This window comes from Diospyros lotus, chromosome 4 (genome assembly GCF_014633365.1).
Source record: "Diospyros lotus cultivar Yz01 chromosome 4, ASM1463336v1, whole genome shotgun sequence".
NCBI lineage: Eukaryota > Viridiplantae > Streptophyta > Magnoliopsida > Ericales > Ebenaceae > Diospyros > Diospyros lotus.
In genome coordinates, this window is record NC_068341.1 from 9,955,691 (window position 1) to 10,027,779 (window position 72,089).

General features: G+C 34.5%; 4 protein-coding genes and 1 pseudogene across 4 annotated transcripts; 4 read left to right on the forward strand and 1 right to left on the reverse strand.

Moving 5' to 3' along the window:
- The first annotated feature begins 18,742 nt into the window (after positions 1-18,742).
- On the forward strand, positions 18,743-19,654 carry LOC127799657 (uncharacterized). The gene is made up of 2 exons (XM_052333878.1): positions 18,743-19,158; positions 19,240-19,654. The coding sequence occupies exons 1-2, from the start codon at positions 18,743-18,745 to the stop codon at positions 19,652-19,654; spliced, it is 831 nt and encodes a 276-aa protein (XP_052189838.1).
- A 5,478-nt stretch (positions 19,655-25,132) lies between these two features.
- LOC127799504 (isoflavone reductase-like protein) lies at positions 25,133-27,781 on the forward strand (annotated as a pseudogene).
- A 1,671-nt stretch (positions 27,782-29,452) lies between these two features.
- Positions 29,453-36,020, reverse strand: LOC127799502 (ornithine carbamoyltransferase, chloroplastic). The gene is made up of 5 exons (XM_052333582.1): positions 35,741-36,020; positions 34,137-34,471; positions 33,476-33,607; positions 30,811-31,086; positions 29,453-29,874 (listed from the first exon to the last, which is right to left on the reverse strand). Exons 1-5 carry the CDS (start codon positions 35,961-35,963, stop codon positions 29,692-29,694), a joined length of 1,149 nt encoding a protein of 382 aa, XP_052189542.1. The 5' UTR covers positions 35,964-36,020; the 3' UTR covers positions 29,453-29,691.
- A 20,855-nt stretch (positions 36,021-56,875) lies between these two features.
- LOC127800679 (mannan endo-1,4-beta-mannosidase 7-like) lies at positions 56,876-59,169 on the forward strand. Its single transcript, XM_052335430.1, has 5 exons — positions 56,876-57,393; positions 57,469-57,663; positions 57,822-57,944; positions 58,047-58,249; positions 58,553-59,169. Exons 1-5 carry the CDS (start codon positions 57,094-57,096, stop codon positions 58,986-58,988), a joined length of 1,257 nt encoding a protein of 418 aa, XP_052191390.1. The 5' UTR covers positions 56,876-57,093; the 3' UTR covers positions 58,989-59,169.
- Positions 59,170-59,946: 777 nt separating this feature from the next.
- LOC127799658 (50S ribosomal protein L31, chloroplastic-like) lies at positions 59,947-60,372 on the forward strand. The gene has a single exon (XM_052333879.1). It carries the CDS (start codon positions 59,947-59,949, stop codon positions 60,370-60,372), a length of 426 nt encoding a protein of 141 aa, XP_052189839.1.
- Positions 60,373-72,089: the final 11,717 nt, after the last annotated feature.

Below are 72,089 nucleotides of genomic sequence, written 5' to 3' on the forward strand. Positions count from 1 at the left end.
AAAATAATTTTATATATATATATATACATATAAGTTGTTCTTTTTTTTTCATTACTTAACTAGTGTTTCTCTATGTGCAGTCTAAATAAAATTTCTCCATACGAGTTTATGTATTGAAGACCGCCAGGTATGCCTATCTTCTATCCTTTTATTGCCAATTGAGGACAATACGCAATTTAAGTTGGGGGGTAAGGTGTCTACAAAATTTTACCTAAAAAAAAAAAAAATTAAAACAAAATTAATTAAAAAAAAATTGAATTGAGAGAGACAGAATTGACGCTGGTGGTAGCCATCTTTTCTTGGGCAGTGCAATCACACTGCCCTATAAAGAAAGAAGGCACACTGCCAAATGTTGAAAACAGAGGCGCCGAGCGTTGAAAAAAAAAAAAGGCACACTGCCAAATGTTGAAAAATGAGACGCTAAACGACGTCAAGTCTGACGGTGCAATTATGGCATGCCTCGAGTCGAGTGTAGAATAGTGATGCCCATTGCTCTATAAGAGACTCCATATCTGTATGAGGCAAGTCACCCCTCTTGAGCTCAATCTTCTCTCCTTTGTGTTATTCTCCGATCAGGTACTCTCATCCCTTTTGTAAAGTTTATAGTTCTTTACTTTCTTCTTAGTATAATTTTTTTTTTTAAAAAAAAAAAAATGGATCTTTATCTCTCAAAAATTCACAAGTACTATCCATCTCTCCCGCAGAATGATTTGAAAAAAATTTATGTTGCTAGGTGTGAAAGACTTAGGTTGTTGATGCTTAATAACATCCCTGAAGATATTCGTTGGCTGATCGAAGCAAAAGTTCGATTAGCTGGTGAAACTTCACCTAGTTTTAAGCATTTTCCAGGCTTAGGGAAGAGTAGTTTTGCGAAGAAAAGAAGAGCGAAAAGAGTGAATGGTTGTTACAAATGTGCTCGATGGACCTGTAACACACGATGCAAATCTGTGGGGTTTACGTCCATAAATCGAGAAGATAAAATTAGTTTCATAAAGGATGGACTGAGTAAGGAGTCTCTGGATGATATCCGATTGACTCTTGAGACGCATCCATGTGGAATAGTGCAAAGAGAACTTCTTGCTTTATGGACCCAGTTCAGAAGTGACCACCAACGCTATAGTCTTGGGAATCTGACTAAAAACGACCCTGTTTGCCAATCTATAAGAAAATTGGATGGGAAGCTTATCCCCGCTTCATAGAAAGTGTTTAAGCCGTTTCTGGACGTAAAACCAGAGGAAGATGTGAGCCACAATCACAACTACTTATACATACGCATGATTTTTGTTTGTATTTATTTCTTGTTGAATTGTTGTATAGCTACTTTTGATAGCCAAACTTCTTTTCAGGACATACAAAAGGAACAAACATGGAAGGCCAGTTAGTTCGTCGAATCAATACCATATGTGTACTTTGTGGCTCTCAACTTGGGAGCGATATTTGTTACGCACTTGCAGCGAGCGAACTTGGTAAAAAATTAGGAGAGAAAAAAATTAATTTGGTATATGGGGGGGGGAGTCGTGGATTGAATGGTTATGTTTCACAAGCTGTACATCTTGGAAATTCATCTGTGGTAGGTGTAATGCCAATCCCTTTAGCTGAACCACATATTTCCGGGATTACACGCGGTCAACTTATAGAAACGACTTCTATGTCTGAGCGCATGGCTTGTAAGATTTATCAGTCAGATGCCTTCATTGCTTTACCAGGAGGTTTTGGAACACTTGAAGAAATCTTTTGTATAATCTCCTGGGCCAAGAGTAATCTCCATACCAAACCCATTGGACTTTTAAATGTTAACCATTTTTTCGATGGGTTACTCTCTTTTCTTGATCAGGCTGTGGACCAACAGTTCATTTCTCGTTCAGCAAGAAAGATTCTCATTTCTGCATCCACCATTGATAAGCTGCTAGAGAAATTACATGCTTATGTTCCACAGTACGATCCTCATGAGCCTCGGATAGACTGGTCTAAGGCAATTAGTAACAAGCGCCAAAGGGGTCCGATTAATTTAGATTTATCACTGTGAGAAATGCTCTTTATTAAGATGGCTGAGTAAGGAGTACTTTTTGTACTCTTGAGACGCATCTAGTTATTGTACACCTTGCAGGATTTTTCTTGGTTGTGTTCTTTAAAAAAAAAAAAACAAAAAAAAAAAAATAAAAAAACAAAACTGTGGAATGTTGTTAGCAAAGTCTATGATAAGGTGGCTGAGTAAGGAGTACATTTTGTACTCTTGAGACGCATTTTGCTTATCTTATGACTTGCATGAAATTTTTATTTTGGTGTGAAAATATAAATATATATATATATGGTGTGTTCATTTGTTGTTTAAGTTTTAGCAGTTCACAGCAAATCTATGGACTTGTGGAGTTACAGGTATTCCTAACAACCCTGATTTATTACTGCAATTCAAGTTGGGGGGTGTAAGGTCTAGTCATGAATTATTTGGTTCATATTTAACTGTGAGTTTGCTATTGCTAGTTTGTTGTCTTGTGGGAATTGATTATCTTTATCTGCTCTTATAAAAAAAAAAAAAAAATTGTGTTTTAAATAATGCTATTCCTAAAGCTTTAAAGTTATGCACTGATAGCCGGTTAAGTTTGCAATACGAAACATGGATGCATTGATTTCTTATTTGAAAACGTTTATGCATGAGAATAAGTAATTTGCATTCATCGGGGATTCAAAATTTAAAAATTGGTTATCGGTCATAAAGTCAAAGGTAACAGTAATTAGCTGATTAGTACATTGTATGATCCCTCAACAGAAGTGGAGACTATTACCCAAGTAAGTGTTTGAGCCTAATAACCATTAATTCTGAGTGAAATAACACTTACTCTAAATATGCTCTCTTGTTTATCTTATCTTTTCAATGGCTTCAAAATATCAATTCGCTTTGAATGTCTAGTATGATAGCGGATGAATTTGACTGGTTTCAAACTTTGACTTAGATGACTGAGAACCATGATAGGGGGATCAATTTCTTTCAGTTTGAGCCTATTAAACCTTTTTCTTTCTTTAAATTAACCTCCCTTGCTATCCCATTTGAGCCATTTGTAGTACAATTTCTTTCGTTACTCTCGGTTAACCCATAACCATATGAATTTTATCCAACCTGGTGTGATTTTGGGAATTAATCTGTCTTTCTATTTTCATATTTAAAGAGAAAAAGAAAAAAAAAAGAGAAAAAAAAAAGAAGAAAAAAAAAAAAAAAAAAGGGCAAATTCTCTTAGCTATTCAGCATAACTGTTTCAAAATAAATGCTAAAAAAAAAAAAAAAAAAAAAAAATCCCGACACACCCTTTGCACACTCTACATTTTCTTTGACAACTCGTATTAACCTTATAGCCCCATTACAACCAGTCTGGTCCCTGTTGATGCTATAAATCATGTGATCTCAGAATTCGAGTTTGGAGTAGGGAATCATGTTTAAATTCAGAAGTTACTCGTCTAGAGCATTATTCCAATCATGAAGCTATGTCAATTTCCCTGTTCTTTCATGAAAATACGTTCCTTGTATTTGGGATGGCACCGAGTTTTGAACTTGTTCTGCATTTACTCTTATAACGGTGCACCCCCTTGTGTGTACACCTGAGGAATCCTTTTTATTGGAGAGAAAATCCATAGTAAGATTTGAAGTCAAAACTTCGAGGGAGTAAGTCTGTGTGTTGGTTATCCTAATTTCCATTCCTGAGATTATATGACCTTTAACCAAAAATCTGATTTAGAATGCTAAATTATTTATTCAATTTTATGCATTTCGGTTTCGAATTTAAAATTTTTACATTCATACAGTTATTAAAGCTTGGCATGTGTATAATCTGATTGCTAAGGGACTAGCAATGTTTAAGTTGGGGGGTATGATTAGTGGTTAATTTTGTAAAAATTTTGTTATAATTATACCCTTCTTTTGATCTTAAAAATGGTTTAAATTAGATATTAATATATATTTTATGGTTATATGCAAGTTTAAATTGAAAAATGAATGAAATGAAATTTTAAAGTAAAATTTAATAATAATAATAATAATATATAAAATTATATATAATACATATACATCATTATATGCATGCATGTAATATATATATATATATATAATATAATCTAATATATATATGTGCCATGTGTAATACATATATATAATATATAATTTATTAATAACATTAAATTATTATTATTATTATTTTTTTTTTTTTTAGGCATGAAGAATTCAAGCCCATGAAGACTTAAAGTCCATGAAGAATTCAAATCCATGAAGAAATCAAACCCATGAAGAAATCAAGCCCATGAAAAATTAAAGTCCATGAAGAATTCAAATCCATGAAGAAATCAAATCCATGAAGAAATCAAGTCCATGAAGAATTCAAGCCCATGAAGAATTAAGGCCCAATTTGAACAACCCATGGAAAATATTATTTTGAGAAGGCCCAAGGATTATTTTTAATCCTAATGAAGATTAAAAACCAATTTATAGAAATCTATTTTTATTTTTTATGTGAGAGCTTTATTAGGTGTGTTTTTTAGCTAAAATCCATTTAACTATTAGGTGGATGTTATAGCTAAAATCCATTTAACTTTATGAGTGCTTTATTAGGTATGTATTTTAGCTAAAATCCATTTAATATTAGGTGTGTATTATAGCTAAAATCCATTTAACTTTAAGTGTGTGAGTGCCCATTAGATATAATTATGTCTAATTGAATAATTGAAATTGTGTGGTTTGTATTGCATCTTGTGGCCTATAAATAGCTCACTTGATTGCATTTGTAAGTGTGATTATTATTCTTGAATAAAAGTTTAGTTGTTTCCTTATAATTCTCTCTTTGAGAATTGTTCTTGTTCTTTCTCATTTTCTTTAGTACTTTCTCTTATAATCTTACTTTTTTCTTTCTTCTTTTAAATTCTTATGTCATTTATTATTACTTTATTATTCACCGCCTAAATGGCCGGTTAATTTGTGCCTTTAAATTTCTGCAATTTTAATTCTTGTCATTTAATTATTCACCGCCTAAATGGCCGGTTAATTTGTGCTTTTAAATTTCTGCAATTTTAATTCTTGTCATTTAATTATTCACCGCCTAAATGGCCGGTTAGTTTATGCCTTTAAATTTCTTGTCATTTAAATTCTGTTATTTAAATTACGTCATTTAAATTTATGTCAATTAACTTTCAAATAAAAATGAGTAGCTAAATCTAATCTTGGGTTAAGGCAAGGACAGTGTCCAACGCCAATGATTCCCAAAGAAAGCTGCGCTTTAAATAAGTAACATTAATTTCAGTATGAGTGTGTATTAATTATTAAAAAATCACTAGGTTTGGATTGGAGCGTAAGCCTAACTTAGAGCTTTCATGCCATGTATGAGAGTTACTAGAACTGGAAACGCTATCATACCCAAATCCAGATGATTAATTTAGTTGTTTTGTGTATTAATTGCAATTGGATTTATGGTGGTTGCTTAAATTAGAATCCCGCATATCATGTATGGGGATTGTTTAACCTAGAACTATCATCATCTCTAATTGCATTTAATAACAAACCCTCATATCTGAAATTAAATTAATGTTGCTAATCTTTTATGCTAAAATTTGGGAATCAACGGGTTGGTACTGAAATTGTCTTAACTCAAGCACTATCCAAATTCATATTTTTACGTTTAATGTTTATTTTAATTTTTGCCTTACTTTATTTTCTAGTATCTGTTGTCTAAAAACAAAACCATAAAAAATCTTGTTGTCAATTTGTCCAAATGCGTGTGCGTGTGTGTGACATTCTTTTTCTTTTGCCATAAATAAATCTCTCAGTGGACGACCTGGATTCATCCAGAAAATATAAATATAAATTTGGACTACAACTGCACTCGTACACTGGCGAGTATAAACCTCTCACTAAAATAAAAAAATATAAAAGTTTTATTATGATTTGTTTTTATTGTGTTTTAATTGCAGGGTGAGAGTGCAGTCACTAGGGGAAGCACATTGGCAAGCTGTAAAGCATATACTCAAGTACCTTAAGGCTACTAAGGATTATATGCTAGTCTACAGAGCTGATGACTTAGTTCCAGTAGGCTACACAGACTCAGATTTCCAGGCTGATAAGGATGAAAGAAAATCCACTAGTGGATATGTTTTCACCTTGTCTGGAGGAGCTATTTCATGGCGGAGTATCAAGCAATCTTGTATTGCTGATTCCACCATGGAAGCTGAGTATGTAGCAGCATCAGAGGCGTCCAAGGAAGCAGTATGGCTCCGAAAGTTCCTTATAGAACTAGGAGTTGTACCGCATGTGGAAAAGCCTATTATACTTTATTGTGACAACACCGGAGCAGTGTCACAATGCAAAGAACCAAGGAACCACAGAAAGGGCAAGCATATTGAGAGGAAGTACCACCTCATTCGGGAGTTCATCCAGAAGAATGAGATAGTGGTGGACCAGATATCTACATCAAATAATCTAGCGGATCCTTTCACCAAGCCTTTGGCAGAGAAGGTCTTTCGAAGACACTTAGATGTCATAGGGGTGGAAACTTATGGATTTTCATAGTCTTTGAGTACAAGTGGGAGATTGTTGGAAATGTATGCCCTAAAGACACGTTTTGTTTAATTTATGGTAATGATGTTTCTTTTAGTCAGTTTGTGGCACATACATTATTTGCATTTAATTGTTGGAAAAGTGTCAATGCTATTAAGTAAGTGATTCATGTGATGGTTCGTTCTTCACAGTTAGGCATGAATCATGGGTACTTAATAAGCAAGAAAATATTACTCTTGATCTTTTGATAGAACTGGGCATTCTATCATGATAAGATCATTGTACAATAGATCCTAATGGAGGATGGCTTGCCTTAGCCAGTAAACAGTCCGTTTACTCTAATTGTACAAGCGCATTTGGAATGCGTAGAGTGGACCTGTGATAGAAGCTAATGACAAAGTACTAATTATCATGGAGCTAGTCTATCACTGCTACTACATGGACGAGTACCCTAATACTTGAGTATTAGTTGGTGGTCTAGTGAACCTAGAGCTATATTCTTAGATTCACTGTAGGTGAGGTCTATCAAAGATCAATAACCTTTTGAGTTGGGAGTATGGTTTCTAATTAGCTAAGACAGACTAATACAAGATAGTTTCTGTGATTCACCCCCTTGTGATTGTCCAAGAATAATCAAATAATCCAGGGCCCTGAGAACGTGACTTAAGAGTGTGTGCTTCTGGGTAGCTCCCAGTGATAAGCAAGTACATTCGAGTAGTCACGGATTATTGGACTAGTGATCTAAGGATGGTAGAAATCATTTAAAGAGGTGTTAGTACATTATTCCTTTCTAAATTATGGGTGTTACGCAGAGGGGTATTTTCGTCATTACACTAGTAGGTCAAAGACATTGCATATGCAAAATTATTCGTGGGGTTAGTGTTACCATATGGTGATAGTTGGAACACTTAGAATGACAAAATATAGCTACTAGGTAGCAGGGATATTTTGGTCATTTTAGTAGCCGTGAATAATTTGTCTTTTAGTCCCCGGGGTAGCTCGATATAACTCATGTATTATTTAATACATTTAGCTTGTTGGGTGAATTACATTGAGAGAGAATTATTTTATTCAGAATGGTTCATAATTAATTGGGCTAGAATAAAATAATAGTTCATTAGTTTTTAATTAATTAATTGGGCTAACCCAATTAGAAAATTAATTAAATGGACTTGGCCCATTAGGGTTTGGCCTACTAGGGTTTTAACCCTAGGGTTCTCCCTATATATTCTCTCCTTGGTTGTTTTTCATCTAAGTCGATTTTTACTCTTCTTCACCGAAAGAGAGGCCACGAGTTCGAGTCATACTTCAGAAGATCGAAAGAGAGCCTTCAAGTTCTGATGCGAAGGAGCCGAAGGATTGCAGGACAGTCGTCGTCTCCACCACGAGAAGAACCTCCCGCCCATCCTCCGCCTATCGCTTCATTCCGTCCGGTAATCCGAAGGAAAAGTAAGTTTACTAGATTCTAATCAATACGAGAAAAGTTTTTGATTAAAAACGCTTCCGTTGCATGCTATGTATCCTCGTCATGATCCTTCATCCTTAACTTTTCTTTTATCCTAATTTCATTGCATTCACCCACTGATTCACACCCACAGACTGATTACACATATATACATATAGATATATAAATTGGCACACAGCACACTCACTGCAACACAAACCCTCACAATCAAATTAACATACACGCTCACCACTTAAACACAGTGCACTCGTGTAGATATATATATATATATATACTTACGCAACAAATTATTACACATAACATAGCATAATCATTCACAATTACTATAATCAAACTTTTAAATAAATTCTAACCGAACAAAATTATTAATACATAATTATTTACTGACTGAGTAATTAATCCGCAATTAAATTTGACTTATTCCTCAACTTCTCCCGATTTTCCTCAAGATTTTCAGCCTCTACGCGACATCTTCTTCTTCTCTCGAGCTCTCTGCTTCGCTCCCAATTTAATCTAAACTTTTAGCTTCAATTGAAGCAATTTATGGCAGCAAAATCGGTAGAAAAACTTTGCTAATTTGACCTTAAAAAGCGTGCAAACAGTGGGCGTGAGAGAGGCAGCCGCTGGGCGCACCAACGCGCGCCACGTGGCCGCGGCTGGCTGCCCACCGCCTTGCCCAAAACGACGCCGTTTTGGGCAAGGTTTGGCTGAAAAATCAGCCCGAAACCCCCCTCCAGCGCGCGCGCGTCTGCGCGGTTTCAATCCCGCGTCCCCTGCCAGGCCACACGCACGCGAGACCACCCGCTCTACTTGCATCCTTCAACCATCTAATGCCTTCAATTAAATTTAAAGTGACTTTCAATCACTTTCCAACTTTTACACCAACACCCACATCTTTCCATTAATTACACACGCGCCCCTCTTAATAATTTCCCTTACACCCGAATTTCCTTACATTGACACTTACACCCAAAAATTTCATAAATTGCACTAATTTAATTTATTTTCCCACTTTCATAAATACTCCCAATTAAATAAGTATTTTCCCAAAATAACATAAATAAACATTTTCTTAAATTTCTAAATTTCCAAATAAATTAATATTTCCTTTTAACCCACAAATATTCAATAATCACCACAAATAAAAATCAAATCAATATTTCTCTTAAACACAAAAATATTTAACAATTATTAATTGCTCCCGACCAAATTAATAATTATTTATTTATTTTTCAATTTTCGGGATATTACAGTCGCTACCATAGTTCCCTTCCCTCTCAAGTCGTCTGCAATCAACTTCTCTCTTTATTCATCTTACTGTTTGTGTTTGTGTTTGTGTTTGTGTTTTTTGTTCTTTGTGTTTGTGTATCGTTCCTTCTTTGTATTTTTTTTTTAATTTCAATGAAGCAGCAAGTATTTGGTTTCTATATGTCCCGTATTGGTATTTATCAATGATCTTTGGTATTCTTTTGGAATCCATGTTGAGATGACCCAGCAATTTATATTGATCATTGTTTGGTTAGTTTTTCCAGTAGATAAACTGAAACACTTTGGGATTTTTCAATCCCATGATGGCCGATTTGGTTTCCAAGTAAATGGATCATTTAGAGAAGTAGCAAGTTCACTTGTCGTACAATTCAATTAGTAAGTTGCATATTTTTCAATAACTTAGCATTTGGTTATTGTATATACCATACTGGTCTGTTCTATTAATTAATGATCTTTGTTATTCTTTAGTATTCTTAAAGTTAATAGCCAAACTGATTCCTTAATTTCAGATTCTTTAATTTCAAAGGTATCAGTTTGGCTAATCTAATCTAATCTATTTATATCAAAACTAAATTAGTTTTAAACTAATCAAATCTTTTCAGTAATATGGCATATTGCATATCACTTTCAAATTTTATTAAGTTTGAATCAATGGTGCATATTGCATTTACAGTAATAATATGTTGCCTCTTCTATCAAGTTATTTTCAAGGTCATGAATATCTTAAAGTTAATAGCTAATTTGGAATTTTGATGTTGGCTTGAAAAGTATGAATTATGAACACTGGTTTTTGCCAGTTCACTGTTTTTGCATTTACTTACTGATTTATTAATTTAACTCATAGGTGTATGACTCATTCAACTTAAAATTCAGGATCTAATGGTAGTGTTGCATCAAAAAATAAAGATGAGGAAAATAATCAATTATGAAAATATGTGACTAGAATTGAAACATATGCAGAGTTAGGCTCATCTATTAGATATAAGTGAAAAATGGATTGCTTGTTGTAAAAAAGTGAGTTCTGAAATTATAATTAAAATGAAAAAAGTTGAAGGAGAAGTTGCAGAAAGATTGTCAAATTTACAACCTAAGCAAGTGTCATTACCGACTAGCCGTGTTTCTTTGAGACATTTTTTGTCTTTACATAAACCAAGAGTTTTAGAAAGTTAAAAAGAGAAAAGTCATTGATTAATCTATTGTTAGAACTTTTGACATGCAAACTAAAGCACAATTAAATATTGAGATTGCTAGAATGTTCTATAGTAGGGGTTTGCCTTTTAATCTTGTTTGAAATTCATATTATTTTAGTTCTTATTCATTTATTGTTAATCACCCATTGAGTGGTTATATGCCTCTAGGTTGTAATAAATTGAGGATCGCATTACTCTAATAAGAAAAGACAAATGTTGAAAAATTGTTGAAACATATTAAAAGTATTTGGTTGAAAAAATGTACTAACATTGTTACTGATAATTGGAGTGACCCATAAAAAAGACCCTTGATTAATTTTATGGTTATTTTTGAAAATAGTTTGATATTTATCAAATCTATGAATTGTTCAAGTGAAGTAAAAGATAAATAATTTATTGCTAATTTGATAAAAGATGTAATAGATATTGGTGACAAAAAAGTTGTATAGATTATTATTGATGATGTTGTTAATTGCAAGAGAGTTGGAGAAATCATTGAAAGTATGTTTTAACATATTTATTGGACTTCTTGTGTTGTCCATACACTCAATGTTGGTTTGAAGTAATGGTAGAGCCACGTTATGGCCAACTGGGGCTAAGGCCCCAGCTGACTTTCTATTTTTTTGATTTTTTATATATATTATTATAGATAATTATAATTTGACCAAGTCTAAAATTATAATTTGGCCCAAACTAAAAATCTATCTTGACTCCGCCACTTGTTTGAAGAATATATGTACAATTAGAAATTTAGTAAGTAATCAAAAGACATATGATAAGTGTCAACATCTTTGTCTTTGTATCATCGTCGTTCAATCACCATTCTTTTGTCTTTCCATCGTTCTGTCATCTATCTATCTTCTTATCAACGACCAATAATCATAATAACCACAATTTTTAAGCTCTTCAACAAGTGACCACAATTTCATCCATCTTTTCATCTTCTACTGACAATCACAGGAACCACCGTCTATAAATACATATATATATATATATTATAGTTATAAGTCCTCAAACCAATATGTCATCCTTACTTAGAGTGACCATTAAGGCCTTTCTTGAGAAGGCAAAGCAAGACAAGGTGTTGGACTAGACTCGACACAAGCTTGTTTTGCTAATGGACTAGAGCAAAAACAAGTCTATAGTTCTGGTTAGGCTTTTCGTTAGTGGGAGCACCTCTTGTCTACAACCTTGTTTTCTCCTCAATACCTCGCATTTTCAAAATATCCTTCCTATTAAAAAGAATAAAATATATAGAATTATACCTAAGAAAAGTCAAAAGAAAATAAAAAAAAAGGTTGAAGCTATTGACATCTTTGATTTTCTAATGACTCATGATCTGCCCTAGTCGACCCCATCATTATACTGAGGAAAATGACCTTTTCTCAAATGACTTCCATTGCTTTCGTCTTTCCATTCATACTAACCATTAGTAGGGCAAGGGGAGAGTGACCAATGATGAAGCCATCTCTATTCATACTAACCATTAGTAGGGCAAGGGGAGAGTGACCATTGATGAAGCCATCTCTATCAATCTACACTTATTGATGTAAGAATTTTCATAAATTATAAAGTGTTAGATTATTTTTTTTATACATTTATTATTTATTTTTTAATTATTAACTGATGATATATGAATGATAAAATTTGTGTTTATATTTACTTATATGAATAATGAAACTTGCATTTATTGAATAACAAATTTTTTTTTAATTTTTATATTAAAAATTTTATTTACAAAAAAAATTATATTTTTTCTATTTACATATTTTTTACTTTTTAAAAAAAATATTATTTTATATTTATTTTTATTTCATATTCATTTTATGATGATTTGGTGTATGCGTGAAATATAACCTTAATTGTATGTAAATTGGAATTGTGTATGAATATTTTTTTTTTCTTTGATAAATTAAGTGTTCAGGTTTTGATTGTCTAGTTTTAAAGAAAATCGATTTTTTTCTTGATTCAATCTCTGAATAAATTAAATGCAGTCGTAAATTTATACATTCTTAAATAAATACGTGATTAATTTTTATTACATAAAATATTTTTAATTTTATTAAAAATTAAACTCTTCCCATTCTCAACAAAATTTAAAGGTGTGTTTGATAGTCATTTTTTTCCATGAAAAAGATAAATTTTCTATCTAATTTCCAACTTATGCATTGTTTGATAGCCATTTTTTTCCAAGAAAATTATTTTCCTTATAATGGTTACGTGAGGACTTTTTCTTCAAATCAAGGAAATTAAATTCTTTGGGGGAGGAAATAGAATTTTCCAGAGAATTGGAAAATGGAGGTGAGCGGCTGGGAGGGTTTGGGGGGGGGGGGGGGGGATAAATATATAAATAACATAATATATGTATAGAAAGTGAATATGTTAAAAATTTAATAATTAATAAATATAAATATATGAAAAGTGAATATGTCAAAAATTATATATAAATGATTTCTTTAAAAAATAAAAAAAATAATTTTGTAGTTTTATTTTTTGAGAAAATAATTTAATTAATTTAAAATATATTATTATTTTAATTTTTTTTACATAATTTAATATTTTTTAATATATTTTCATCATTAAATTCTTGATATTTTGTGTTTGATAGAGGAATGATTATTTAATAAATATAAATATATAAATAACATAACATATGTATAGAAAGTGAATATGTTAAAAATTTAATAATCAATAAATATAAATATATGGAAAGTGAATATGTCAAAAATTATATATAAATTATTTCTTTGGAAAATAAAAAAAATTAATTTTGTAGTTTCATTTTTTGAGAAAATAATTTAATTAATTTAAAATACATTATTATTTTAATTTTTTTACATGATTTAATATTTTGTAATACATTTTCATCATTGAATTTCATGAAAAATGTGTTATTTTTCATGAAAAATAATGCTTATCAAATACGAAATATCAAAAAAATAATCAAATTCTATAAAAAATATTACCAATCAAATACTAAAAGATAGAAAATAATATCATTTTTCAGGTAAAAAATTATACCAATCAAATAATTTAAATTTTTAATTTTCAAAAATTTATTTTTCTTGTAATTTAATTTTTTAAAATTTATTTATTTTTATTCAAAATCTACCATTATAATCAAACGCAACGTGAGAACTTTTTTAGTTGTGAGAGGGGGTAAGTGCTACGGAGATTCTCTCTGGTCTACACGAATCATTTGTACCAGTTTGTAAGTAGTGGGTCCGACATGGTACTTTCTGCACGAAATTTCGACAGAAATATATGATATATCAATTCATATAGCTGTCGTTTTGTGGTCCCACCACGTGTCTGTGTTTTACTGTTAACAACTTTTATTGTCGCAGCAATTCTTACTGACCACTGGATCAGTTTTGAAAAAGTGAGATCAGACAACTGATTGAGAATGAATGGTGGAGGAGACACCGAGAAGCTGAGAAAGAAGACGAGCTGCTGCTGCTTCTGCTTACCCCAATCAGAAGGGGAGTGAAAAACGGGCGAGATGAGTGGTTGGAGTTGGAGTTGGAGAGGCCCCCCCCCCCACAACAGATAATACATCCATAAACGCAACTTCTTCTGGAAAAAGAAGAAAAAGAGTTTCACAAATATACGTAAACACTCCTCTCGACCATCCATCCATCCATCCACCCCTTCCCCTTTCTGACGATTTCCCCAACAGCCAACACCTCCTCCACATGCATTTTTCCCCCCCTCAGTATACTTTTTTTTTTTTTTTAAAAAGAAAGGACCGGCAAGAGAACGATCAAAAATGATCGCGAGGGGAAACGGTAACCTTTAGCGAGGCTTGATCTTTGGGAGGGAACGACAAAGAAACAACAATCTCTAACGCACGGCAAGAGAATTTCGAGATTCAGAAAAGCAAAAAAAAAATATATATATCCTTATAACATAAAATTTGAAATAAATTTAAAATTTAAAATTAAAAAGTGAAACACAAGAAAATAGTCCCTTATTTTTGAACAAGCAGATGGTTTAATGGTTTCTTGAAACTCAAGATTTAAACCAAACCCGCTTTAGATGATTTTTAAAACTATCAAACCTTAACCTACCATTTCTTTTACAATTGGGTCATTTGATGGTTTACGTTAATTTAGTTTGGTAGATTTTAGCAATCAATTGATTTTTTTTTTCTCACCCCTAATTTAACTCTCTTTGAACTTCATTGAATGTACAATACATTGAAGCCGCCCAAGAAAATATACAAACTCTACAAATAGTATTTTTGAAAATAATAATAATAATAATAATAATAATAATTGTAAGTTTGAATGTACAATATATTAAAGTTTGAGTATACCCTAAATTTAGGGAAATTCTATCTGCAGCCAATAAAATTGCTTTTCATAGTTCACACCCCATCAAATTCTTCACTAATTTTAAAATTCATATTTTACTCCATAGCCCATAATCCACTATCTCCTCCGACCACCCCCAACTGTCGCCTCACCTCTCTTTTTCTCTCTCGCATCATATACACACAAACACATACGTATGTATATATACACAAGCAGCAGCTATGGCTGTTGACCCACCGCCATTAGCCGACCCACACACACACATTTTCGCTCTCTCTCTTTGTGCAATGGCCATGAGGTGGGTCAGCATCACCATTGCCAAGGTGGGTCAGCAATGGCTGACCCACCGAATGGGGTGGAACCGCTGAACCGCAAGGTTAAGGGGTTTCTCGAACCCCACGATTCGGGGGGTCCCCAAACAACAACGTTTGGTGGTTCGAGGGATCCCCGAACCTCGTGATGTAGGGGTTCGACGAACCCCCGCATCGCGGGGTTTCGGGGGTTCCCCTTCAGTAGGTCGGCCACCTCGCGGCTGTCGTAGAGAGAGAGAGAGAAATAGTGGGTCGGCTGCCATGGCTGACCCACACACACACACACACACATATATATATATATATACACACACACACACGAACACACACATATATATACACACACGATTCCATGGCCGCGGCGGCAATGGAAGTCGACCACCTTGCAGCCGTCGCAGAAAGAGAGAGAAAGAGAGAGTGTGTGTGTGGGTTGGCCGCCATGGCGACCCACACACACACATATATATATATACACACACACACATGAAAGGTTCCATGGCGGCGACCTTCGTGTGTGTGTGTGTGTATATATATATATATGTGTGGGGGGTCAGCCATGGCTGATCTAGGCGTGTATATATATTTATATGTGTGTGTGTGTGTGTGTGTGTTTGCTTGTGTGTGTGGATATGGTACGGGAAAAAAAAGGCCATGGTCGACTAGGCGTGTATATATATATATATGTGTGTGTGTGTGTAGATATGGTGCGGGAAAGAAAGAGAGACGTGAGGCGGGTAATCGGAGAAGGAGAAGTAAGTGTGGGTTGTAGGGGCTAAAATAGGTATTTTAAAATTATTAGAGGATTTGGCAGGGTTGCAGGCTGTGAAGAGCAATTTATGGGCTGCGGATAGAATTTTCCCTAAATTTATTGGTACTTTTTTCAAATGACAAAAGTGACCTCGGCGAAAACATTTTGGTATATAATAATCTATACGTCATATATCATATGATTAAGATTTCATCACTTCTCGGGAGGGAGGGCATCCCATGATTTCATCACGTCAATTAATACTTTACAAAATATTAGTTGACATAGAAAAAGTTTGGGGAGTTCCCCAAATTCAATTAATGCGTAACCCATTCAGTTCCCCAAACAAATTGTAAATGAACTTCATTAATCCTGCAAATTGAAAATGAACACAAAAAGAAAAAGAGAGAATCAGTGATGGTTGGCAAAGTTGAAAAAAAAAGGTCATTAGATAAAATTAAAGGGTCTACGACAATCAGCGACTCACAGCAATGGATTTGCAATGATCGGCAGTGAAGCAAACACCAAAGCTAGGTAACTGATCTCTGACGATTGGCAAAAAGGGTTTGCGAAATTGATGAGGAAAGGTTGTTAAAGGAAGCCAGGAAGCCAAAGGGTATATGACGGGTAAAATTAATAAACACTCACTAAACTTTAAAGTTGTAATTATTTACTCACTCAACTTTAAATTGTAACCACTTACTCACTGAACTTTACTCATTGTTAACCATCCATAATTCGTTATAACCCTGTCAAATATTACACTAACAGAATCTGACGTGGCTAACGGAATTCAAAATTACCCAATCAAATATTCATTTTTAGCCAGTCAGCTCCCTGTCAGCTCCAAGTCATTTGCCAACTCATTTAAGTGAGATTAATTAACTGGAAGCTTAGAGACGGAATTGAAATTGAAGCTTCCAGTAAATGACCAAATTGAATTAAAATTAAGGGTTTCTGTTAGTCACCAGATACGCACGCACGACACAAAATCAAGGGCTTCTGGCACTGTTCTTCCTCGCCGCACGGTTGCTCAATGCTCGTGGCCGCTCTTCTCCTTCACTGCAAGATTGCTGGGTGCTCGTGGGTCTTCCCCGTGCAATTGCTCAGTGCTCGTGGGTTCTCCCTCGCCATGCGATTGCTCCGTGCTCGTGGCCGCCGTTCTCCCTTGCTGTGCGGTTGCTGGGTTGGAAGTGCTTCTTGCTTCTTTTGAAAGTGATTTCACAGTTAACTTGTGGGTTGTCTACTATAAACATTTTACTTGTCTATTATTTTAATCAACTTTATATATATATATATATAATATTATGCATCTTTTATTCTGCTCCTCGTCCTACTCCATAGCCGAGCAACTTATTCAAACTGAATTGCATATAAATTGGTGCTAGTGTTGAAATTCTGAACATGTCATTATTTAATTGCAATTATGCCCTCATTTGAGTCAACATGCTAATATTGAAAATACTCTCTCGTAGGGTGACCCACAACCAGTGCTTCTTGCTTTGTGTATTTACAACCAGTGCTTCTGTTTTCCAGGACAAAGGTGACCCACAAGGAGAATGGACCACACAGGCATTATTGAGGACTCTTTATTGGAGACCCGAGATGGTGGACCATATGAAGGTATTTTTTTTTTTTAACTGAAAGATTCTACGTTCCAAATAAATTATTCATCTTTTGGATTTATCTGTTGTAAATTTTTTCTTTTTCCATCCCTCATTGTGCTACATGTGAAAGCTCTCCTAGAACCATAACTGTAGAAATGAAATCTAATTGCAGAGCTTGAGGATGAGTTGGACGATGCTGGAACAGAGCTTTCTGACTCCGAAGATGATGTGAACGATGGTGATTTTCAATATGACAGTAATGCTTCAGAGCGAGTATCGATTGGTCTGAACTGCGACCCTATTATTGAAGAGGAACACACAGACGTAATTGGAGAGGATAACGACTCTGATCGTTCATATGATCCGTTGTCCGAGGAGTTGAACACCGACTACTCATCAGGTGAGGAGGACAACATTAGACTCCCTGTATTTAACGAAGAGAAAGAGATGTGGGATCCTCAATTTGAGGTAGGGAAGACATTTAAGGATGTCACATAGTTTAGGAAAGCTGTAAAACACCATGGGGTAGCCACGAGGTGCAATTTGAGGTTAAAAACGAATGATGATAAGAGAGCTCACGTCATATGCAAAAGTGGGTGTAAGTGGAGGATTTGGGCATCGGAAAAAAAGAAGTTGAATTGCATACAAATAAAGACTTATAATCCCATCCACACCTGTATTAGAAATGGCACAAATAGGCACTGCACAACTAAGTATATAGCTGAGAGATATTTGGAAACTTTAGGTTGGATCCAGAATGAAAGATTAAGTTAATTATGAAAAAAGTTAGGGATGACTTCAAAATAAATATTGTGAGACAGACTGCTTGGAGGGCTAGGAAATGGGCTAGGATTTTGATTGAGGGGACGGATGGCCACTAGTTTGGGTTACTATGGAGCTTTGCAGAGGAGTTGTTGAGAACAAACCCAGGTTCCACCTGTAGGATTGCAATGCATGAATCCAAATTCCAGGGAATTTATGTATGCCTAGATGCTTGCAAGAAAGGATTTGTTGCAGGGTGTAGGCAACTAATAGGATTGGATGGATGTTTTTTGAAGGGTACATTTGGGGGGTCAGATGTTGGTTGCAGTTGCCTTAGATGCCAATGATTGCATCTATCCAATTGCATTTACTATTGTTCAAAGAGAGAATACTTCCACTTGGAGATGGTTTATGAGACATCTAGGTGGGGACTTAAAGATTGTTAACTGTAACGAATGGACCTTTATGAGTGACCGCCAAAAAGGATTGCAAAATGTGATTGAGGAGATGTATCGAATGCAGAACATAGATTTTGTGTGCGCCACATGTACACTAATTTCTTCATAAAGGACTTTAAGGGATTGGCTTTGAAAGAGATCCTTTGGAGGGCTGCAAAATTAACTACAGTTGTAGACTACAACTTTTGGATGCAGAAGGAGTCCAAACCTGCATACGAGTGGTTGTTGGACAGGCCTGCAAACGAATGGAGCAAGTCACATTTTCTAACGAAGGTAAAGAGTGATATATTGTTAAACAACCTATGCGAGTGCTTCAATAAGCTACTTTTGGAAGATAGGGAGAAGTCAATTGAGACAATGCTAATAGACATGCACATTAGCACGATGAAGAGGATTCAAACAAGAAGGGACAAGATGAGGAGAGTCATAGGCCCTTTATACCCTAAAACTCATGACAAATTAGTGAAGAACCTTGAAGTTGCAGATGGTAGCAAGGTAGATTGGTTCGGGGGAGCATAGTGGTATGTAAGAAGTAAAGATGGTGAGTTTGTGGTTGATCTCCCTGCTCGCACTTGCACTTGCAGGAGGTGGGATCTCATCGGCATTCCATGTGGCCATGCTTGTGTGGCAATCATAGAGAAAATGGACCTTCATGTGCACTACGTAAATGATTGCTACAAGGTAAGCACTTACCTAACTTGCTATGAGAACCTCGTTATGCCACTTAATGGCAAGAAGTTGTGGCCTCTTGTGGATAAAGCACCTCTCAGCCCACCCAAATGGCATGTGACCAAAAGAGGTAAAAGGCAGAAGAAGATGAGGCTGCAAGCTAAAGAGGTTGTTGTTAAGCTGAAAAGTGGAACTAGTAAGATCAAGAGAATAGGGTCAATTGTTATGACTTGTAGTTTATGTGGTTTACCCGGTCATAACAAGCGGTACCACAACAAAGCAGATACACCCTGCGAGGTTGGTTTACTACACATGCTGAATATAATATAAAACAATTAATTATATACACTAACTTTTGAACTTTGAATGCATAGGATTGGTTTGGGCAGCCAGGGGATCAACCTATTGATGCATATAGTCAAAGTGTAACCAGCCACCACAATCTAGGGTATTGCCTCTGATTTGTTGCCTAGCATATTTAACTTAATAAATAATAGAGCAATTGTTGTATTTTCTTTAACTCTAATTCATTGTATTTTCATTTACTAGCATCTTTAACTATTGTATTTTTCAATTATGCAGAGTAAACTTCAACCTAGAAGATCTACTACAATGCCTTCAACTAGAGTAACTCTTGACCCTTTGATGGAGGCATCCCAATTTCAATTCATGCCAACTCCAGGTATAGGGCCATCAAATGCATCTCACATGAACAGTGATGGACCCATCCCACATGCACTTTATTCAGCAAACATCGTTGAAGATCAAGGTCAAAGTTTTTCCGTAGACACTATGGTAGATGACCTACAACAAATGAAGCATGAGGAGCAAGCAAAGAGGAAGGCTATGGCAACAAGGAACAGAAGAATTGGAAGGAGCTCATTGCCCTTTGTTGCTCCTAGGGGCAGGAAACCAGCATCCACATCTTAGCTTGATAATTTATTTATTTTTTTATTTTATTTTTTTGCTATTGTTACACCCACAATGATGTATTATATCAAATTGGCATAGATGTAATAAGTGAACTTGGTGACCACCGTTTAGGATTGAGTTTTTGTTTTCTTAAGATGGTCATAGAGTCACATTATTTGGATGGGTAGGTGTTTTGTTTGAGGCGATGATGGATTAAAAATTGTTGATTTTTGGCATAGAAGAAATACGATTTTTGTAATTAGTTTTTGGATCTTGGTCTCATTATTGAATACTTTTTTTGTGGCGCATAGAGTTCGCCCCAACTGTAATCTTGAAAAGAATGGCTCATTACTGTGTGTGTCTGCGATTAGTTGACAACTGTGATCAGGGGAGAATGGACAACTATGGGTTGATAATGTTTACTGTGGTACCACGTTTTTGTGCTAAATATAATACCAATCAAATACTAATAAACGTTCGTACAAGATAAGTTGGTGGCATCATAGAATTAAAACATCAACTGTAGTTCTAACATACATTCAATTCTATTATCACAAATTGACTTCATGGTTCATGGAAAGAGAACATAGAAAGGGCTGGCTACCAATACCGTATAGTGAATCTGTCTACGGCTACCACGGTGCCAAAATTTGCACTTGTTTGCTGGGTCATTTGATCCAATGAAGCTTTGTTTTTAAGCCAATGGAACCTCTCACTTGATGACACAAACAACAGTTTTGGTCGAAGAGGACAAGTTCCAGTGTTTATTGAGTTTGTTGTTTCTCCCGATGGCAGTATACAAATTCCAATTGCTCTTGGAATGGCCTGCCAAATCACAAAGGCGTAACAAGGTGTTCATTGGACAATGTACTTGATTTACAGTCATCTACAACAAATTGCTAATCATCTTCGTCACTTTCATAGTTTTGGCATAGAGACAGCAGTCCAGTGCTTGGAGTAGTTCAGCTCTCTTCCTCTGACTTGTCAGCTAATTTTATCGGCGCACTAGATTTGGAGGATGAAGATGGTGTTAGAGACTTCGGAATAATGCTTGAATTATTTGCTTTTCTATCTTCCTCTTGTTTGATGTCCAGCTTTGCTGGATCATTACTCTTGGAGGCTGAAGATGGTTTTTTGACAACAGAAACCGTGACTGATGAAGACTTGAAAATGAATTAACCATCACTGGTTCTCTGAGAACCCCCTTGCTTTTCTGTCAAATAACCACGGGAAAACACAAATGAGCCAATGCCATTATGGGAAATATGGTAAAGCCAACAAAGCATTTTCAATATCAGCATGTTGACTCAAATGAGGGCATAATTGCAATTAAATAATGACATGTTCAGAATTTCAACACTAGCACCAATTTATATGCAATTCAATTTGAATAAGTTGCTTGGCTATGGAGTAGGACGAGGAGCAGAATAAAAGGTGCATAATATTATATATATATATATAAAGTTGATTAAAATAATAGACAAGTAAAATGTTTATAGTAGACAACCCACAAGTTAACTGTGAAATCACTTCCAAAAGAAGCAAGAAGCACTTCCAACCCAGCAATCGTGCGGCAAGGAAGAACGGCGGCCATGAGCACGGAGCAATCGTGTGGCGAGGGAGAACCCTTGAGCACCGAGCAATAGCACGGCGAGGACCCACGAGCACCCAGCAATCTTGCAGCGAAGGAGAAGAGCGGCCACAAGCAACCGTGCGACGAGGAAGAACAATGGCAGAAGCCCTTGATTTTGTGTTGTGCGTACGTATCTGGTGACTAGCAGAAACCCTTAATTTTAATTCAATTTGGTCACTTACTGGAAGCTTCAATTTCAATTCCGTCTCTAAGCTTCCAGTTAATTAATCTCACTTAAATGAGTTGGCAAATGACTTGGAGCTAACGGGGAGCTGACTCGACTAAAAATGAATATTTGATTAGGTAATTTTGGATTCCGTTAGCCACGTCAGATTCCGTTAGTGTAATATTTGACAGGGTTATAACGAATTATGGATGGTTAACAATGAGTAAAGTTCAGTGAATAAGTGGTTACAATTTAAAGTTGAGCGAGCAAATAATTACAACTTTAAAGTTTAGTGAGTGTTTATTAATTTTACCCGGTATATGACAATCAGCAAGGGTCGACAACTCACGGCAATGAATCTGCGACGATCGACATAAGATCTGTCACAATCAACAGTGAAGGACTTGCGAAGCTAAAGATGAGAGGTCGATGGAGGAAGATGAGAGGACAATGACGATTGGTGACACACGACAACAGTGGACGATGAAGGAAAAAGTAAAGCTCGGCATTGTGATAATCGGCGACTCAGGCTGTGTGACAGTTGTGCAAAGATGAAGGATGAATGATAAAGGAAGACACGGAGAAGCTTTATGCAACGGTCTTGTGGAGACGTGGATGCTACGTATCGTGATTAGAAGTTGGAGTTGTGCAAGGAAAAATCGTCTTTTCCCTTAAACTCCTACTTCAGTTTTTCAAAAGGAAACAACCCCTAATTTTCCCACCTCCATCAGCATACCCTTCTCCAACATGGTAATTTGAGCAGCAGCTGGTAATGAATTTCTACCGCAGAATGATTCGTACATATCAAGGCCAAATATTTTAAACCATCACCAAAACTGTCTACCCCAGCAAAAAGAGCCCACAAACTTCACGAACCCAACTAAGATCGGCCCAAGACCTGACAAGATATATGTCTCCTGCCAACAGCATGGTCATTCTCTAATGAATGACAGATTAGGGGTGTTCACGGTATAATTTGAACGATTTAAAGTATTTTCAACACGCCAAACTGTATTAAATCGCACTGCAATTTGCGTTGACGTCTGATGCGGTTTCCATGGTTTGATGCAATATATCAAAAGCAAACAACAACCACATATCTAAACCAAACCCATAGAATGCTCTTATAAGCCTGAAACTCAAAACCCTATAGAGCAGTAAATGAGAGAACTTACATTGGTAGTGAGCGAGAACGAGCGCAAGAGAGAGGCAAGGGCGCTGGGCAGCCCGCACAATAGCGATTGCCGACCAAAGAGCAAGATGCAACGAGTCAGCGACCATCGGCTACAACGTTGTGAATGGCAACAACGGGGGGCAGTGGAGGACGATGGAGCTCGCGGAGATAGGAGGCAGTTTCAGCGATCGAAGAAAGGCTATGGGAGCAAAGAGCGAGAGAGAGATAATGTGTGTGAGAGAGAGAGAGAGAGAGAGATATGAGAAATGAAGGTGTCACTTGTGCCTGGGAGAGAGAATGCGAGAGAGAGTGGTGGGACGGAGAAGCTGTGGGAGCACAGAGAGAGAGTGAGAGAGAAAGAGAGAGATGGAGGCGTCAGTGCGTCACTTGTGTTGCAGGACAGAGAGAGAGAGAGAATGGTCGGGTTGCGTGTGAGTCTATCAATTCAAAATGGCTTAATGGCATTGGCATTGGCACCTGCGCAGCTTTAGAAGATGTCTAAATGGCATTATCTTTAATTGATACAAAGGACGGCTCTTTATTAATTTAATAATAATTTATATAATTATAATTTTTATTATACACGAATGTCTGAAGAGTCGGGTGATTCGGTTTAAAATCGAACCGCTAAGGGCCCAAACCGTGTAAACCGTGGTTTGGGCATACTGCAAATCATTTTTGACCGCTCTGGCGAAAAAACTAATCGGTTCGGCGCTATCCAGTTCAGTCTAGCTAGTTTCCGTGGTGTGCCGATTTTTTTGCACACCCCTATATGATAGATCATCAGCACTAAGAGCAAAATTCAAAGAAACAGCTGGTTTATAGAAACATGTCATTAATACATTCTCATCTTTCCCATGCCACTAGTTGTAACTATCATATATTCTTCATGAATTTTCAAAATACAAAACATTTAAAATTATTTAAGATTTCAAAGTATTTCTTGTATTTCCTAAAAATAATTAATCAATGTAAGTCATGAGCTTCTCTTCTATATAAAGAAAGACATGAACTATCATCTATGTTGCACGAAAATGAAAATGGAAAACGTTTTCGATAAGAAACAAAAACGTGAAAACGGACATCTTTTAGAAAAATAGGCATAAATAGGATTCGAAATGAGAATAAAAAATATTTTAAAAACGAAAAAATAGCTCCTATGAGGTATTTTCCTACAACATGATATCATTAGGACTATGGAACTTGTAGTTTGAATTTGATAGTCTCTCAACTTCAATTCTTTCTTATCACTTATTTTTTAAGTATGGTGAATTTCTAACTTTTAAGTTAAGTGTGTTCTATGGCATTATCACTTAGTAGCAAGTTGTTGGCTTCTTATTTTTCCTCTTTAGTTAGTCAAATATCTTCTTTCATTAATCAACTAAATATTCGTGTATGCGATTCATGTTCTTGTTATTCAACCCATCTTTGTAACTCGGCTAAAACATTATTGAGTAACTTAAAGTTTTTGCAACTACATTCCACCAGATTTCTATCACAAAACCTTTTGGAATGTGAATCACATAAACATGATATCCCAGGTGATAATATTTGTTTGTCACACCATCAAGCAATCTGAAGTCCGTTCTAAAATTTTGAAAATTAATTTCTTTGGGATACCCTCTCTTGCGGGATGTCTGTTGTTCGGTTTCACAATTTTTAACATAAAAGATAAATTTGAGTATGATTTATAATAATTATGTAAAAAATGAATTCGAACTTGGGAATTCAAAACACTCACCACTCGATGCTAACTACTGGAGCAACCAAGAGGGGGACAAAAATTAATCTCTTTCATAGATATAAGCCGACTCCGAACCTTACGTTCACGAGCAAATTTCTGTTTGACAGAAGGCTAATCTGGTAAACTCACCTTGACCGAATGGGATGAAGGGATTTTATAAATTGCGGCTCCCGCACCACGCAGACTTCCACTTCCGTCGTCATTTTCCTCGAAATTTTCGAAATGGCCGAGAAAAGCAAGATTCTGATCATCGGCGGAACTGGATACATCGGAAAATTCATCGTCGAAGCGAGCGTCAAGTCTAGCCACCGGACCTTCGCTTTGGTCAGAGAAAGCGCACTCTCGCACCCTGTCAAGGGCAAACTCATCGAAGGCTTCCAGAAATCTGGCGTCATTTTGCTGCATGTCCGTATATGCCTCTGATTCCGACTTTTTCAGTTTCTCGATAGAATTCTTGATTTCTGTAAAATTTGAACGGATACAAATACTTGGGAGATTAATTAAGTGAAGATATAATATGCCTGTTTATATATTGAATGTGGTGATCTGTGCCGTTGGATCGATGGAACCAGGAGATCAGTTGAATCTCATTGCCGCCATCAAAGAAGCTGGAAACATCAAGGTCGGTTGCCTTTGTTTCACTAGAAATTAATAGTTGTCTTCTTCGGAAACCTATGCGAGCCAGCACTAGCTAGCCAAGCGGTGCACTCGAAGTTACGGAAAGAACCTCTGCATTTACACAACTTCCATTAAGATTTGAAGTTGTGTAAATGCAGAGGTTCTTTCCGTCGGAATTTGGAAACGGAATTTGGAAACGACGTGGATCGTGCTGGTGGTGTGGCGCCGGCGAGTACAGTGTATGAGTCGAAGGCTAAAATCCGCAGAGCCATTGAGGCGGCGGGAATTCCACACACGTACGTGTCTTCGAACTACTTTGCTGGCTATTCTCTTCACAAGTTGTCTCAGCTAGAGCTCACTGCTCCGCCCAGAGACAAAGTAACCATCTATGGCGATGGAAATCCCAAAGGTATACATCTCATCAGGATTAATATATACTCAGTATATAATTATTAACCAAATCTATGATCTCTTGCTTCATTTCTCTTTTTTTTCTTTTTTTTTTTCTTTTCTCTCTCTCTCTCTCTTTCTTGATTGCATGCAGCGGTGTTCAACGAGGAACATGATATTGGTACGTTCACCATAAAGGCTGTGGATGATCCAAGAACACTGAACAAAATCCTTTACATTAGGCCTCCCGAAAACACTTACTCATTCAATGACTTGGTTTCCCTGTGGGAGAAGAAAATTGGCCACACCCTTGAACGAACTTACGTCCCCGAGGATCAACTTCTCAAGGAAGCCCAAGGTCGGCGCTATATAATTATTAAATTAAAACTGCCTACCAAACTGCTTTTAATTAATTACTACTACTTCTTATAAAGGTCGCCCCTGGAGTTTGAATTTGGACTACGTTCAAATGCTAAACTTGATGCTGTGTTTGGATGCCTGACTGATTAGATATTATTTTATAAATAATGTTATTTATATAAATAACATTACTCTTAATTTATAAGAAGAATAATTCAAGTTTAGAATATGAAAGGATTCTAAATAACTCCACAAAAATTAAAATATTTAATTATGCATTAATTAAAAATTATTTTACACTCATTTATTAATAATAAATAATTATATACATATATTTATTAAAATATTTACACATATATATATACATAACATCCATACATACATGTATACACATACCTATATAATTATGTGTACGTATATAAATATATATAAATTCAGATATAACGAGAATGTTATGTTGTACGCGTTGAACAACATAACATTTGTTCGACATAGACAAAATGAGAAAGGGAGTGTGAGCCTCCCCACCCAAAACACTTCTCCTACGTACCCATATCGAGTAAACCCGACACAAATAGAGAACAAATCTGTAGAAATACATACATCTATATAGGCATATATGTTATATATATATCATGTTGTCTATATTTATATATGTATGCATATACATGTGTATACATATAATATAATATTTAAGTATATGTAGGTATGCATGTTATTATATATACGTACTACTTACACATGCATATGCACATAGATATACGTAAGTGTATATCTATAATTATATATCTATGTATATGTATACATATACAAATGTATAATATGAATGTATTTACCTATATATGGTGGAATGATTGAATTTGAAATTCTCATGTCTAAAAGTTATTCAAATATTTAAATTTCAAATAATGTCATTTCAAATGATATTAATTGATCTAATATCAGATGCTATGTTTGTTGCAGAGTCCCCATATCCGACCAACCTAATATTGGCAATCAAGCACTCTGTTTATGTGAGGGGAGACCAGACCAGATTTGAGATCGAACCCTCATGTGGAGTTGAGGCTTCAAAACTTTATCCTGAGGTCAAATATACCACTGTGGAAGAGTACCTTGATCGCTTGATATGAGAAAACAAACACGAGTGCTTATTGTTACTAAAATAAAAACTTATGGCCGTTAGTTTTTAAATACATATTAATTAGTAATGGATTATCTTGGTAGTTTATTACAAGCTAGGATAAATGTGTTTTTAATTTTGTTACTAGAATAAATGTATTTGACTAGATAGATACAGTCTGGTTCTTCTTGGCTCAGGCGTTGATAATATATAGCAGTGGGGGAATTTGTAAACTTGATGACCAGTGTGTTGGGTTTCTTTTCTTCTTCTTCTTCCTCTTTTGTCTCTTATGTAGTTTGTTTAGCATGAAGTTCTATTTATAATAAATTATCGTTATGAATATTTTGTTTCTCTGATAAGTAAGTGTCTATGATGCACAAAAATTTATTGGGGGTGTCATTTAGATATTTCTAAAACATTTTCATTTCAAAAATGTCAAGAAATGATTATAGATATTTACTTTTGTAATTTTAAAAAATTTTCATGACAATTTTGTAATACTAAAAAAATATTGACAACGCATTTCTAATTTAGAGATGCATTTCCATTTACGAGCAAGAAAATTTTTTCGTATTCAACTCAAAATTTTAAACTTATTTAAAATTTATTTAAATGTATCATAAAATTTATATTTATTTTTAAATTAAACAACTATTTTTTTATTATTTTCTATATTAAAAATAATATTTATAAAAAAATCTTATATTTTTCTATTTATCCATTTTTGTTTTTTATTTTTTTTAAAATAATATTTCTCAATTTTTATTTCATATTTTAGTTTCATGCCTAATAGGTCAATAATAGAAGTTATATATCTACTGAGGCGCTTAATAGAAAGGTATCGGGATCATCAGAAAAACCTGCATATGATATTTATAGATCTAGAAAATGCCTATAATAGGGTCTCTAGAGAAGTATTATGAAGGGTTTTAGAAAAAAAATGAGTCTGAATAACCTATATATAAGCTCTTAAGGACATATATCACAGTGTAAAGACAAGAGTCAGAACATGCAGAAGGGATACTGAACCGTTTAAAATTACAATGGAACTGCATCAAGATTCTACACTAAATTCATACTTATTTGCTTTAGTAATTAATGAACTTACTAAACACATTCAGACAGAGGTGCCATGATGTATGCTATTTGCAGATGACATAATATTGGTGGATGAAACAAAAGAGGGAATGAACGTTAAGCTTGAGTTGTAGAGAAATAATTTATAATTTAAGGAATTTAAATTAAGTAGAAAGAAAACAGAATATATGAAATCTAAATTTAGTAAGAATATAAGAGTGGAGGATGTTATAATAAAATTGAAAGACCAAGTCTTACAAAGAAAATACCATTTTCGATATTTGGGATCAATAATTCAAAAAAATGGAGAAATTCACGAGGATGTCACGCATAGAATTAAGGCATGTTGGTTAAAATGGAGAAATACATTGAGGGTGTTATGTGTTAGTAAAGTCTTATTAAAATTAAAAGAAAAATTTTATAAGACAACTATAAGACCAGTCTTGCTGTATGGCTCAAAAACGAGCAAAAGACGAGTGTAGCGGAGATGAGAATACTAAAATGGATATACGATCATACAAAATAAGATAAAATTAGAAATAAGATTATTCGTAATAAAGTAGGAGTAGTGTCAATCGAGGAGAAAATAAGAGAGATTAGACTAAAATAGTTTGGTCATGTAAGAAAAAAATCAAGAGATGCTCTTGCGAGGAAAATTAATGAAATGAAATAATTAGTCAAAAAAAGAAATAAAAACAGATCCAAAAAAATTTTGAGAGAAACATTAAAGTTTGATATGAAATATATGGAGTTAAATGAAAATATAACAAAAGACAGAAATACATGAAAGTCTAGAATTCATGTAACCGACCTTACATAGTGGGATAAAGGCTGGATATGTTATTATAGTATCTATTTTTTATTTCCGTAAAACCCTAAGTAGGTGCATCAGCCTTCTTGTAAACTGTGACGATCGAAGTGCATTCAGCAAACGTACTGTGAATCTACGGCCTTTTATTTCTCAAAAGCAAAGCTGCAATTTCATGAAAGAACTCACAGTAGTTGCAGTGAGCATCCTTGGAATAGGAATGGTTCATTTCAAAGTCCAATATTGATGATTCATGCCTTTGGCATGAGACAGAACACAAAATACAGACTCAACTGCTCGGATTGAGTTACATTCCAAGGCGGAGCCTCTCAGAATCATCATCAAAGGAAGAGGACGACGCATATTTACAAGCCAAGGACATGAAGCATTACTGCATTCTGAGCATGCATTCGGTTCTCCGCTTGGGGGAACACAATGGAATTCGGAGCTTCAATGACTTCATCTGCAACTTCCACTCCTCTCTCTGCTGGCAAACAATGCATAAAATATGCTTTTGGACCAGCTAGTTGCATTAGAGTTTTATCCACCTGCAATTAAGAGTTTGAGGATGTCAACAAAAAGCTAATGACGTGTATCTGATACGGAGCCCATATATTATCCCTAACTTGGAAGAACAATATCAGGACATTATTCCCATGCTTGCCGAATTCATTTTCTAAGAGATGCTTAGCCATTGAGAAGCTTCAGCCCACAGCTTCACATCTTCAGCACTTGGTTGAGTTCAGATACAGTTAGAATTGCAAAGAAAGGCCTTAAGCAAAGCTATAAGAATCCCCATTTCTCCAGGCATGATAGTAAACTGTCTTGGCTTACTTTTGTGTCAAACTCTGTAGTATATGCAGATATGGATATATATGTATGCTGCAAGAAGAGCCAGGAAGCTATTCCTGATCAATAAATGTGGTTAGCGACTTCAAGTTTTGCATGTTTGAGCTTGCCAGATATCCCTCATGGCTAATAGTTTCCAAGATACAGATGATAAGAGTAATGCCGTCGAATGGCAACTCCTCACTCAAATTTGAAATTTGAGTTTTGACTTTCAAGATGTAACAAATGAGGATTATAAAGAAGTGGTACAATCACTTGATGTCCTAAAACACTATATGTTTAAGGGAAAAAAATTAATATTAAATGGTAATTATTCATCAACCTCACCTTGAGCTAAAGTCAATACCTATGAAAGCTCTAAAACCTGGAGCTGATGCATGCTCCCAATTTATTTTAGTTCATGCAAAGCATACGAACTTAGTAAGTAAATCATAAATAGTCAAGTTCTTTTCCCTTTGAGTTGGAAGTAAGCTACATGAGTCCTCTTCTTTTTCCATTCAGATTTGTCAAAGGCCACAATTTTGGTTAAACCACAAGGTCCACAGCATATGAGTTTCTTTATTATCTCAATTCAAAGTCAAGCATCCATAGATATTGAGCTAAATTATGAGAGAAAAGTGTGTAATGGTGTATACCTGGAATCCTTGGAACACTTGGCGGCGATGAGCGGCTTCCTCCTTTTGCCCCATGCTGGCCCACACATCTGAATATACAACATCAGCTCCTCTAACAGCTTCCTTTGGATCATTTGTTATCTCAATTTTGCTGATTCCAGCCTTCCTTGCCTTCTCAACAGTCTTTGCATCCGGTTCAAATCCTTTGGGGCAGGCACAGACAAAATGGAAAGGAATAACTGATGCCATTAACAGCCAAGAATGAACAATGTTGTTTCCATCCCCAACATACACGACCTGGATTGAATATGGTCATGGAGATCAAATTTCTGAATGACTAACGTGATATTCTCTTTGTGTTTCAATTTTGAGTTTTGTATTTTGAGTATTTGTTTTGAGATTTTTGAAAACACGATTTTTTTGTCATTTTGAAAAACTATTTTTTAAACCAGAAAACTAGAAAACGCGTTTAGTTTGAAATTTTGAGAAAATTTATTTTATATTATTTTATTTAATAAATTTGATTCAAAATTATAAATATTTATTAATAAATTACAAATTTAATTTAAAAAATTTAAAATATAATACAAAAGATAATTGATAATCTAACCATATATAATACATTAAAAATACAAATTACTTTTTAAAATTATTTTAAATTTAACTCAATTATTAATTTTATGATAAATTTATTTTTATCTACAAATTAAAATCTGACATTAATTTTGAGATTTAAATTACCCATAAAATAAATATTAAAAAAATTATAAATCATAAAATAGTAAAATATTGATTTATTTATAATTTTAAAAATATAATTGAAAAAAAAATTAAAGCAAAAATGCATTTGGGCGTGGAGAGAAGGCGATGGCAGATGGAGGAAATGGCAGAAGAAAGAAGAAGAAATGGTAGAAGGGTAGGAGAAAGAAACAACCAGCGATGGCAAATCTAGGCGTGGCAAGCGGTGGCGAGCGCTGCGATGGCGGATCTGGAAGAGAACAACATAGGCGAACGACGAGGTGCAACGGATCTAGAAGAGAGAATGGCGTAGGTGAACAATGTGCAGCGGCGTAAGCAAATGACGTGCGGCGACGGTGTAAGCGAATGACGTAGGTGGCGATGATGGCGATGGCAAGCGCTGCGATGGCCAACAAGGAAGAGAACAAGTCTGGATGGGAGGGGGGCGGTGATGGAGAAGATGGCAAGGGGCAGTCGCGGTGTTTGGCTGAGGCTTGAGAGAGAGAGAGAAAAGATATGAGAGATTGGAAGCAGGGTGGGGGTGGGGGGGTCACTTTCGTTTTCCGTGTTTTGGTATTTTGAGGCCCAAAACAACAATTGTTTTGGGTTTTCTTTACAAATTTTTTTCTTATTTTAGAAATTACGTTTTTGAAAATAACAAAGAGAACGCGTTTTCAGTGTTTTGAAAACTAAAAACTCAACGGGTTGAAAACAACAAAGAGAACAGACCCTAAGGGGCTGTTCTCTTTGGCATTTTAAGCCCGTTTTTCATTTTCAGTTTTTCAAAACACTCAAAACGCGTTTACTTACTCATTTTCAAAAACGCATTTTGCAAAACACACAAAAAATTTACACAGAAAACTCAAAATGCCAAAAACACGTTTTGGTTGTTTTCAGCCAAAACCAGCCTCCATCCAAAACACGGAAAACAGCCACCGTTTTCATCCCTTTTCTTCAACCTCTCTTCTCTCTTCTCTTTCTCTTCTTTTCTATTCAAGCTTGATCGCCTCCATCGTCCATGCCACCGCCATCACTGCAATCGCTCGCCACGACCATCACTGCCACACCCAAATCCGCCCGCCACTGCCATCTCCCTCGCCCGCTATAGCCCTCCGAGCCCAGATCCTCCACCGCCACTGCCTTCCATGCCAAGATCGGCCACGGCCACCGCCATCGCCATCGCCATCGCCATCGCCATCGCCATCGCCTGTCACTGCCCTCCAAGCCCAGATCTGCCACAGCCACCGCCGGCCACTACCTTCCACGCCCAGATCCGCCACCGCCATAGCCATCGCTCTCGCCCGCCACTGCCTTCCACGCCCAAGCCATCGCCATCGCCACCGCCACGGCCTGCCATGCCCAAATCCAGTCGCCCGCCACCGCCTTCTGCCATTTCTCCCTTTCGCGCCTCCACGCCCAATTAATATAGATTTTGTTATTTTATGCTTTATATATTTTTTAAATATTTATGTTGTGAATAATTTAAATCTCAAAATTAATATCAAATTTAATTTATAGGTAAAAATAAATTTATTATGAAATTAATAGTTGAGTGAAATTAAAAATGACTTAGAATGTACTTTGTAATTTTAATATATTATATATGATTAAATTATATAAGTTGTATTATATTTGAAATTCTTTAAATGAAATTTATAATTTATTTTGAATCAAATTTCTTAAATAAATTATCATAAAATAACATTTTACAAAATTTCAAAGTAAACGCATTTTTCAATTTTCTGTTTTGAGAAACAATTTTTCAGAATAACAAAGAGAACGCGTTTTTAAAAATTTCAAAACAGACACTCAAAACACAAAACTCAAAATGAATTCAAAACTCAAAACTCAAAACTGAAACACAAAGAGAACACCACCTAAGTTTTTAAGAGAGGGAAATGGTGACAGAAAGTGATTCTGTTAAATGGCCAAATATGAATGGTCTAACCTTTGTTCCTTCCAGCTGACCAACGTGTTCGATTATTGTGAGTGCATCAGCCATTATTTGACAAGGATGGTTGTAATCTGTCAACCCATTGATTACAGGTACGGTTGCATGTTTAGCCAAATCTAGAATGTCCTGTGTAAAGCAATGAATACCATACATCAAAAACCAAAGAGATAATAATAAGGCTTGGGAAAAAAATATCTCAGCAAACTCTTTTCTTCCAGCGAAGCAACTTGTTTAATTGCATAAACAATAAGAGCCTCTTATTCCTTCAGGGGACACTATATAGACAGAGAAAGAATGGTATAACAGAGAAAATGGAAAAGGGAGCTGATGATCTGGAGCTCCAAAATATATTGGTCAAATCCGTTTAATCAATTGATGCAAGTTTTTTAAGAAGACAGAGAATTCCCATAAAAGAAAGAAAAAAAAGAAAGAAAGAGTGATAAAGATATACAACTGACACCAACAGCTGGTTAACTTGACAGGGTGATGTAATCAGGCCTGCAAGTAATTATTGCTTGGCACAACGAATGTGTGAAACAATAAGTTCCCTAACATTGATGGGCATATGGGGACCTTAGAGGGAGAGAAGGGGGAGTCTAATTGGAATCTGATAAACATTTTGACATGAAAACTATATCAAACATAGACACAATACCTGATGAGAAAATAGGCGTGCCATAATGATATCATTATAACGAGAAAGCACACGGGCAACATCACGAGTTTCCTCCCGCTTACCCATTTGGATATCATCTGGTCCCAAATATAAAGCATGACCTCCAAGCAAGAAAAATCCAGTCTCAAATGATACTCGTGTTCTCATGGATGGCTTGGCAAAGATCATTGCCATGGTTTTCCCTTTGAATGGAAGATATGTTTTCTCCCCTGATTGTATCAGAGCCTTCACCTCTTTGGCACGATCTAAGATCTTCAGTATGGTGGCTTTGTCAAAGTCACTAATATGGAGAAAATCTTTAAGCTCTGATTGTTCTGGATAACCACTCATAAAAAAGAGGCATTAGATAATATACTGTTGTCGCCTTTGAAATTCCATTATCTGCTTAAGAAGTAAGGTTTTGAAAACAATTATATAATCACATTTAGGCACGTTTACACATGGTAGGATTAGCAAAAGGAATTGCATAGATATTTTATATATTAATCAATGTATAGAAGTGACACAATCAAAAACCTTTAATTTCAATTCATACATTATTGGGGGAACAACGAACCAAAACAGTGTCACAAGAGAGAGGCAGATATCAGGAGTGATATACTAAAAATTATCAGGTTTGACTGGGTAACAGATATGCACTACCAATACTTAACACGGCACTTCCTATTTCTTGACCAGTGTGAGAGCTTGACACCCCCAAGGATAGTTGAAGACAAGTCCAGTTCACAAGAATATTAACACCGTACATAATCAAGGGGATAAAAACACTTCACATCTTGATTTTTTTTTTTTTTTTTAGCCCAAAACACTAATTCTACAATTGCTGATTTTAATGCAACAGCGAAGCAAATGAAGAGTGAAATCATTCAAGCAACAGACTAGGGAATATTATATCAGGCATAAATGTCAGATCTTGATGTTGCACAACAAACATACATATCCATGCCAATGCATAAACAACAACAACATACCAAGCCTTTATCCTAGTATGTGTTGTCTACTACACAAATTCTAGATTTCCATTCATTATTTCATTTTTATCCATTGCCTTACTTCTGTAAGGCCCATAAATAATCCATTTGTTTCACTGAAATAAAAAATATTTTTATTGCATATATGGAAATTTCCAGAAAAATAATACTGCATTCATTTTCCTAAGGAAATGGATGATGCGACAGGAATTTTCTATTGCTATCACCAATTATAATCTTGCAAGCCAGAGGTGAAGACACTTCATCAGAGTTTTCTAATGATCACAGCTAGAACTTCTATGCAAATGCATATCCTATGAGTTCGTTCATCATAAACCCCAAATTCCACCACAACCAGTACAGAGTCCTATAAAGCCAGCACATGACAACTTGCATCAAGCGATGTAGTTCAGATAAATCAAAACATTATATGGCGGCGATAATTTTCCTGTTCTTTTCATTTCATTTCCGTCCGATGCATAAACCCTAAATAAGAGTGCCATTCGACTCAAAACCCCAAACACAATTATGACGAACGAAATGAAACTACATATTATTCCGTCCGAATCAGGCGAATCGAGCATCAAGAAGACCTCAAAAAAGAAAGCCGACCTTTTCCATCCACGGAATTCAAAGGCGATGAAATAGCAGAGGAGGCCTGGAGAGAGATTCGGCGACGGAGAGCCGGCAGACTGGACGGAGAAGGCGCGGAGGGGGAGGCGAAATGTAGGGACTGCCGGAAATTGTAGCCGGAGAGAGAAGAAGAAGAAGAGAGAGACGCTGCATCGGAGGATCGAACGGAGGAGAGGTGAGAGTGAGACAAAATGGCGGCCATTGTTTTTGGTGGGAAGCAACGCAACTGTGGGGCGGCTTTTGGGGTCTGTTTGGCGGAGTCGCTTATATGCTCCATATATATATATATATAATATATATATAGATGCTAAAGAGAATGGATGACATGTCTGTCACCTTGAAATCTAGTGCTAGTGGGAAGTAAAAAAATAAAAATATACACTTTGACACGTCATTTTAATTCATTGATGCTAGCCAAAGAAAAAAATATATAGTAATTAAAATATTAATGTATTTGTGTTTTTAATTAAATTTGATTATAATTCGTTATTCGTTATTCGTTATTCGTTATTCGTTATTCGTTATTCGTTATTAATTATTTCCTTTTTGGCCCATCACGACTCCAAAGGACCTTATGCTGATGGCGTCAGATTGCCCCAATTTGAAAATAATCTGATCCTGACAATTGCTAATGCAACACCCAGCAATAGAGCGGAGACAATGCACCTTTGGTGGTGCCGTGGAACCCCCAGTGGTGAAAGGCCACCAAGTGAAGTGACAACATTAGTTGCTATTCTTCAATTAATGCGGTTAGGCCAATTCGCTTGTGCAGTCGACAATGGCCATGGCGCGGGTCTAGTTTGGTTTTCAACTAGACTTTGCACCATATGCATACGAGTGATGGATCGACAAAAATCGGCCCGTTTTAAATGAATAAAATTTTAAGTTAAATAACTTGTTCATGATTTTATGTAACTCACGAATAACTCATAAATATACACGATTAAGATAAGTAAATGGATAAGTAAAGATCATTTTTACAAAAAATAGTAATTAAACCTCTTAATTATTAAAATGAATCATAATTAATTATATTTGGACAATTGAACACTCGAAGAAGTTTAACCCTAAATTGTGAACTAGAAAAAAACAAATTAAAGAATTAACAATCACTTAAGAATTAAAATTCAATTGATTAAAACTTAATTTTTGGTGATCATGAAATTATAAACATTAAGTTTAGAATAAAATAAACATAGTTGATATAATAATCATAACCAAAAATTGAATAGACTAATAAAGTTTTAATGCATAGGATCCTTTAGAAATTCTACATAATTATTTACCCACTTATAATGAATAAAATATTCTTAAAATCAACAAAGAGTTGTTGCATAATTAAAATTTTAAATAATTAAAGAAAAATAGAAAACAAAAGCTCTAAAGAAGAATAAAGGAGGCTCTCTGCCCAGATCTGAAACAGATATGGGTGGCAGCGGATCTGGGACAAATCCGGAATAGATCTGTCGTGCGGCTAATACTATGTGAGAGGGCTGTGTGGCTTCTTTGCAAACGCTGTGCATGACTGCTTGGTTGCTACTAGCTTGCCTTCTGCCTTACTTCAGCAAACAATCCCGCTGCGCGAGTTTTTCCCCTTAATTAATTATTGATGTCTTCAATTCCTCTCTTCTCTCTCTCTCTCTGGCGCCTTCAATTCTATTTATTTATAATATTCTATTTATATGTGCACGACTTTCCCTCCAATTAGCATTCTCCTTCAATTGCAATTCTTTGACGACTTCAACTCCTCTTCCAATTGGACTTCCAATTGGCGCATCCCTTCAACTTAATAATCCAAATTAATCTACGACTTCAATTCCAATCTCTTCTCCAATTGCCATTTGAATTGCACCGTTGCCTTCTATTTATTAATTTTTTAATATTAATTTTTAATTAATTTATAATATCAAAATTAATATTATAAATTAATCAAAAATATATTCTTAAAAGCCTAATTTCTTGATTTTATCTCCTTTGCTTGATTTCTACAAAAATATTCAAATCATGTAAAATTTATATCAACTCACACTTTAAGTAGGACAAATAACATAGACTTAAAGTCAGAATTAAATAAAATTATATATATAATTAAACTCTATCAATTAAGCTCAGGGGTTGACAATTCAGCCAAGCTTGGCAAAATTGTAATAAAATTTTACTGGAAAAATAGCAATAAATACCCCTATTTAAATTAAAGACACAAAAGAACTAATTTATTTTTCATTTTCTTTTCTCTCTCCTCATATAAAAAAATACCCCACTCCAAACCCATTTTCATGCTCACATTAATGATGAGTCTAGTGGATTCTATGTCCGCTTCGGTGAACCCACATCTAAGTTCAAAAAAGAGAAAGAAAAGAAAAGAATCAGATAGAGATACAGAAAAAAAATGAGTAAAACTTCATTTCGAACCTAGTATGTGTTTAAATAAAAGAAAGAAAGCGAAGAAGAAAAATAAGAACTTAGAGAAAAAGCATAACATTTCATCTCAAATCCAAATATAGATTTAAGATAAATAACAAATCTAAATTTAAGTCAAAGAAAAAGAGAGAAAGAGTAAGAAAAATAAGAAGAACAAACCAATGAGAGAAAAAAGGTCAAACTTTTCTTCTCAAACCCAATTTAAGATGACCATCGAATCCAATTATAGGTTCGAAGAAAATAAAAGAAAGAAAAAGAAATCAAAGGAGGATAAAGAAAGAGAAAGAGTAGATGTTTATTGTTGCTATCGCCACTAATGCTATGATTACTATAAACAACATCCGTTGATACTATAGTGACCAAATGTCTCCATTATTGTCATTATCGTTGTTATTGTGATCACTTTCCACTATCACAAATAGAGAGTAAACGAAAAAAATATATGAGAGAAAAAAGATCTGCATAATATTAGCATCATAATTTTGTCCTAAAAACAGTTTTTATATGAGACCAGACTGAGTGGCTAATTACTTATAATTATAATTCACAATTAATTCATGCTGATGTGAATATTTTCCTCGAACGAGAGAGTCTCCATTCAAGGGTGGCTATGAGTAGAAATTCTCATAGATGGGCACATATGATACAGTATGGTTAAACTATGGCTACGTTCCACATAAATGTTGTTTGCTGTGACTCGGCGAGCACAATACCTTATATATGATGACAAAATAAGATTTTAACTATATCTATTATAATTAGAAATAAAATTAAATATGAATTAAGTTAAATTTATTTCAATTCTAAATATTACGTAGACTTCAAATACTTGATTGGGTTAGTTAGACTTCTCTTTATTATTATAAGTAAATTTGTTTATAAATAATTTATATATCAACCATGTTATTCATTTAGGATAATATAAATGTTATTGTTTTAGATCTGTGTTTTTTTCTCACATCTAGTTCAATTAAAAAAAAAAAAAACTTGGAAGTGTTAAAATGAAATCTAATTATTATTTTTTATTTATGTTGTTATGTGAAATTTAAAATTTTAGCTACAAAATTTAGATAAATTATGAATGATGACATTAGACCAATTATCGAGATTTATCTCAAATCAAGTATCTACAAACGTGAGGTTTTTTGTCTGTCGAGAAAACTCTAACACTCAAGTTAATAAGAAGAAGATAAGAGAATATTAAGTGAGCTTCTCTTAGTGTAATTGTACCTTTACAAGTTCATCCCTATTTATAAAAATGGTGTGGAGTGGCACCCAAAATGTAGTTTGGAGATAATTTCAAGAGACATTAGAAAGATTGTCAATTGATTTGGTTTACGAGTGTAGACTAATTCCATTCATATATTCCATGTCAACAATAGATCCCAATCAATCCGATTAACAAGTCTTTGCATATGAGTTTTGAAGGTCTAAGGGGCACGTGACATTCCTTAATACAAACATGTGATGAGTTTTGATTAACCTTCGATTATATATATAGTGTATGGTAATTGATGGTCCCGATGGAGTTATTTTATTCCTCGTCAATAAACATAACAATTTTTGCCTAAAACGAATTAAGAGTGGCAATGGGGTAGGGAATGTTATTTGACCCTAAACTTGAACTCTTAAATTCATACCCTAACCCAAATCTGAACCCATTTGAAAAGGAAAAATGAATCTCAATCCCATCCCCATGGGACTTGAGATTTCCTTGCAGAAAACTCTTTTCTCATTGTCATCAACCCAACTCATACCAATAACTGTAAGTCTACTTTAAATTGTACCAAACCTTACCCTAACATGTGATTAAAATAAAAAATAATATTAAAACTTAAACAACTTGCAAAATTAGTCAAGATTCAAATATTCAAAAATAATATTACTAAATTAAAATTTAAAATAAAAATTATTTGTTAAGCATTTTTTATCCTTTTAAAAACTTAATAATTTATTTATAAGTTAAAATATACCCAAAATCTTAATATATAAATAATGTTTAATATGTATATATTAAACATAATATACACGTCTAAAAATTAAAATTCTAGATTTTAGACTCATCAAAACTATCACCTTTTGTCCAAAAAAATACTCAAGAGCGGGGTAAATTAGATTTTTTAAAAATTAATAATTTTAGCTCTTTTGAAAATTCTTAAATTTATGATCTTAATATATGATGATTACAGTAGAATTAAAATCAGTAAAATCACACAATCACACAAAATAAGAGAGATTTATAGAGGTTTGACTCTAAAAAACCTAATCCTCTCTCTCAAGATTTAGCTTAAGGTTTCACTAGGGAGAATCAACACTATTTTTTAACTGGAAGTAAAACCAACATAGAATCCATTGCCTAAGCAAGAACCACTAGCATTGTAAAGGCCCGCCTCCCAGAGCCCTCATGCACCAAGAGGATCCGTGAGAGGGTCATTACTAAAATGATACCAAACAACACACAACTACAACTCATGAAAAATCCTTATTAAAATCATATTCTTTTATCATTTCACACCTCATAATCATTTTTACAAAATCATTCATTACTTGGGCCCACCTAAGCTTACATAACATATATCTAATTCAAAATTATAAATCTTACACAAAAACACCCAGGACCTAGATTCGGGAGAGCTCTGCACTTGCTATCACGACTAAACGGTCTGGACCCAAACCCCTGCTGAACGCACCTGGGATCTCAGGATATGCTGACCTGGAATGATGTAAAACAAACATGAGTCGCGAGACTCAGCAAGCTCATGAAAGGAAGATTGAGGGTTTAGGGTAGGACTCTTCCCATGACACCCCATGCGATTCATGCCAATGCAATCATGCCATGTCATGATCCATACGTATCTTACTTCTACATGCATAACATAAAGTTAATTGCACATAAGGAACCAGGGGCCCACATAAGTCACACATTGGCACCCGGGTCCCACATACAAACTTGTTGTAGCCTAACATAGGCTACCATTTCATGATCCGTAAAGACCCGTCTTCCTGACATGGTCAACTTTTCCTGATACTTGATACATCCTGACATGAGTCGGTACTCCCGACGCCCGGCACGGTACTCCCGTCCAGAATAACAATAATAATAAAATCATGCAATGCAACACATAGGAAATGCAATGGCCGTTGTAGCATAAACGTGATGACAAGGCCCCCATAAACCAAGCATCAGGCCCTGCTATGCCTCACATAGGAATACACACATGTAACATGCTCTAAATGCATATGCTCGCCTAGGATACCCAAATTGGCTCTTAGACCAACCGGGTCATGCAAATGTTCATACGTCCCATCACACACAAAGCATGTACCACGTGAATGCAACCCGGCCCCTTAAAGCACACATATCATGAAATGCACAAATCAAGGCGGGAATCTGGAGTACCAGCTCTTCTGGCCGTCTAGCACTTATCGTAACAATCGATAACTGGCACCCATACATCCAACCATCAACTGCCACGACCCACGGTCAACAGACAGTGGCTTTGTACCCATACCCTTAGACACACTTACTGACACCATTAACTTATTAGCTTATAAACTTAACATTTCTCCAAAACTCTTCACGTACATAACCACATAACATCATGATACCATTCTCATTCTTCCTCATTCACAGAAAACTATCTCCACATACATAATAGACTCTTTTAACACATTCTCCTAATTTTGACCATAACCAATTTCTCTAAGAACCTAACCCCAACGGGTTCGGCATCATTCCTAAGGAAAACAGAGCGATACGAAGCTCCGTGACGGTCGAAATAAAAGACGCCATGACATCCTTACTTAGCTTATCCCATTAACCATAAACTCATTAATAAAGTAAAAGTCATAAAATGGTTACTACGCGCATTATTATTATTTATGCGTAGAATCGAGTCACGGTGAGGGAGGGTTTAGAGTATAAGAAACCTCAAAAACTTTCACGAGAAATAAATAGCGCGAAGAGAGAGTTAGGAGCTTGCCTTAGTTTTTTGCAGATTTCTAGCCTTAAATACTCGCACCCTGCAAAATAATATTAACACTAAAATAAACCAAAATACAGTCTAAAAGTACGATTTAATCCATAAAAAATGTTTAATACACACTAACTAACTTATCTCGCTCTTCGAATCTTCAATTGCATAGCATAAAATTAATTTTTGAATATTTTCTTCTAATTTTCCCCTTCTTCGCCGCTGCCTCGCGCCATTTTTCCTTCTCCCGAGCTCTCTGTTCTGCTCCAATTTTAGTCTAAATTTTAGCTTCAATTGAAGCAATTAATAGCAGGAAAATCGGCAGAAAAATATGGCCAATTTGGCCTTAAAAAGCGTGCAAAACAGAGGCGTGGGAGACAGCAGCGCGGGCGCACCAGCGCGCGCCACGTGGCCGCGGCTGGCTATCCACCGCCTTGCCCCAAAACGACGTCGTTTTGGGGCTAGGCTTGCTAATTAAAAATCAGCACTTTCTACAGTCGCGCACGCGCTCCACGCGTCGAACCCGCAACCTCTTCCCTCGCACACGCGCACGCCTCCGCCTGATCTAGCTCTCCCTTTAATACATATACGCACACTAATATATATAAAGGGATCCTCAGCCACTTTCACAAATTACATTTCAACACCTAGAACTTTCATTAATTGCACACCCACCCAACTTCCATTTCTTCTTATTTCACTTACACCCTATAATTTTCAAAAATCACTAAATTAATTTATTTTATTATTTTCCTAGATAATCCCCAATAAATAATTATTTTCTTTAAACACTAAACACTCAATAATCACCAAAATACAAATTAAATTATTATTTCATTATTTCCTTAAATACTCCCAAGTAATTTAATTAAATAACTAAATTTCATATTTCCTCAAAACAACCTAAACATTTATTTTTCTTTAATTCCTCAAATATTTCGTAATGACTTCAAACACTAAATTAACAATAATTATTTATTTCTTAATTTTCAGGATATTACAAGCATACTACTAGCAAATACAATTCTCTCACATAATAAGTGAGTAAAAATAACAAACTTACAAGCAGAGATAATTACAAACAAGTCACCAACGATTGAGAATTCCACCAACCAGCACACTTCCAGCACTTCAAACCTTCTCACTCTTATTTAAATACTCTATCAAGTTTGTTCTATCTTGAGTCTCCATACTTACCCTATATATATACATCTTCTAAACACATTAGCCATTAAAGAAAATATTAATATAAAATTTGAAATTCATAAAATGTTTAAACTTTTTCAAATAATAAGAAAACATGTCTCATTTTTAATTCAAAATAAATTTATTTTTTGCATGAAAAATCAAGATTTAAAAATTCAAATATAAACTTTTGAGACATAAATGATTAAAATAAGAAAACACGTCTAAAAGCAATTCTCATTTAATTCAAAATAAATTTATTTTTTATATAAGTAAGAGAAAATATGTTTAAAAATAATTCTCATTTAATTCAAAATTTAAAAATTCAAATATAAATTTTTAAGACATAAATGATTAAAATAAGAAAATATATCTAAAGATAATTCTCTTTTAATTCAAAATAAATTTACTTTTTACATGAGTAAAAGAAAATATATTTAAAACCAATTCTCTTTAATTCAAAAATAAATTTATTTTTTGTATGAGAAAGAGAAAAACATGTTTAAAAATAATTTTCTTTTAATTCAAAATAAATATATTTTTTGCATAAATAAGAAATGCATTTATCAAGAAATAAAAATTTAAATATAAACTTTTGAAACATAAATGATCAAAACAAATAAATATGTCTAAAGACAATCAATTTTTAATTCAAAATAAATTTATTTTTTGTGTCCACTTTTAATTCAAAATAAATTTATTTTTTTGTATGAGAAATAAATACATTTATATAATAAAAATATTTTTATTATCATCAAAATCGTGTTTACTTACCCTTGAGCTTAACATCACTTATTACTAAATAAGACGCTACAAAAGACACTTATTATAATTTATTAATTATTTTTTATGATAAACAAAAGCATAGAATGGTTAATTAAACAAAAATGGTAGAATGACGTGTTCTTTCATTTTAATGTTATTCTGATATGAACAAACAAACAGTAAAAAAATTACGTTAACATGTAAGAGGATGATGATATTTATAACAAAAGTTTTTTTTTTTTTTCAATTTGTCGTCTAAATTATCTAATAATTTGTTAGTTAACCTATCGACACCTGGAAGCAAGCAGTATATTTGTCATAAATTCAAAATATTACATAATAATCATGTCATTACTTCTTACTAATAAGTACTTGTATATTTTTAAAGAGTATTTTCTGAATTATTCACAAAAGAAATAATATTTGTTCAACCCTCTAAGGGAGAAACTACTCTGTTGCTTGTATTGCCCATCAATCACTAGTGTTATGTATATTGTTAGGGGCTAACTACAACTCGTGATTTACTCCCTTAAATGTCCAAAACTTATCTTTAGGGACCCGTTGATCCAACCCGACTCAGATCCATTACTAATATGGAAAATTTGAGTGGACTTAGTCTATTGTTGTGCATCCAGCCAATTGAGAATTTTTTTAATATTTTAAAAATCTTTCCAACCACCTGATATTATTAGGCCAACAATTAAACTATATTTTGAGTGCGACTTCACCTTATTTATAAATAGAAATAAATTTATAATGGTATAATTATGAAATCGCATTTTATATTATTTTATCTATTTCTTACTTTGAGAGTCAGAATTCTGCTAAGTGACAAAAGACTCAATTTTACTGATACTTAATTTGAGACAAATCTCGATGATCAATCTAGCATTATCTTGGGCATATCTATTTTTTGTTCGGAGTTGATTTTTTTCTTTCTAACAAAATGGCATTCTTATATAATAATTGAGTAAAATATGTTATTATAGCTAGCTAGGGATATAATAATAGTACTATTTTTACTTTGATAATTATGTTTTTATAAAATTATTTTATTAAGCAAGTCTCCAAATACATTATCATAATAGTAATAAATATTTACTAATTTTATGGATAAATCTAGCTATTATTCTGGATTTCTTTAATTATTAAAGAAGAAAATTCCGAATAACTAGGAAAATAGTGTTTGTTTTCGAAATTGATGGGTTTTAATAATATAAACATGAGAAATATTACTAATAGAACTACCACCTCAATTATTATTCTTAATTACCTTATTTTTATTTGACTGATTTAAATTTTAAGCTAAATCGATATAATCAACTAATTAATAAATGTGAGATGTAAATGAAAGGATATTGTAATTTTACTCACATTTTGTACAAAGTTAAGAAAATAAAATAAAAATAATCAAAAGTTAAAAAATAAAACTAAAATATGAACCATCACAAAATGATAGTGCACTTTGCTTATTTTGGTTAGACAGGGGTCCTAGTGGGCGTTTGTTTAACATTTAATCACAAAATTAGGTAAGATTGGGGTAACAAACAGGGCACAGTATAATAATATTTATATTATAGCATATGTGACCCCCGTTCATTGTTTGGGAGCACTGATAAATAAAATTTTAATAAAGTATAAGATACTTTATTTTGTTATGTAATCGAGGTGCATGCATATTAACAAATATAGCATGCATCACATTCGACAATTTAATGTGTTTATCTAACTTCTTGTTGATAATAAATACATAAGAATTACAAGTAAAGAGTTTATGAGATAGTGTGATTTGAATTTATCCTACCACTAAATTTTTATATGGTGATTGTTTCGGGATCCCTTGTCATCTTATTTCTATAATGGATATGTTCTTAATTGATTTATGTTTGGATCTTAAGATATTCTACTTAATTACTAAAGTTAAACTTGTATAGAACTAGCTTTACTTATAAAAAAAAAGTAGAACTTAATTTTCGAATGGACCCTTGAACACTCAAGTTAATTACTATACTCGGCATTGAATGTGCGCTAATGATATTGTCAATGTCCAATTAATGAGATAATTTCTCAAAAATCATGTTTTATATAAATTTTAAATAATAATCTAAATTTATTCAATATACAACAAAATAAAAGTATAAATTTGAAACATTGAATATATTGCAAGTGAGTTTAAAACTCTAAGAAACAAATTTATTATTTTTATAACCCATACATTAGCCAGCACCTTTGACTACAAATCATCCATCACATTTACACACACACACACACACATATATATATATATATCATATAGAAGAAAATATATTTGTGGTAAACCAGCTATATGTTTTAGGGACATTTTTGCATAATATTTATGACAAGAAGAAACATTTTCAAGATACTATCAAAATGCCACGAAATGCATATTCACATGAATTTTTCAAAAAGAATAACTAACAAGTGCATGATCATTTTTCATATTTTATCACATATTATTCAATATAGTAATATCCAATTACGTATTTTCATATCAATTATTCAAATAAAATATTTATATCTTATATCTTAATTATTTTCAAAGAAAAACTAAAAAAATATTTATGTCGATGTCAACTCCTCGCTTCTTGCTTGTCACCACGATGCACCCCAAAAGATATTTTTCATTACCCTTGAATGTTTTATGAGTATTTAATATTCTTTTTAATTTTTAATTTTTTTTCTTATACACAAACGTGCGTGTTACATATGCCTCATTCAAGCATATTTTACACTCACCTTACTCTTGGCATGTGTGCTACACGCACCCAACGACCACCACCTCTAATCATCTTCTCAAACAATCTCTTTAATGTTCGATGACTACGTGTAATATTTTTTATTTTTATTTTTTTCTTTATTTTTCTTCTTATCATTGATCTTTTCTCTTTTTGTTTCTTTTTCTACTAAAACGACTACTAATGTTGTTGGTTTCAGGTGCCACCAGATTGATTTTTCAAAAAAAAAAAGTATTTTTCAACGATATTTCTTTAACTATCATTAAACCCTTCATTTTATTTCTCCAAACCCTCAATTTTTAGAGAAAAAATCCCCAAAGATTGTCGATTTCACTAAAAAAACTCACTTCAATGAAACTTTTTAAGGTGTTAGCAAACCATACCAAAAACAACACTAAAACACTTCATTTTTGTTCCAATTGAACTCCTAGCTCTTTTTTATCAAAACCCTTTATCAAGAATCCTTAAAACTAATCAAAACATGGTCATTTTTGCCCCAAAGTCTCAATTAAAACCCTGCTCATTATAAAGACGAAAACCATTGCCTAAATCTTCATATCTTTTTATTTATTTATTTTGTTGTTTTTTTTCATCCCAATCCTAGGGATTTCACAGTGGCAACATGTCATTCATCAAATTGCAGATTTTTTGGAAAATTACATTCTACCCCTCAAATTTGGTAAATTTTAATTTTAAAATTATAAGTGAAATCTTAAGTTGCAAGAGATTTTGATATAATTTTACAAAAGTTGTAGGGTAATATATCTAAAGTATAGCGCTAGAAACAAACTCCAATGATCGTTAAAAAGTTACGCTCAAGCCTTATATTTTGGAGATGGAAAATTCTATTCATAGTCAGTATAATTACTCTTCATAACCATGCCTGTCAAAATTCTTCACCATTTTTCAAAAATCTTATTTTATCCTTCACTGTCACCCGCAACCACACCATATTCCTTTCTTTTTTACTCCTCACAGCCACAACCACTCGCAGCTATCCATCCACTCCATCTTTCTTTTTGTCTCATTACACCCATCTCTTTTTCTCTCACACCCATCTCTCTCCCCCGAATACATACACAGATATATATATCCATACATAAACTCACACAGATATACAAACACACACACACACACCTAATATATATATATACACACACACACGCATGGTCGCGACTATGGCAGCTGCAACCATGGAACATTTCCCCGACCCCCAGCGGTCGGGGAAGTTTTTTTATTTTAATTAATTTTTTTATTATAATAAAAAAAATACAAATAAATAATTTTTTTTAAAAAGATACATATATCTTATTAGTTGAATTTATTTAATAAATAAATTAGTTAATTCTTTTTAAAAAGATACATATATCTTTAAATAAATTCAACTAATTTTAAGTATATGTATCTTTAAGTAATTTAATAATATAAATTAACTAATTTTAACTTTTTGTAAGGGGGCGTTTGTTAAAATGAGCAAGATAAGATGGTATCAAGATAAGATTGTGATGCTTTTCAGATCAAGATATGAAATGGTCACGATAAGACCGTGAAGCATTCCCAGATTTCTATCAGATTGTTTGTTAAATTTTTTAAAATCCACTGATAACTGTACTTTTTCTTTCCATATGTTTGTTAATACATATGATAAGCACCAAGATAAAATTTTTTTACCAAAATATCCCTATTATCAAATTCATTCAAAATTATTTCAAAAATAAATATCATGCTATCTTATAATAATATAACAAAATCAGCCATAGGCAAATAAAATAGAAATATAAAATAATTTTTTTTATTAAAAATTTAATGTTTAACAATAAACCAAAATAGTCATTATGTGCCTTTACCAAACAATTATTATTACCAAACAATTAGTTAACATATCAAAACCAAAATAGCCATTACATGTAAATAGTTAATATCCCAACCTATTGCAAATAACTAAGGACATAGCTAATTATATCAAAATCAAAATAGCCATTATGTGTCTTTACCAAATAGTTAATATCCCAATTCTATTTCAAATAACTAAGGACATAGTTAATCATATCAATCATCGCAGCAGGAGCAATAATGCAGAAATGATCTAGTAATTCTAGCTTTCTTCCAATTTCATTGGCAACCATGAACCTCTTATTTATGTTTGCAAATGAGACAGCATCCAGAAATTAAGCTAATTCTTCCCTTTGTAATGATCTATTTCCTAATTTGTCACCAATTGAGCACAAACTTTTCTCCATTGTCTCTGACAGCTTGTTAATAGAATCACTAACAATTGAAAGCTCATTTGAAGAGCTATCTGCTCCCATCCTCCTCTTCTTCTTACTCCTACTCTTGGTAGAATTAGGGATAGTCTCAGTTGATGCAGCTTCATCTCCTTGCTCCTCCAAAAGTTCTCATATCCATTCTTATAGTGCATATTGCAGTTGTGTCATTGTGGAGCAACTTGTTAAGTTGTTCCATTTGTGACTTCATTCTGATATAAATTAGATTTTTACTAAGATTTCTTACTTTACAGGCGATAGGCTTATCTAAACTAAATTCTGATACTTTTACAACAACTATAACAACACTTGCTATAGATCTAAACAGCCAACATATTATAATTATCAACCATAACAATCCCTCAGGATCATCATCAATGTCCCAAGAGTCCTCGTCCCATTCAATATCAAACTCCTCAAGATCCATATTATCCATTATAACTACAAATGGAAAAAAAAAAAAAGAGTTAATAAGAACTTTTGGCCAAAGAACATTATTTTTCAACACATAAATGATTATTCTTGAATAATCAAATACTAAAAAAAGGTCACATTATGGATTGGAAATGTTATATAAAAATTAAATGCTATATTGTTTGTTTTTGTAAAATGTATATATCTTATGTGATGTTAAAAAATTATACCCTACTTTTTAACTTTTTAGTGTAGCATCTAGAAAAATGCTTTAGAAATGTACCACCTCAATTTTTAGACTCTTTTGTGTTGGTTATTTTAGTATGTATGTTTGTTTGAGATAGATAATATCATCAATGTAAACTCTTTGTAATAACTATTTCCATCATGAAGAAACTTTCACTAGAAGGGTTAATTGACATAATCCACAATTATCAGTGAAGGAAAAAACTACAAGAACGATTAATATGAGAACATGTCAAAGTGCTATGATGAATGCTAAGTTTAGCAGAAATAGTAAAGTGTATGAATAAAAAAAAAATCATACAATATACCCACACATAACTCTCAACACAATAACTTTTGATAGATTGCTTAATATAAAATTATCTAAATGTGGAATGGTTTTCAACAAAAGTTTTACTTGCTCATTTTATAGTAAAATAAAAGTATTTTATAACAAAATATAAAATAACTTAGATAGAAAAATTTTGTAGAATATAATTATATAAATATGTTACTAATGATGCATGAGGGTTGAGAAACAATACATGAAAGGCACTCAAATGGAGCATTCCATAGCAACAGTAGTGATAATAAAATTCTAATTCTCTGAATTCATATATTATCACGATATACTTTATTTAAAGTTAGAATTTAAATCATGAAATTGTACGATGCTTGAAAATTTTTATAAAAATAAGACATTTAAAGCAAATATTCATGTCTCCTCCACAAGAAATGAAGCCACATTGAACATAATATAAAAATATTCTATTCATCGTGGGAAATTTTACAGAAATGTAGAAGAAGATAACACACACACACACACGTACACATAAAAGATTCTAGAAATAACACACACACACATACACATACAGGATTCTAAAAATGTAGAAGAAGCCACAGTGAACAGAATATAACACACACACACATACATATACAGAAAATACGAGAATAAGATATATAGAAATGTAGAAGAAGATACACAGAAAATACGAGAAGAAGAAGATTTACAATTTTTTTTACAGGAAATAGAAGAGAAGAAGATTTACAGAAATATAGAAGATTGTGGGGGAGGCGATGATTACCAGTAATAAAAAGAAGATTTACAGAAAATGAAAGGAAGATGAACAACCTCCCTCTGTTAATTCCGTGGAAGTGTGAAGATAAATAGTAAACAACAATTAAAAATAAAAAAGAAGAAGATGAACGTGAAGGACAACGTTTTAAGGTGAGGTTTTATAGAAGGGTATGTGTGTAATTTACCTTTATCTGTAAAATGTCAGATAAATTTATCTGACCTCCCCCTCAGATAAATTTATCTGACAAATGTAAGATAAAAGGTTACGTGAGCCCCTTTCCAGAAAAACCCAGATAAGTTTAACAAACACGCCGAAAAAAATAAACATCCGAAATGCTTCCCATATCTGACCTTATCCCCCCATATCTTAGTTAACAAACACCCCTTAAGTATCAAAAATTTAACTCACAATGATTTAAAATTTAAAATTAGTTAAAAAAATTATAATTAGTTAATTTATAATTATTTAAAATGTAGATATTTAAAATAATTTATTTATTTATATTTTTATTTTTTAATTTTATTTTATTATAATAATTTTTTTAATTAAAATAAAAAAAAATCGGTGTTCCCCGACTTCCAGCAACAGTCGGGGAAGTGTTCTAGCCGCGGCCATGCGTGTGTATATATATATATATATATATCTGTGTGTGTATTCGAGGGAGAGAGAAATGTGGAGAGATGGGTGTAATGAGAGAGAAAGAGAGATGGAGTGGATGTGAGGAATAAAAAGTGAAGGAATATGATGTGGCTGAAGGACAAAATAGGATTTTTGAAAAATGATAGAGAATTTTGGCGGAAATAACTGTGAAGAGTAATAATACGGCTATGAATAGAATTTTCCTTTGGAGAATTGCCTAAAATGAAACTTCCTACTTAATTATCGAAATACCCATATCTCAAAATAAAGGGCCTCAAGCCCTTGCAGTATTATCAAAATGCCCTTAAATATAGGAAATTATCATTTAAGTCAATTTTTGTTTCTCTAAAAAATAATAATTTTATGTAATATCATGAAATTTTAAAATAAATAATAATTATTCAAACCGGTATTTGAGGACATTATGGAATATTTGAGGAATTAAGAAAAAATAATAATTTATGTGTATTTTGAGGAAATAGGAAATTTAGGTATTTAATTAATTTATTTGAGAATATTTATGAAAATAAAGAAAAATTAAAGTAAATTAATTTAGTGGAATTTCTGAAAATTTCGGGGTGGAAATGAAATAAGTGGAAGTTAATTTGGGGTGTATATGTTGCATTTGAAAGTTCTGGGGCAAGAGCGTCACTTTTTTGAAGTTGTGGGCGTTGCTACAATTTCGGAGAAAAGGGGCGTGGATCACTTTAAAATTAAATCGAAGCATAATATAGTTGAAGGTGGGCGCGGGCGCAAGCAGTCGCCCGCGAGGGCGGTACGCGGCAGGTCACGAGTTCGATCCGCAGGGGCGCGCGCGCTGGGAGGTTTTCTACTGATTTTTTCAAGCCAATGATGTCCAAAATGGCGTCATTTTAGCCTTAGGTGGTGGCTTCCCAGTGCAGCCCAACGGCTACCACGTGGCCACGTTCTGGCCACCCATTTTTGCTTGTTTTTAAGCCCATTTTGGGCGTTTCTGAAGCTGCAAACTAGAAGAAAAAATTGAAGAAGAAGCAGCGACACCGTGATGAAGAAATGAAGGAATTTAGGGGCAAAATTCAAGATTAAATTTGGTTTAAATGGGTTTTAATTAGCCAAGTAAGTAAAGAATTATGTGTTAAACATTTTGTACGGTTGAAATTTCATTTTACATCCAATTTTATTAATTTTGGGCGTTTATATTAATTTACAAAGTGTATTATTTTGGTAGTGTTCGAGCGTAAAAACGCTGTAAATAGCTAAATAGAGGCAAGCTTCTTTCTACCCATGCGATCTTTTTCCCTTTTGTGAATTCCACGCCTTCCCTTAATTCGTTTTGATTTCGCGTATTAATTATACGAATCGATGATTTTATTGGCATGATTTAATTCAAATTAAATATGAGACTCATTGGGGTTTTATTTGTGGTGTACTTACGTGGGATTTTAGATGGTTAAATTATTTATATTACTCGGTTAGATTTAATTAATATGAGCCATGATTTTATTAATTGTTAGAGAAACGTTTTACTTCGCAACGGGAGTGCAAGAAAGGCAAGAAACGATCGTGTAAAGGCAAGCTCCTAACCCTCTCCTCTTGTTCTTTAATTCCTATGAGAGATTCTATGGTTTCTCGTATTTTACGCCTTCCCTTACTCTAATTCGACGCCTAGCATTATTTATTGAGATATTATTCAATTGTTTTAATTTAAATTAAATCTGAAACTTCTAGAATTTTATTTGTTATGTGCCTATGGGGGTTTATGCCACCCCCATTCTTTTCGGAATGATCCTGAACCCAACTTGGGGGCTAGGTTCCTAGATGAGCGGGTTTAGTTATGGTTTTCTCAGGTTTATTTATGGTTCGATTAGGGCTATTAAGCAGTGGGGCAGTGGTCGGCTGTTTGGTGATGTGGAGTAGACTATCGTATGACCCTGATGTGAACCGTCGAACGGACACTCCTAGTCACTGGCCGTTGACCGGTGTCGGGCACTGCTGACTAGCTCTGCCAGTATGTGATTTATTGCACGATTAGATTCATTATATTACTGTTCATGATTTGATATGCACATAGGTACAGGTTGCATATTGGGATATTCATTTATTGAGTATGATTGGACACAGATATTCTAGCTTGATTAGGTTGCATCCAGCACAGGCATATGCATCGTGTGTGGTTTACTATGTGGGCGGAGCATGGCCTGATGCCTGGATGTATGGGCGTCAGTGTATCACGTTGATGCTCACTACGCCATTGCATGGTTACTGGTAGTTATCAGTTTTCGAACGGGAAGACCGTTCCGAGGGAGCCTATGGCTTGGGTGTCCGGAGTACTGACACGGACACACGAGTGACGGGAGCACCGACCCAGGATAGCACCCGCAGGTATGTTGGAGATTTATGTTGTCTTTCAGGGCAGCGACAAGTTGGTATGAGATTTGGGTGCCGTGTGTCTTGTGTGGGCTTCAAGGATCGATATGTGCTTTCATTATGCTATACTATTGTGTGGTAGTGTCTCATGGCTTGTGTGTGCTTGGGGATTGGTGTTCTGGGGGAGAGCTTATTGGTTATATATAGCCTTTAGCCTTTCTTTCCTTATGATTGCTGAGTCTCTCGACTCACTTTACTTTCCATCATTCTAGGTAGTGGCAGTGTGGGCCATGGCAAGGGAGTCATCTTTTAGCGGCAGAGTCGGTATGGTGTATAGGCAATCCCATCGGTCCCGGTCAACTCTGATAATTTAGTAGGATTTACTCTATTATTTTTATTGTACCAAGTATTTCCTCGTGTCTTATGTATGTCGGCACAGGAGTCTAAATTCATTCATTTATCTTATGACCGCTGTGCTAGTGGAGTACCCATAGTGCATGCATGTATACATATATATAGCTTCACTTCCGTTGTTTCAATTCTTATTTATGTATGCCAGGGTAGTTTTGGTCTTATGTCTCATTCTTTTCTCTTTCGTAGGCGCTCTCGTTCGGATAGTCCGGGTGATTAGAATATCCGGATATGAGTGCTTACATCTTATCTCTAAAAGAATAAAACTATTCAAACTATACTTATTTTTTTATAATTTAGATTATGAAATGTTTAAATGTGTATAAGAACATAGAGTTGTTAGAGATATTTAAAACATTTCATAACCGGAACTCCAACATCTTCAAAATTTATATTTTGCGACACTTATTTCTTCTTTAATTTTATTTTAAAAAAAATCCCATTTAACATAATTTGTTAACCAAAAAAAAAAAGAAGCTAAATTTACATATAAAAAAAAAAAAAACCGTGACAACCTAATTAATCTTAAACAATTATACATAATTCTATTAATACAAGGTAAAGTAAAATGGTTCTAATTGATGATTTGAGAGGAAAAAATAGAAAAAAAAAAAAAAAAAGTCAAAACATGTAACCACTAACCCTAAACCCAAGCAAAATTCTAATTTATCTAAAAAGAAGTACAAAAGGTAATCAATTCATATTGTAAGTGAAATTTAACATATTTTTGAAATCACATAAGTAAATATTTGAATCGTAGAAATAAAGTAATTTTCAATTTTTGAAATTAGAAGAAGCGCAAGTATAGTGGTTGAAAACTCAATCAAAAACCATATCTACCGAGAAAAAAAGAAAATTCAAATAATGTGTTTGAAAATTTAATAAAAAAACTGTATTTACTGAAAAAAAATAAGAAAATTTAATTATTTGGGAATTACGCGATTTAAAACTAAATTAGGGACTAATTTACTTTTTGTGATTTAAAGATGAATTAGACTTCGCTTAGGTCGTAAACTAGTTGACTTAGTACTTCTTTAGAGATAAATTAGGAATTTTCTTTTATTTAAAGACTAATTAAGATTAGTGGTAATATTTTTTTTATTTTTCCTTCGCAAATCATCAATTAGTGTCCCTTTCCTCCACTTAAACTAACTTTGGTATTTTAACTTTTAATTAATTTATAATAATATAATTACGTGTAATTATTTAAAATTAATTGCACATTAATTTATTATTTTTATTAAGAATAATATTAAAAGAAATTATTAAAAAACTAAAATTATAAAAAAGTTACGTGCCAACTATAAATTTTATAGAAAATTTAGTGAGTAGATTCCGTGATAATCACTAGTTTCTTAACCTTTGCTTTATTCTTTGCTTTGTGACTTTGGATTCTGAGTTTATGCTTTGTTTGTTTATAATAAAGTTTTAAACAAAAATTAACATTTTCCCAAACGATGGTTGCTTGCTTGGATGCACTGATTTCCAACCGGCTGTAGCAAACCAATAATGCCGTGCCACGTGTTGCCATTCATCGCCCATTATATTGACGTGCGCCACGGTTTCATCAATCAATATCAAACCCCCACCCCCTCGCTCTCGCATAAATGCTTCAAATTGTCGCCGCGATGTCCGGGAAGGATGTGGAAGGACTTTCAGGTCAATTGCCGGCAATTCCCAAGAGAGTAGGTTTGCTTTGAAAGTGGCAAAAGTAATCAAATTACTTTGGAGATTTACGGCCAAAGCAAAAGAGAGAGAAAGTAAAAAGAAGAAGATATATATGTTAGTTTTGTAATTTCCAATTTCAACGAGAAAGCACAAAAGAAAAATAGAAAAGAAAGAAGGAATCAATTCACGGGTACGGGCAGGCGTTGATTGAATGGTTTTGGTTACCTCAGGAAAAAGGCAAAGAATCACAGTCTAGAAGTTGCCGGCCGTGTGCTGGGGGGGCTGGCTTTAATTAGGGAACGCGCGGCCCTTAAATGGCTATCAACCCCTCCCCCCAAGCCAAGGCTCTCAATAATGTTCGTGTTTGGGGTAGTGAAATGGCAGTTCTTGCCTTAAAAATATATATAATTTTAATTTATTTATTATTTAATAGAGAGAGTTGGGTAGATCCCCTTTTCCTACCCCAACTTCTGTTGGATTCAAATTTACCTTTAATGTAATTAAATGTTATAGAAAATTGTCACTCACTCCACTACCCTTTTCCTTTGTTTTGTATATATTAAACTCATAAAATAGTTAAAGAGGTATTTTTTTTTTAATTTTTGAAAGTGTGACAGGGTTTTGGAAAAGGTGGCGCTAACCCTAAATTTATGATTTGCTTAATTAATAGAATGTATAATATATATATATATATATATTAAAATAGAGGTAGATAAAATAGTAAAGAAAATTATAATTACACCCCATCATTTTTAAAATAATAAAAATATTTATAAATTAATTTCTTACACGTTCCTTTCCTTACGCTCGAAATCAGGATATAAACAGATAAAACTCCTATTTGTTAACATTACATATAATTGATTAAAGTGGCTTATTATCTGGGAAACATTATTATTACATTTATAATATTTTTTTCTTTAAGTTCTACAAATGGGAAACACATAGGATGCAACTTTCAAGGAGAGACTCTTTAAAGCATTCAGTTGGATGATGAATGGCTAACATCTACATGAATCACCAAAACTGTTTCAAGTCTCTTTCTTGCGGGCATCTCTGTTCCTGGATCCCTGACTTCTTCCTCTGCAAATAAGACGCATTTTCTTCTGCCATACGTACTCACAGAGAGAGAAAGAGAGAGAGTGTGTGTGTGTGAGAGAGAGAGAGAGAGAGAGAGAGAGAGAGATGAAGCATTATTGGGTTCTGGTTTTTCTGGCTCTGTTACTGATCCGAACGGAAGGCACGTTCATCAGAACCAAAGGAGTCCACTTCGTCTTGAATGGAAGCCCTTTTTACGCCAATGGCTTCAACGCATACTGGCTAATGTATCTGGCTTGTGACCCTTCTCAGAGAAGCAAAATCTCCTCCGCTTTCGAGGCGGCCCGAAGCCACGGCCTCGTGATTGCCAGAACCTGGGCTTTCAGCGATGGCGGATACAGAGCCCTACAGGACTCGCCTGGCTCTTACAATGAGCAGACCTTTCAGGTTTAATTAATATATCTGCATCTTCTCTTTGATTTGTACTTTGTGGTTGATTTTGTTTCTGGGTTTTCTTTGAAGGGGCTGGATTTTGTTGTGTCCGAAGCGAGAAAATATGGGGTTAGGCTAATCCTGTCTTTGGTGAATAACTATGAGAACTTTGGAGGGAAGAAGCAGTACGTGGAATGGGCAAGAAGTCAGGGCCAAAACCTGGCCTCTGATGATGATTTCTTCACTAACTCTGTCGTAAAGCAATTTTACAAAAACCATATCAAGGTCTTCTCTCTCTCTGTGTGTGTGTGTGTTTTGGGTTTATTCCTTCTGCAAGGTTCTACGTTAAGAAGATGATTCATGCTTGGGTCTGAAATAGAGATCAACAATATATATATATATATATATATATTTCTATGTTCTCATATGATATCTGTGTATAGAGTGTTCTTACAAGGCGAAACAGCATCAATGGAATTGAGTACAGGGATGACCCCACAATCATGGCTTGGGAGCTTATGAATGAGCCCAGATGCACTTCGGATCCCTCGGGAAAGATGATCCAGGTTAGAAGAAGAACAAAATTTCTTGATAATAATTTATACAACTTTCTTTGGTTTAAGAAGGGTAACATAAGAACATTTCTTCTTGTTCCGCGTGTGTGATAGGGTTGGATTACAGAGATGGCTTCTTACTTGAAATCCATAGACCGTAATCACTTGCTGGAAGTGGGTCTAGAAGGATTTTATGGGCAATCAGCATCTAATAAACAACCATACAATCCCAATTTTCAAGTGGGAACAGACTTCATTGCAAATAATCAGATACCCGAAATTGATTTTGCCACGGTTCACTCGTATCCCGATATTTGGTAAGTTGTTTTAAGATTTTTTTATTTTTTTTTGGTATTTACCTATTGATATTAGGATTGGATTCTATACACTAAAAATTGACTGGTTAACGCTTATATTCTTTTAATTCTTCACATAAAACCATAATCAACAATGGAACTAAATCACCTATTTGTTATTATTAGAACTTTAACCCAATTACATTTTTTATTTACAATTAAATTAATTATTATATAAAAATCTCATCATATATGAATTTGAGAAATTATTTAACAAGATAATTTGACATTAACTTGCTGATCTTGATGAATGATGAGCATCAGGTTAGCAGGAGAAAGCGACGAAAGCCAGCTCTCATTCTTAAGCAACTGGGCAGCCAATCACATTCAAGACGCGCAGAGCGTTCTTCGTAAGCCGATTCTCTTTGCAGAGTTCGGGAAATCATGGAAAGATCCCGGCTTCAACACCGACCAGAGGGACCTTGTGTTCAACACGGTTTATTCGGCGATCTACTCGTCGGCGAGAGGCGGAGGAGCTGCCGCTGGCGGGCTGTTCTGGCAGCTTCTGACGGAAGGAATGGACTCTTTCAGGGACGGGTATGATGTGGTATTCGCGGAAAGCCCCTCCACGGCGGCTGTGATCGCTGAACAGTCGGTTAAGCTGAACAAGATCCGGAAGATGTATGCCCGGCTCCGAGATATTGAGATGTGGAAAAAAGCGAAGGATATGAACAACAAGGGTGGAGATTCTGGGAACTGACGAAACACGGTTGTAGAGGATTGCAGAAAGTTGGAAGTTCATTAATGCTTGGGGATCAAACTAGGTTTTAAATGCCATTTGCTTCCAGATGAAATTCGCTTTAAATGCAAATACATAAAGTAGCCAGGGCTACTGTATCTTACATTCCCCAAAAGTATATATATTTTATTTTTATGCTAAATACTTTCTTTTGCTTAATTAAAATAAAGTGAAGACTCAACACGTAACATTATAAGAATGGATTTCAAGTTAAGTAAATGACACAACAAGTGACGTTATAGAAGAGTCGAAATCGACCTTTAACTGGAGCCATCCTCCAGCTGCAGACACCTTTTTCGCGATTTATCACATCATTAATCATATTTATAAAAATATGACCGCATCTCATGCAAACGCATGGGATGCAAAAAGAGTTGATATGTTGCTCGTGCGAGGGGTGTGAACCCACTATCTTCCAAAAGTTTCGTCTTTTCTCTCAAATTATCTCCGAACAATTATGTAATTATTAAGTTGTCCAACTACGTAACAATCCCGTGTCATGCAATTCTAATGAAATTTGCTATACAAAAATTTTGTATAAAACAAATTTCCCTCACAACTAGAAAGATTTATATATAAAAATATTATTAAAATGAACCACGTTGTAATAGTAGTTTTTCAATTGTAGAGAATTGTTTTTTTTTATTTTTTAATTAGTGAATATAAGAAAAATCTATGAGGCCCTTGTGGCCCCAAATGGGCCAAAAGCCTCTTTGTAGACATACTCTGGTAAGCTCGAAACTCTTGAAGTCAGAATAGCCCAAGAGGGTTGAAGTTAAGCCCATCAGAATCAGATGGGGGTGTTTCCGTAATTTAACACCCCTGAATCATCACAATTCACAGCCTTCGCCATTGCTGTTATCCACTCCGCCAAGTCCCAATTCTCTCTCTCTCTCTCTCTCTCTCTCTCTCTCAACAAATGGCTTTAACGCTGCCTAACACGTTCCTTCAGAGAAAGCTCCCTCCTCCTCCAGCGCCTTCTCATCTTCAGTGTCTTCCGGGCAAGAAGGCGAGCTCCGGCGGAGCCAGCCGGCCGAAGTGGAGTTGCCGGAAGAAAGACATTCATCCGGAATTCTACGAGGACGCGAAAGTGTACTGCAACGGCGAGCTGGTGATGACGACTGGCGGCACTCAAAAGGAGTACACGGTGGACGTGTGGTCCGGCAACCACCCCTTCTACCTCGGCGGCCGCTCCCATCTCCTGGTGGACGCCGACCAGGTCGAGAAGTTCCGCAAGAAGTTCGGCGAGCTCACCGAGATCATGGAAATCCCCGTCCTCAAGGGCGAGATCGTGCTTCCCCCCAGGCGCAAGTCTGGCGCTGGCAAAGGCGGCAAGAAGAAGTAAGTCTTCTCTTGGACGTTGGGCTGCCCGCATTCTGTTTGAGGTAAGGCCCCAAAAAGCTTAGGTTTGAACGGAGATTGATTGTAATCACACCATGCTTTCCTCTCTACATTTCAGTGATTTGTGAACGTTTATTGATTATGCTATGGAATTGTGCTTGCTTGTTCAGGCCGAATTCATCCTGATCTTTGTCTTGCTACGTTATATAGCTGCTTCCTGATGTTAAGTTGCAGTAATTGTGGTGATTCGGCAGCCATTGGCATACACGAATGCTATCCTTGCTTGTGATGTGTGCCACTGCTTGGTCCTACTCCATTTTAACAGAATTGTCTACATACGGGCATATATTTTATTTTATTTTTGTTAGGATTTAGGAACATGTCCCATAACTTCTCGTGTGTTTCCATGACTTTCTGAACAATCACAAGGTCAGGTCAGGGATATAGAATTTCGCATGGGGGAGTGCATTTAAGGAGAATTGTGAGTTCCGAATAAGGAATTATTTAATTTTTATGAGGGTGGTTTTTTTTAAACAAAATTGGGAAGACAAGTTCATGCACCTTTAAAAAATGGAAGAGGGCGATGAGGTTTCTCTAATACCCTATTACTCTCCCTTAGTTGAAGTGATGGGTTGTGATTGTCAAAAGTAAGCGAGAAGTAAGAAATGGAGAAAGAAGGATAGAAAGAGAATGGAAAGGGGAGAAAGGAGGTGGAATGAAGTCATTGCTGTTATCGCCATTGTCAATATCAAAAAAAGAGATCGGTTGTGGGCACTTCTCTCTTTCTCTCTCTGACTTTCTTGAAAATCTTAATTTAGAAGCCAACTATATTGGTTCTAGATTAAGGTTCCCAAATGCGCCCTATCTTTCTCTCTCTCTCTGTATACGTCAAAGTTCAAGCGTGGTGCCACTACAAACCCCATTGTGATAGGGCTAGGTTATCGCATAGAAGTAGGGGTGTGCGCGGTGTGGTTTGGCTGATTTGAATCATTTTCAGCACGTCAAATTGCTGGTGCAGTTTTTCAACTAAACCAGACCGCAGTCTGGTTTAGGTGCGGCCAAACCGCATCGTATTTGTGGTCTGGTTTGGTACGATTTACCGTGGTTTGAAATGCTACTTAAAACCACTAAAAATGATATTTAAAAATGGTAAATAAAGACATAAATATTGATAAATAAAGACAATCAAAGGTAAATAAATAAGAGCAAAAAATAAAGATAAAATAGTGTAAAAAATAAATAAGAGAGGGCTCCGATTATTAGATTTTTATAATAATAATTTTTTTTTATTTTCTCGGGCGGTTCGATTTAAAACCGAATCGCCAATTGTCCAAATCGCAAATCGTGCGGTTTGGACAGGATCCAAACCGTTTTCGACCGTAAAAAAAAAAAATCGACTAATTCAGTTTGGTTCGGTTCGATCTGACCGATTTTCGCGGTGCACCAATTTTTTTGAACACCCCTACATAGAAGAAGGTTGAACTCTGTCTCTCTCTCATTGGAGGAAAACCTAGATCTGGTGGATTCCTTTTGCAGTGATGGCTAGTGGTGGCGATCGTTCATAAGTAATTTTTTATTTTTTTCTAATTGTAAAGGAAAGAGAAAGATTGGGTAAATGTAAATCACACCAAATGTCACTTAATTTAGGTGTCTTTTCTATTATATTCACTCAACTTTAATTCTTTGTTTGTGATCACTGAAGTTTGAAATGTGTTGTAATGTGATTACTCAACAGATTTTTTTGCAAGCCCTTTATCGGATTGGGTGATGTGGCGATGATGTGACAAAGAATAAGAGTGACATGCTAATTGTGTAATAAATTCCAATCAAAACATGCCACATGTCATAGCCCAAAACCCCATAAAACCTTTCTCCTTCCCCCTCTTTTCTCGTTCTCATAGTAGGAGGCGTTGATGGCGGCGACGACAGCACAGGAAAACGAGATGGAAGTGTAGGCGATTGACAATGGAGGCGAACGACGACTGCAACGATAACAGTGAGGGTACAAATGTAGGCAAGAACGAAAATAAGGGGAGGGAAGGAGAAAAGGTAGATGGAGGTGACGGTGATTGTAGCGGCAAAGGTTGCAACGACGAGGGTAAAGGCACAAGCGAGAACGAGGAGAAAGAGGGGAAGGAGAATGGGTCGATGGAGATGGTTGCGGCTTCCGGTGGCAGTTACAACGACGAGGGTCCAAGCGAGCAAGAACAAGGAGAGAGGGAGAAAAGGGGAAGGAAAAGGGTTTCATGGGGTTAGAGTTAACATATCTCTCTTATTCTTTGTCATGTCATCATCATGTCATCCAATTTTGCAAGGGGTTTATCAGAAAATCTGTTGAGAACACATTTCAAACTTTAGTGATTACAAAGTAAAAAATTAAAGTTGAGTGATCAAAATAAGAAAGACACCAAAATTAAGTGATCTTTGGTGTGATTTATTTAAGAAAGATTAGAGAGAGAATATGGAGGGTATTTGGAAAATTTTAGAAGTCATATTTTCATGGTATGGGAAAAATGTTGTCAATAAATTCAATAGTGGTCTCTGTTATCTTTTAACATACTGGATATTTTCTATTTTTTGCTAAACCTTTGGAGTGTTTTGTAGAATTTAACCCAACAAATAAATTGCAAAATGGTTTATTCTTGCAAAGGATAAACCAAAAATATAGGTCATAATTGTTAAAATATTATTGCCATATTTTACTACTGTTTAAAGGCTAAATTACATTGGGTACCCTCGTTCAGCACTAAAACACAAAATATCCTTGCACTTTTAGAAATCACAAGGACCAATGTACCATTAAAATGGAACCTAAAATGGTCATTTTAACAAAATATTAAACACTTGGGAAATTTTATTCGCAACCATCATTTTGTTCTTCGCAATCATTAAAAATTAATATTTTCTTTTTTCTTTTTTACCCTTTGCAACTTTTTTTACAGCCAAAGTTTTCCAAAAATACCCTCTTCTATCACTATTGCATAGCCACAATCATCTACACATAGTCATTCCTGAACACATCCTTAAAGTCCAACAACTCGAATCAACTGGTATCACGGCAACCACCATCACGATAGATATATATATATACACACATATACATATATATATATATATATGCACACATACATACATATATGTGTACAACTCACAATGGGGCCAAAACAAATTGGTTGTCAGTCACCATACTCGATTGCTCATTTGGGGTAAAGACAAAAAAATAATAATAAATAAAAATACATAATCAAACACACATATATATACAAAGATACACATACATATATATACATGCATACACGCAGACACACACACATATATATTTACACGCATACATACATACATACATACATATATATATATATACACACAGACACATGCATACTAGGCGGAGACTGCCTCCTCTCTGGAAAAGACGCCCCAAACCATTCGGGGCGCCTTTTTCGGGAGGGGCATAGAGGCGACGATGATACAAACAGATAGATAGTGTCACTCCCGTTCTCAGGGCGTCTTTTTCGGGAGGGGCATGGAGGCGGTGATGATACAAACAGATAGATAGTGTCATTCCCGTCCTCGGGGCATCTTTTCCGGGAGGGGCATAGAGGCGGCAATGATACAAACAGATAGATAGTGTCATTCCCGTCCTCGGGGCATCTTTTCCGGGAAAGGCATGGAGGCGGCGATGATACAAATAGATAGATAGTGTTACTCTCGTCCTCTCCCGCCCACACACACCTTATTTTTTTTTTCTTTTTTTAAAATACCTTATAATTAATTAATACAAAAACACGTTACATTAATCATCTCATGATTCTCATATCATGTAACGCCAATAATTGAAATGTCTGTGTGTATATATATATATATGTATGTGTGCCTGTATATATATGTTTGTGCGCGTGTGTGTCTCTCTCTCTTTATATATGTGTGTGTGTTGATTGTGTATTTTTATTATTATTATTTTTTTATTTTCACTCGATCATAAATGGGCAATCGCGTATGGCGGATGACGATCAATTTAGTGGCTGCAATAATGAGGGTAAAAATGAATTTTCAAACAAAAGTATTTCAGGTATATTAAATAAAATGGCTATGAAGAGCAAAATAGGTGACTGGGAATAGAATTTCCCTAAACACTTCTCTCCCCTTTTCTCTTCTTATCAAAATCTCTCCCAAAGTCTTTCTCCGTGTTTAACTTAACCAGTGCTGGCCTTTTGGAATTTATCCCTAGGTTTTAAGGAGTGAAATGTAACTAATCGGAGGTTTTAGGTTGGAACCAAATTCGGGAGGGGGAGGGGGAGGGGGAGGGGTTGTGATACTTTGGTTGGGAAATTTTAAGGAAAAATTATATGTAGTACTTTGAGATTAGAGATAATTATAAAAATTATCTTAATATTTAAAAAATATGATAAATATCCCCGATCCTTAATGTTATGTTACAAGTTTTTTCTTGCCGTTAATTAATCTCATTAAACATTATGAAAACGATTAAATTACCTTCATATATAAAATATTATTTCTTTTTCCTTTTTTCACCTCTTATTCTTTATTTTTTTGTGACTATTATCTTTATTGCCAACCTTTTCATTGCTGGTTGCCACCGACCTCTTTTTATGTTACTAATCAACATCATCTCTCGATAAGTTTCTTTTCCTTAGTCTTTTCATTTCTCTTTTTATTTTGGATTAAATGAAATTGATGGAATTTGGATTTTGACAAACCATTATTCTTTTTCTTCCTTCATCATCATCGTCATCATCTTCTTTTTGTCTTTCTTTTCTTCTTTACATCTATATGTCTTGAATTTAATAGAATCTACATCTACGTTCAGGCAAACTTTTTTTTCTTTCTTTTTTCTCTTTTTCGTTTTTTCTTTGTTTTGGGTTTAATGGAAATGTCAAACTTTTTTTTTTTATATATTTTATTTTTATTTTTCAATCAAAAGATATGGGAGAAAATAAAAGATAAATTGATCATTTTATACTTTTATTTAACAATAGGGGTAGTTATTTCTATTTTTTAAATGTCAAGGGTTCTCTTGTAATTTTGCCAACCCTAAAGGGTGTTATTTGCAATTTTTCTAAATTTCAATAGGAATGAAGTAATAATTAGGGAAAGGTGTAGCAAATTTAATAAACTGAAGATTGGTTTTTGTCATTTTTAAAAATATAAAAATATTCTGTATCTTTTACCAAATTTTAGGAGTACTTGAGCTGTAATTTTAGGAGTGCTTGTAATTCTAGTGGGCGACCATGGATCTACAAATGTTGCATTTAGCAATCATACTTAACTGTGGAGACAAAAGTATATTTTCTGGAGGGTATCAGTCCCTTACTGGGCATCATGGGAATCAAATCCAATCCACCTTACGTTTGAATTCAAATTGAGATACTGATGCTTCTCAATCGTTCATTCTTTCATTTTTTTTTTCCTTTATATTTTTCAGGATTGGGAATAAAGCTGGCAATGAGCCGAGCTACTCGTGAACTGACTCAAGACTCGATTCAATAAACTAACTCATGATACAAATGAACCAAGTTTGAACTCAAATATTTAGCTCATTTAATAAATGAGCCGAGTTTAAACTACCATTATCTCAACTCATTTGGTTCACGAGACAACTCGATATACTTATATATATAAATATTAATTTTATAAATTTATTAAATAAAAAAATATTTATTACTTAATCCTCAATAATATAAATATATACTTAATAATTTTATAAATATATTATTTAAATATATATATACATAAAAATAAGGTAATAATCAATTTCGAACCAAGACGAACCGAGCCAACTCATAGTTATTATTGAGCCAAGATCGAGTTAAGAAAATCAACTTATATCAAGTTCGAGTCGAGTTGTGAGCTAAGCTAAAATCAATCGAGCTGAGCTCGACTTATTGCCAGCCCAACCTAATTAGAAAGCACAAAAACAGCGTAGGATTACATTTCATGGGTTTTGGATGGACCACAGTGAGTACGTACAGTGACTACAGTTTGTCCTCCTGGACCTGGTTGGTTGGTTGGGCAATTGGAAAGGAATATATCCATATTTTATCTCCACCTTTGGTGTTTAGCCTATTCTCGCCCGTTTTCTTCTCTCTTTGTATTTTTTTTTTTTTTTATAAAAGGGAAATCGAAAAGTCCCAGCACACAATGCTTTTTAGCGAGAATTGTTATCCCCTCGTGGATTAGACTAGTAAGTCGGGTCAAGTAAATTGGGTCGAATCTCATGCTTTAATCCGTGATTTAACAATAACTAATACACAATGATACTGTTTAAGATTTGAATACATAAACTTAGCATACTATCACGTGAATGCCATGTAAATGACCACTTAGGCTACCATAAGAGTTTATTCATCTAGTCCTCATAAGTAAAATGTTTGGTCCATGATAAGTTGGAATTCGTATTAGTAGATTATGAATTCGATTTCTTGTTCTAAATAGTAAGACAAAGCATCCATATATGATTTACTTACTTTGCTAAAATTAAGGGTACGCGTGATAGTAGACTACGCAAAAACAATAATTTCAAGGATTTGTTCGTCTTTTATTTTCTTAAACTGCTTAGTGCCCATGCTTTTGACTTTTATCCATGCTCATAAATCAAAAGTTTAATAAGTTGGGATGGACATCTATAATACTGTCGAAAAATCAAGAAATTTAATCAAAAGTAATCAACAACAAGATGTTTTACCAGAGTAGTATTTAGGTGAACATGTAAATATTATAAGGATAACATTTTGTTAGTTGATAAATGGGTCTCATTTATCTCTTTAAAATTAAGGTAATTATAAAAAATTCATATTTTGAGCCATAGAAATAAAATTTATTTGAATATTTATTGAAATGAACCCAAATTATTAATTTAAAATTGAAATAATTTTTTTTAAAAAAAAATCAAATTCCATATAGTCTTTAAGTAAGGGTAAAAGAATTTTACCCATTTTCTATACTTGTAAAATTTTCCCTTGGGATGGGACTAGCAAGTAGCAAGAAATTAAAGAAGAGTTGAGACACGCACCACGCCAATCTAATATTCTCGGACTAAGACAATGCATATTCACTCTCTCAAGTCATTATCTATCTTTTTATTTTTTGAAAGTGCGGATAATCTTTGACTACAAGGATCCAATCTTACAGGGGTCTGGGGGTAAATTTACAGTGCACAACGTACAACCGCGCGAAGCAGGAATTCCGGCAGTGTAGTGCACCGTTCCATTATATAATGACGACGACGACGATGATCAGGCTCTCAAACGCACGCTCTTCCAAAGCGGCAGACCTCAGCAATCGAAGAGGCAAGGATAAGGAAGTCTCGTTGCCAGCTGCTAGGGCACCGAATTCTCCATTAAATCCAGCTTTTCAAAGCTGTATGATTGCTGGAATGATCAAAATTTTGTTGTTATTTGAGTATTTTTATCAAGTTTGTGGATGGATTAAGTTGAATAGGTTTTTGCAGCGGGATGGAGGTGGTTTTGGAGCAGAAGGACGCAGGCGATTGGCTTTACAGAGGAGAAGGCGGTGCCAATATCGTTCTTGCTTACAGCGGCTCCTCTCCTGCTTTTGTATGTTCTCAACTTTCGTGCTTCGGAGCCTGTTTGATGCTGAATTGGTTTTTTTTTTTTTTTGCCCATTTTCTGGTTCACACTTTGGATTGTTGCTATAAGAATAGAGTTCGGCTTTTAGTTGGAGAATTGCTAAGACTTGAGACTCTAGTTCTATACAATCCTAATAAACAGAACTACGTATTCATTCAACCGCTACTTTTAACTTTCCTGACATCCTAATTTTCGTTCAATGCAATGTATAACAAGATTCTACTTCTTTTCCCGAGTATCCTTGGACACTTGTTTGACAGAGAAAAACAAATTGCAGAAATGGGATGCGTGCACTGCACAGAAGAACCAAGTTGCCCTGGAACCATACTAAACATGCCTTCTTGGGTTGTTTGGTTTGATTCTATGATGGTTTTGGTTCCGTTCTTAATCTTAAAACGACATCTTCTTGATTCAGTTTATAGGGCACAATTTCTTAGATGGAATCAAATTGAAACCGCCCTATGTATGTTTGCCCTTTTGTGCGACTGAAGCATGGACACATAAATGATATGACATGGATATCATAACATGGAAGTCTTCAATATACTAGGACGCTATACGGCACAGAGCTGATAATATGCGTAAATGTGAAAATTATAACCGTTTCTTCAAAATGGAGGAGAAAGGAAGGTAGAAAATACAAAACCCAAGAATTATATCATGGGATTCAAAAGGTGAAAAGAAAACCATATTCAAGTTTAAGTGTGTGGTAGAGGAGATTGGACTGTAGAATGAGAGAATAACAATGTGAATTGAGATGGCTACTACTATTCAAAACATGAGAAAAATTATACTAAGATAGTTGAAAAGAAAGCCCCAAAATTAAAAGAGTCTCTGTAGTGGAATAAAAAGATACAAGAAAATATCAAAACCATGAGAATTTGTTGCAAGACCTTACATACATGCCACAATGAAGAAAACTAAAAGAGGGATATTTTGTCAAAAGAGAAGCAATGAAGGCACCCAATGAAGCAATGTCAAAGTTTATGGAAATTTGTACTACTGGATTGACATTGAAACAAAAGATGGGAAAAGAGATATGTTTTAAATTGGCAATTGCAAGAGAATGAACAAAAACAAGAGATTTGAATCAAGTGAAGTTCATAGAAGAAGAAAAACAAAAGGTGCTAGTAAAATGAATGAGTGATCTAGAAGAGATGAAAGTAATATTTCTCAATGTTATTCAATGAATGTGGAAAAACAAATGTTTAAAATGTTTATTCTATTGAGTGTGATAGCAGCTCAATCAAGATTGAACTGCATAGGCCCAACAACCAATCTAAACCAACCAAAATCAACTTGGGTTTGTTTAGTCATCTTTTCAGAAACTTGGATATGTGCCTACATCAGTGTCATTATGGATCTAGCATGAACTTAACCCATACACAACCCCAAGTGTAATACCCCATTTTAGCATAAGGTTGCCATGTAAATTAGATGAGTTTAAAATACCGAAAAGTGGGTTTGATAGTAAAATAGGTCGTCGAATTGACCATAGGGAATGCCCTGGATTCTTGCTGTATAAGGAAAATGATATAGTATTGATGATTGTTGGGTTTTTGCATGGAAGATTAGCTCTAGAAGTTGAAGAGATAACCTGTTAGAATGAAGATATTTTTCTGACTGTATTTTTTATTCTAAGTTAGATTAGTTAACTTAGTTATTTTATTATGAAGGGTATGTTAGTCTTTTGTATAGGTTAAGTTCTAAACCCTTATAATTGCCGCCACCCTATAGTTTGTAAATCGGAGGCGAGAGCTGGCAGTCGGTAATAACACACAAATCATTCTGATTGTTCTCTATATGCAAGTGATGCAGTTGAGAGATAGAGAGATAGAGAAAGGCTTAGAGATAAAGTTAGTCCTTGTATTCTCTTGAGAGTGCAGTGAACTTGTGTGAGGGAGAGAAAGGAGGTTCTTGTATCTTGTTTCAACCAGTTTCTAGTGGATTTATTCTCGGAGAGAAGGCTGGATGTGGGATTGCTTTAAAGCAGTCCGAACCAGGATAATTATGTGCTTCTTGGATGGTTTGAATGTTCTTATCTTTCATTTCCTTACTATTTTCAATTGCTGTTAAATATATTTTGTTGTTATCTTGATTTCCAGGTGAGGAGATTAGAGAGATTGTCAAATCTAAGTCTTGAATCAGTTTCTAAGAGCTCCTAATCATAACAGATTGGTATCAGAGCCAAGAACTCTTTCAAGAATTGCCAAGAACCCTAGAAATCTTTAGTTTTAATCCCTGTTATGGCTTCCGCACCTTTTCCGCTAGATATGACATAGAGAAATTTGATGGATCAAATGATTTCGGTCTATGAAAAATTAAAATGAGGGCGTTGTTGGGAAATTTGGGATTAGAAGAGGCTTTAGAGGCAGATCAGAAACTGCCCGAGAATGCCTCTGAAGAACAGAAGAAAGATTACAGTGAGCGTCGCAAAGAAATCAACAAGAGGGCCTATAATACTCTAATTCTAAGTTTAGGAGATAAAGTTCTTAGGGAAGTTTCAAGGATGGAAACGGCTGAGGCTTTATGGTCTAAATTAGAAAGTCTTTATATGACAAAAATCCTGTCTAATAGGCTGTATCTAAAGGCAAAGTTTTTCACATTCAAAATGCAAGAAGGGCCGAAACTAAATAATCACATAGATGAGTTCAATAAAATATGTCTTGATTTAGAGAACATAGATATTAACTATGATGAGGAAGATAAAGCGCTTGTATTATTGCATTCTTTGCCAAAAACATATGAAACCTTTGTTGATATATTAAAACATGGTAGGGAAAAGTATCCCTAGAAGATGTTTTTGGAGTATTAAACTCTTAAGGAGTTGCAACAGAAAGTAGAAGGAAAATCTGCTGGAGATGTCCTTACTGCTAGAAGTAGGACTGAAAAGAGAGAGTTTAAATCAAAGGGGAAGTCAAGATCCAAGTCTAAGAATGGCAAGAAACAGTTTAAATGTTTTCACTGCCATGAGGAGGGCCACATCAAGAGAAACTGTCCAAACAAGGAGAAAGAAACCCAGGAGAAATCCAGCCCCGAATGCTCAAGCACCATGTGTGGCTTTGGCTATGAGAGTGAGGATGTTCTATAGTTTCCCTAGGTATGCAAGTAAAGTAGCATAGGTTCTAGGTTTAGGGTTATTCTCATAGGGAAAGGGTTTTTTACCCATAGAGTCATGGTGGAGGGGGGAATGGTTTGTCTAGGCATCAAAGTAAGGTTAAGGGATTTGGAGATGGTAGAGAATAGGATGCATGGTGGAGCTGTTCCAGAATTCTAAAAGCTGTAAAATATGTCCATGTTTTAATAAGAAAGCCTAATGTCCTTAGGAATAATTAGATAGTGAGAATTGGAGTGCTAAGAGTTGCTAGGATCCCTTAGAGAGATAGAAGCAACCCTCAAGAATAAAGGTTATGTGGTGCATGCTTGCATGTTCTGTGGATAAGCTGCATCCACTAAGGATAGCCTATGATAAGTTAGGTTAGGGCATTTCTTGAGGATGGCTCACAATGGTGAGCAAGCTCTAGGAGAGGTATCTAAGGCTAGGGATATTAGGAGAAGGGAAAATTTGCAGGTGTATAGGAATAGAAACCAGGTAGTTTGACTAGGTCTCCAGATGTAGAAGTCTCCAAAATCTGTAAAACCCATTAGAAATCAGTTTCTAGGATATTTTGGAAACCTATCTAGGCCTTGTCTCATGTTGGAGCTAGGTGAAGTGAACCTAGTGGTGATGGTGTGTCCCTAAGAAATTCCCAACCGTATATGAGCTTGCTGGAATTTAGGAAGCTTGCTGGAAATTGCTTCTGGTGTGAAAGGTTAGGTGTAGTAGAGTTGTGGAATAGGTATGCCTAGGTCTTTCAAAAGCTAGGGTTCTTACCTATGTGGGAAAAACTCTACTATTACATGAAATTAGTTGTTTCCAAGGGCAAAGGATGAAATCTGGGATGCTGTGTAAAGAAAACAGCAAAGAGAAATCTTTTGGGAATGTCCTGAACTAACCTATGAAGGTATAGCAATAGAGAAATCTGGAAAATTTTTGGTCATATTCATTGTGTAAGCTTGGGCTAGATTGTGAGAGAGAGGAAGCTAGTGTTTAAGATAGCTTTGGCTCTTGCAG

What these genes read in the sequence shown, in the direction of transcription:
- LOC127799657 (XM_052333878.1), top strand. Translation starts at nt 18,743, where the DNA reads ATGTACACTAATTTCTTCATAAAGGACTTTAAGGGATTGGCTTTGAAA. An exon ending in GATGGTAGCAAGGTAGATTG is followed by an intron (nt 19,159 to 19,239) that starts GTTCGGGGGAGC and finishes TTGCACTTGCAG; the next exon opens with GAGGTGGGATCTCATCGGCA.
- LOC127799502 (XM_052333582.1), bottom strand. Translation starts at nt 35,963, where the DNA reads ATGGCCGCCATTTTGTCTCACTCTCACCTCTCCTCCGTTCGATCCTCC. An exon ending in GAATTCCGTGGATGGAAAAG is followed by an intron (nt 34,472 to 35,740) that starts GTCGGCTTTCTT and finishes GTGGTTATCCAG; the next exon opens with AACAATCAGAGCTTAAAGAT. An exon ending in CACGCCTATTTTCTCATCAG is followed by an intron (nt 33,608 to 34,136) that starts GTATTGTGTCTA and finishes TGCTTTACACAG; the next exon opens with GACATTCTAGATTTGGCTAA.
- LOC127800679 (XM_052335430.1), top strand. Translation starts at nt 57,094, where the DNA reads ATGAAGCATTATTGGGTTCTGGTTTTTCTGGCTCTGTTACTGATCCGA. An exon ending in ACAATGAGCAGACCTTTCAG is followed by an intron (nt 57,394 to 57,468) that starts GTTTAATTAATA and finishes TTTTCTTTGAAG; the next exon opens with GGGCTGGATTTTGTTGTGTC. An exon ending in CCTCGGGAAAGATGATCCAG is followed by an intron (nt 57,945 to 58,046) that starts GTTAGAAGAAGA and finishes CGTGTGTGATAG; the next exon opens with GGTTGGATTACAGAGATGGC.
- LOC127799658 (XM_052333879.1), top strand. Translation starts at nt 59,947, where the DNA reads ATGGCTTTAACGCTGCCTAACACGTTCCTTCAGAGAAAGCTCCCTCCT.